General features: G+C 36.0%; 2 protein-coding genes, 1 non-coding gene and 1 pseudogene across 3 annotated transcripts; 1 reads left to right on the top strand and 3 right to left on the bottom strand.

Moving 5' to 3' along the window:
* Positions 1-657: 657 nt before the first annotated feature.
* On the bottom strand, positions 658-1,283 carry LOC113779432 (probable steroid-binding protein 3). The gene has a single exon (XM_027325003.1). The coding sequence runs from the start codon at positions 1,175-1,177 to the stop codon at positions 875-877; it is 303 nt and encodes a 100-aa protein (XP_027180804.1). The 5' UTR covers positions 1,178-1,283; the 3' UTR covers positions 658-874.
* A 30,371-nt stretch (positions 1,284-31,654) lies between these two features.
* On the bottom strand, positions 31,655-35,428 carry LOC113780508 (annotated as a pseudogene).
* A 12,268-nt stretch (positions 35,429-47,696) lies between these two features.
* Positions 47,697-53,865, bottom strand: LOC113779570 (ER membrane protein complex subunit 4). The gene is made up of 6 exons (XM_027325185.1): positions 53,550-53,865; positions 53,384-53,440; positions 51,432-51,585; positions 48,489-48,586; positions 48,336-48,401; positions 47,697-48,059 (listed from the first exon to the last, which is right to left on the bottom strand). Exons 1-6 carry the CDS (start codon positions 53,676-53,678, stop codon positions 48,021-48,023), a joined length of 543 nt encoding a protein of 180 aa, XP_027180986.1. The 5' UTR covers positions 53,679-53,865; the 3' UTR covers positions 47,697-48,020.
* Positions 52,809-53,008, top strand: LOC113781832. The gene has a single exon (XR_003469735.1). It is a non-coding gene; the product is annotated as a U2 spliceosomal RNA (small nuclear RNA).
* Positions 53,866-72,089: the final 18,224 nt, after the last annotated feature.

Genomic DNA, 72,089 nt, shown 5'->3' with positions numbered 1-72,089 from the left:
ACAACACAGAAGATTAGTGCATCAGTCATCTCACATTCACCTTAAAATAACCTTTCACTAGATAATGCCTACCTAGACTCTATGGAAACAAAAAGAGAGAACAGAGAAACACATTAAGCCAGCCATGTTCCTGCATATCAAAAGCAATATAGCTCAAACAGGGAAGAAAACGAATATGCAAACAGTTAACGACCATTGATTCCATGGATTGGCCATTTCTTATCAGTGGAAAGATATGCAACCAATTTAAACGAATAATGCTCAAATTATGTCCATAGAAGCAATTAAACGAATATTCTCAAACCAAAACATGGAAGCATAAGGACCACAAACTTGATCATAAAATGTTATGTCCATGACAGAAATACAAAGCTAATGACCAAAAGCTACTATAAACAATTAATTTCAAGAAATTATGAAATCGCCTTCTTACAGTAAAGTTCTAAAATTTCTCCCTCCCTGTATTCCCCAACAATCACACAACAGCCACAATCAAAAGACAGCTCAGAAATCTTAATCAAAATGGGCAAACCACACACAGGTCTAATTTAAAACGAAAACAAAATTTACAGAATTATTCAGCTAAAATGAATAAAATTCCATCAGAGATTTAATCACTTCAAGATTTAAAAAAAAAAAAAAAAGAGAGAGAAAAAATTCACAATTAAAACACAGCCAGCCAATTTATTGATATAACCAACATCCAAGTACCCATTACAACATACCCCATAATCCACCCAAAACCAACCCATATTTCCCCATAATTACACAAAACCCGCATCCCAAATCCTCACTAAACCACAAACCAACACATAAGCATACAGAAAACACCATTTTTTTATTTTTTTTATTTTTTGTCTTGAAACTTCACAATTTAATCAGCAAGGCTGCCAACGACAGGGTACTTAGCCTCAAACTTCTTCTCCCAATCATCAAGAGTCTGGATCTCTTTCTCAGAGAGGCCATCAAGGGATCCGATGACGTCCTCATCGTTCTTGCTCATCTTGGCCAGTGCTCGGCTGGCATCTTTGCCGGCGAACATGCAGTAAGATCCACCTGGACCGTAGAAGGACTTGCCGGCGGTTACATCGAATACTCGGCTTTTAACTGCTACGTATATCGGCTTTGATGGGTCGCTGCCGTCGTATTGCTTCAGCTGCTGGAGTGTAAACGCCATTGACTCTGAGAAGAGTGCGATAAGCCGATAATAGGAACTCAGGTGAAGGGTGCGAAGCGGCTTGTTGGGAGAGTGAGTGTGTGGACTCTGTGAATTTGTGATTTTTAATGGGTACATACGATTGGACTATATCAGTATAGGAGGCGGGGCAGTTCCTGAACAGTCCCTCACAAACACAACCGTGAGAATTAAAAATAGGGTTAATTCCACTTTGTCCCCCCAAACTTTGGACGATTACCCACTTAAGTCCCTAAACTTCAAAATGAGACACTTAAGTCCCTAAATTTATAAATACCTCTCACTTAAGAAAAATTGTTAACAAATCCTGAATGCCGTTGGTGGTCGAAGTGTCCCATTTTATAAGGGTTTAGGGATTTAAGTGTCTCATTTTATAAGTTTAGGGACTTAAGTGGGAGGTATTTATAAGTTTAGGGACTTAAGTGTCCCATTTTGAAGTTTAGGGACTTAAGTGGATACTCGTCCAAAGTTTGGGGGAACAAAGTGGAATTAACCCTTAAAAATAACCACGTCGACTAGTTTTGGGGAGGTGAAAAAATGACGTCACATAAATTAGTAATGAAAAAAAAATTTGACGCTTCTGACGGACCTCGTCATGAAGCATTAGCTCCGTTCCACAAAATCCTGCTCAAATGAATCATCAAATAAAAAGTTCATTTGCTTTCCCTCCACAATAATTGCCAATTTTCATTCATCCATAACACTAGAAAATGGAAGCAAACAGAGAATACAAGAAAGTGGCTGGAGGCAAAATAAGAAAGTAGTTGAAGACAGACTAGGTATAAGGGAAAGTAGGGAAAATACAATTGCACTAAGGTATATTACAGCAAGAAAAAGGAAGAAGTAGCGACAGAAGAGCAGAGTTTCGCATTCGGAGAAGAGATAAAGCGGAAATATCCAGGTAACAAAACAATAATGGTATCACATAACTTTCGAAATTTGACAAGGTCATGGAGCGATGTGAGTAGTTGTCATTGTTGGACAATGTTGTGAATGAATAGGTCAATTGATTTTTAATGATTTTGGTGGAACAGACTGTTCACTAGTCTCGAGTAGAAGAATGTAGGTATTTTGGTGGCCAACATAGAGGAGGATAGGTGAGGAAAATCTAGTGCGCCAAGTGTTTGTAAAATCGTGTGAATGGGATGGAAAATTGCTTGGGTAATAATATAACAAGGGTACTAGTTGTTTTTATGAATTTCTTATAGATTTTGTTGATTAGCAGTGCCAGCGTGCAGATTATACTTTATGTGTGGTTTGTACATACTATTCATGGCAACATACAAAGCGAAAGAAAAAGCATTACAAAGATAATTGTACGCGATTAAATTTCAAGTCTGCAGAAACAAGAAATATACACGACAAATATGTGATATATAAATTTAAGAAAAATATGTGAGTACAATCTCTGGGGTTTTCTCGAACTTGTGGAGAGTTTCCCTCGATTCTTCTTCTCGAACGCCAATCCAAGGGCTTCGCAGCTTATTCTTGGATCCACCACCGATTCCTTCAAATCTTGATATGGAAGATTTGAAGAACTTGAAAGATATTTTGAGGCTCAAACCTTGATATATGGAAGACTTGAAGAGCTTGAAGACCCAGACCTTCGTAGGTTGGAACTTCACCACTTGAGTGTATGAGATGCCTCCTGGTGTGTGTCTCTGTATGTCTTTAATTTGGTTGAGAGACCCTTATTTATAGTTGTAGCAAGAGGTAGAGGTTGAAGACCTGTGTACCACTTTACTTGTCTTGCAAGACGTGCAGTCATATTAGGACTGTGCCAGTCACATCACGTCTGGTATCAGAGCCAGAGGGGGAAGTGGGGAGATGGCTATCTTTCTTTACTTATTATGATGTTGGTAGTGTAGATCTACAAGATTAAATCTTCCTGATGAGATTTTATTAACTTCGTGGTTACCATCTTTCTTTATTTATGCTACTGATAGTGTAGATCTACAAGTTTAGATCTGGTTAGATGAGACTGGTTAATTTCGTGATTACTATCTAATGTATTCAAGCCTATTATAATTTTGATAGTATTAATTTCACAACTTTGGATCTGGTTGAATGACATGGATCCAGTAAGTGCCAACGTCCGGTCCAGGTAAGACCATGAGGGATTTGGCTCTGTAGGGGCGTTGAGGTTCTTGGGACGTACTCTAAGACGGGGAAGTGTCAAGAGGTCAGATCCAGGGAAAACGGGTTTTTACTATCAATCTTATGATTTGTTTGAAAATATAGTCGGCATGCATAGTTAATCTTTCTCAAAAGATTTAGATCTATTCTCGTAGGTTTATTTTTACTATCTTTAATATGATGGAAATATGGTCGTCATGTATAGTTAATTCTTCTCAAAAGGTTAGATATTTTATTGTAAATTTTCACACTATCCTTTATAATCTGATTAAGAAAAATGGTTTATCCTTCATGGATTCCGAAGGATTCTGTGCCAAAGGGAAGAGGATTATAAAGTTTATTCATTTATTTAAGCTTATTTTTAATTTTACTTGTCTTTTTACATGGCTTCCTTTTTTAGAACAAATTCTGCATCTTCTAGTTCTTCTTCAAACAACAAACTAAAAGAAGAAATTCATATACAAGATGTGAATCAAGACATAGACAATTGGGAAATTCCAAAATATACTCAAACTGATATATACGAAAGAGATAGAAAATGGATGTTTTCCACCTCGGATTATACAATTAAAACAGTTGAACAAACTATAGCCTTAGATGCTGATCATGAAGAAATCAAACTATTATCCAAAAGAACAATAGAAAAACATAAAGAAAAATACAATTATATTCATTTTGGATTAGTACAAATTGCAGCTAAACCTTTGACAAGAGAAGGACTAGATGCATCCCTACTCCTTTGTCTTAGAGATAGCAGATTCTTAGAATTCAATGATTCCCTCCTAGGCATGGCAGAAACTAGCCTTTGTGGAGGACCAGTATACTTTGATTGTTTTCCAAACTTTACAGTTTCTTTAAAAGACAAAAATATTTTAGATACTTTAACTTTAAACATAAAAACTGCCAATTATAGAGTCAAAACTGGGACTCTTCCTGTGGCTATTATTTATAGAATTCAATATAAAGTTATGAATTCAGCATTCAGGACAGTAGCCTTAAAGACATTACAAAAAGGAGAAACAGTCCAAACAGATCTGGCCAGATCTAGGAATACAGTCCCAAGATCTATCACCTGGAACCAGATCTCACTACCAGAAAGCTGGGTTCTTCCCGAAGTAGCTCCAGCAGATCCAATACAAAATACATCAGTTTCAAGCATTCAACAATTTCCTTCTGGAGCTGTTCAAATCAAATTCAACAGATCCATGAGTTTCAGGGCATCATCTTTATCAACAACTGGTATAGATATGCCTAGATACTCAACAGGAAGAAGGTCAGATTCAGACAGACCGCTGACTCATTCCATTTCAACCAAACTTCAATATCTAGATATTTCTTCTAAGATTCCACAAGCAAGGTATGCAGCCAGCAGACCTACTCCTTCAGAGGCTCAAGATGAATCCTCTGATGATGCGGAACAAGAAGGACTTCCTAGATCTCCTACATATTCTTCAATAACAGAGAGTCGTCCTCAACTTGATGAGTTAAGGGTGATTTCTTTGGATAAACAAGATATCAAAACAGAATTTTATGCTGACAACAATTATCCAAAAAGGATGTGGTTCTTTGATAAATACAAGGGACAACATTGACAAAAAATACAAGAAGATTTCTATGGGTTTCTCAGAAGAACGAAACAACATATTCAGTTCTTCGATTGGTTTGAAGTATATTCACAAAGAAAAGAAATTAATTATCCTTTTTCGCAAACAACAAATGTGGTGACAAGGTGGCAGACAACTGAAGGAGAAATTCAAGCACAGCTTCCACCACCAAAGTCAATCACCTTCACATACAAATCAACGAAGATTAATGCTAAGCCATTCAAGCTCAAGAACATCCAGGATGAAGGAGCAATTAATAGCAAGGACATCCAAGGAATCTATGAGCAAAACAACTACACCAACAAATATCTCCAAACCCTTGGAGAATATCTCTTAAACCAACCTATTCCCAAAATTCCTTCTATAACCACTTCTTCATCAAACCCAATTTTCAAACCTCATGAAATACCAACCAAATTTCAAAAAGAACTCCAAAACAAACCCTTAACCCAATTGGAAAAACGAATAGCCAAAATAGAACAATCCTTTTCTACCCCAATGTCCAAACAAGGGTCAAATAACCAAGGTTCTGCAAGTGTTAGTCAAACAGCTTGTACCGTTACCAAAGAAGAACCTCAAGAGTCTTTGACCTTAAACAAATTACACCAACCTTCTTCTTCACAAAACCAAATTTCCAATTGAAAAAATCCACAAAAACTATACTATTCCAGAGCCACTTATCCAGATATCCTTCTTGAAGAAAAACCCAACATCCTGCAAAATTCATATAATGCTAACAACATATATGAATGGAGCATAGATGGGATTTCTGGATACAACATTCTTACAATTCTTCAGCAAATGACAATGGTGGCAACAGCTTATCGAACATCACATGGCTGTACTGACCAATTAGCTGCTCATATTCTTATTACAAGTTTTACAGGACAACTTAAGGGTTGGTGGGATGAACATCTTACCACAGAAGACAAAGACAATATTCTTAATGCAATTAAAGTGGATACCAATGGTGAACCTATTCTTCGAGATGGAGACACCATCTCAGATACGGTGGCAACATTAATATTCACTATTGCAAAGACATTCGTCGGTGATCCAGGGATATTCAGGGAAAAATCATCGGAGCTACTAAACAATCTCAAATGCAAGAGTCTTTCAGACTTTCGATGGTATAAAGATACATTCTTAACCAGGATATACTCTAGGACGGATGGCAACAAGGCCTATTGGAAAGAAAAATTCTTTGATGGTCTTCCAAAATCATTACGAGACCTTGTTCGAGAAGAATTAAGGACTCAATACAATGAGACTGTACCATGGGAAGAAATAACCTATGGACAGTTAACTAGTCAAATTCAACAAGTGGCACTCAAAGTGTGCAGACAAGACAAGATGCTCAGACAACTAGCAAAGGATCGAGCCCAAAGGAGAAAAGGCCTTGGATCCTTTTGTGAACAGTTTGGGTTACCCAGTTGCTACAAAAAACCTCACAAACGACCCAAGCCCACAAAACATATTGAAAAACCACCTATATACAAAAAGAAATATCAGCCCAAACAACCTTTACCCATACAGTCTCCACCCATACAGTCTCCTCAAATAACAAACCCCTCTCCAGTTTGCTACAAATGCCATAAACCCGGGCATATAGCTCGATATTGCAAACTCAACCAAAGAATTAATACTTTAGGACTAGATGACCAAGTCAAAATTCAAATATCAAACCTTCTAATTGATTCAGAAACTGATTCTAAAAAAGAAGAAGAAGATTATCTCAATTAATTGGAAGATGATATTTCAACATCTACTTCCTCACAAACCGCCAGTGACAAAGAAGAAGAAGGCCCTACCATCAATGTCTTAACAAAAGACCAAAACCTTCTTCTTGACATCATTAAAGATACTCCTGAAATAGAGAAGAGACAACTCTATTTAGACAAATTCAAAGAATCCCTGAACCAAGCCACAAATTCTTCAAATCCATTAGCCAGAGACCCTAGAATTCTTAAAACCTATAATCTCACAGACATTCTTGAAAGGTTTCCCTCCAAACCTGTTAAACCTTTGACCCTACAACACCTTCAAACAAAAATTGATCTGCTTAAAGAGGAGATTAGATCAATTAGAGCCAAACAAGACCTTAGCAACCTTGTTCTTCAAAACCTAACACCAATTGAGGAACCTATCAACCAGGAGGATTCTGAATTCCTAGAACAACTTTCTAAAAAACCCAAGGAAGACAAGGATTATTTGGTCCAGATTCGATTACTAATTAATAATAATTATGTGATCGAAACTGAAGCCCTATTTGATATTGGGGCAGACCAAAATTGTATTCTTGAAAGCCTTATCCCACCTCAATTCTTTGAACAAAACAAAGAAATTTTCAGAGGAGCTAATGGATCCAAACTTGAAATTAACTTCAAGTTAACAAATGTTCAAATCCAATTCTCCTCCTTATCTATTCCAAATACATTTCTTCTAGCCAAAAAACTATCCAACAATGTTATTCTTGGAACACCTTTTATTAAAAAACTTGTTCCTTATCTTACTACAAACGAGGCCATAATACCCCAACTTCTTGATTCAAATGCCCTCCTGCCTTTTTCTAAAAAACTAACAAATTTTGTTTTGCAGGAAGAATGACAAATTCAGCAACAGTCGACGAATGGATACCTCAATACCTTGCCAATAATTCTATCGCAAAAGAATATTATTCTCACAAACATCAATGCAGGGAAGATAGGATCAGATTCTTCAATGTTGTATTTTACAACTTTGAAACTGGACAAAGCATTCCTCCCTATCTTCGGTATCAACATAACAACATTGTTGCAAAACCAACAAACAATACAGTTCGCAGCCTGAAGGATCAAAGCTTCATGAGGCGAAGAAAAATTCAGAGACTAATTCTTCACAAACATTGGATCAAGCACCAAGGGGGAACACAAGCACCTGAGATTGACAAAATGATTCAAGAAACAAAACAAGAGCTATCCGCAACTATCTTCTCAAAACAAGATATTCAAACTGGCTCAATCGGAACAAAATTCAGAAAAAATAATCATTTTACTGTAGCACCGGAAGCACTGTAGCAATCCGGCAAGTTACTGTGCAAAGACGGCAACAAAAGACAAATGTTGCACTGTAGCGCGCACTGTAGCAACACTGTAGCGGTACTGTAGCACTACGGAAATTTTGCTATAAATACCTCTCAAACCCAACACATTCCATACACCATTCTAACATCATTTCTTCAAGTCTCATTCTCTCTCTAACTTGAAGAAACTCTCCTCCCTCTCTCTACAAACAAGTTCTTAGTTTTTATATTTCTAGTTTTAGGATCAAACAAAGGAGCAAGCCTTTGTGCGAGCTTCATATTCTTGTAAGTTTTCTTTTATTTTCTTATATTCTAATTCAATCAAATGGTCGGCTGAGCCGCCTATATTCATATTCATTTACTTGTTTTTATTCATTTTGATTATACTAACCATACATGGCTGGTTATATTGCCTGATCTAACACTCTAACTTGTTCTTACATTCTGTTTTTATACATGGCCGGTCTAACCGCCTATACTAACTAGTGGCAGTCCGACTGCGACCCACTTCCTTACTCTTATACTTTTTATTTCTTTAATTTTATTATTTTTCCTGATTTAAGGGGCTAACCCCTCGTCCCGTCTGGTGCCAGTCATTTTATATTTATTAATAAAGAGATAAGTAATTCATCAATTGGCCAAACTCGTGGGGACACGTGATGTGGCGCCGTTTGACTGGCCAAGCTATCGCAGTATATAAGAAATATACTTGGATTAAACAACTCTAAATATTATCCCTTTAATAAGAAATAAATATTTAGATATTTATCCAATAGACATGTGACATGATATGATTTGGTTGGTGGAGATATCCCTGCAATTTGAATTGATTTGGAACACCTCAATTTGACACGTGACCAAATATAATTGGCCATTTAATAACCAACTTTTCCAGGTGTACATGACATATGATAATATCCGATTGGATGAAAATAAACCATAAAAATGATTTATAGACCAATGGTAATTTTTTAGAATTTAATTAAAATTTCATTGTCTACAAATGCCCCCTCAAAACTTGTTTGCGAAGAGTACAACTTGAACGGACAAGTTTTGACTTTCTTTAATTCGCTTAAGTTCCTTTCTGGCCAAATTGGACTTCGAAACTTTGTGAATCAAGTCTCCTAAGTAGGAAGCCAGCCGCACAAAGACTTCAATGACCAAATAGGCACATAAGTGATTAATCAAACTTCATGGAATTCATTCTCGTAAGTGATTGATCAAGCACTAGTGCACTAGTGCACCTTACATGCAAAACACCTTTTCATTGGCCTAGGAGGTTTCCAACTCCAATTATAAGATTAGTGCATTGTTCCTTGATGAATTCCACCGCTTCACAAGATTCAAGGTCCGAATCAGTCAGCTTCTTGTCGAAATCCTAGGATTTGTATCCTTGATGAACTTAAACATTTGAGTTCTTTTTTTTTTCCTTCTTTTTTGTGATAAAACCGAGGCTTGAAGAGTAACCCAACACAATTCTTCAAGGAATTAATCAGCCTATAGAAGTTGGTTGCGAAAATAATTCCTTCCAAGGCCAACCTGATTTGAAGCTTTGTCCCTTATAATCCTATGGAAAAGCAAGCCCCCAAAACCAGCTTAGAATTCACTTTCTTTTAGATGATCAGCCTGCCAACCGATTTAATTGCTAGGAACCTCTAGAGCGAAGGTACTCCCTAGACAATTTAGGTGAACTAGGAAGCCAATTACATTTGAACTCACCTTCCTCTCCGAATTTGTAGTAGAAATCCTTTCTACAAATCCCCAAGTCCAAAGCCGTTAATGTATGAAGCTCTTTGAAACTAGTCATGGCTCATAATTGATAACATAGAATGATGATTGCATGTACTAGTGCTCTCAATTTCCCGAGGCCGGATCATCTTACGTAGTAGTTTCGTGTTTGCTATTTAGACCAATTCCATTCTTTGTAGTATTCGGTCGCTTGAAGTTACGATTTGCATCATTGATGAACTAAACAATTAATTTCTTCACTTATCACATTCGGCACTCAAGGAGCACTCTAACACAAACGCTAAGAACCCAACTCGCGGAGGAAACCAATTGCAAGAACAATTCTTTTCGAAAACCACCTTGAGTCAGAGCTCTGCATCTCTTCCTTTCTCTTCATCCCATTATACAAAGCAAGAAGAACCCGATTCCTTTTGCAAGTAAACTTCCTCAGCTCGACAAATTAACCTGCTAAACCGCAAGTACTTCGAATAATGAACCCTTTAGTGTCTTAAATTGAAACACTTATGACCAGAATCCTTCTTGAATATAGGATGCATATTTTTTATAAATACCCGATGGTTGAGGCATCAGTTTACCCACAATCCAAAGGCAAACTCTCCCTCGTTTCTTTTTCGCTCGTGTTACCGGATTGCTGCTACGCCTTTATTTGCCGTTGCCGTTGCCGTCGCTACTTGTTATCTACTAATTTGCCCCAATTTGTTGTCTTCTCGCAGCAACTAGTCACCATTGTTGACTTGGAGGTACACACACTACGCTTTGTATGCTCTTTCTTTTTTGTTTTTTTTTCTTCCGTTTTCGTGCAAGACACTAAGCATCACATGTACCTCTTTTTATTGGTTTCGTATGAAGCTTCTTATTGCAGGAATTGATTACATTATGGCTGCCAGCCATGTCTTTAATGTAAATATTTGACATTTAGGTACCCAAGACCCCTTTTTTTCAGCACCTAACCATTATGAGGAACTTTCGGCAATAGACTTTGTTTATTTTGATTCATCCTTGGTACTTGAAATTTGCACCTTATGCATGTTGCATTTTGAACCCGTAGGATAACATAGCCTTCTAGTCATCTTGCGCACGGTTTCCATTTATTTCAAATCCAATACTTAGCATCATATTTGATCTGCTCCCATCAGCTGAAACATCGCATTCAAGAATCTGATCTCCACGAGGCTCTTGACAAATCCATTTCGGCTCAGTAAAGTCATCCCAACGAGGAATCGACTTCCCGAATTCCCACGGACGGAGACTTTCTTTTTGGCTCGGATTCACATCGAACTTTTCCCTGTAAATAGCCATCCCTAGGTGGCAAACTCTTGAACGAGTTTTATTTGTCTCTTCAGCTGCATCGTCAAGTTGCCGCTGCCGCTGCCGCTAGAGTCAGTCGTCATCCGTTGGTTACAAAAAAAATTCCTTCGTACCAGGTACTTGCGGCTTCATCATTTTTTTTTTTACTTGCAATATTCAATTATTACAAGAAGCTTTAGTCAATTGAGACGCTTAGAGCCCCCACGACTTTACCAAATAAATTCTCAAAATATTATCTGAGAATGAAGCTCGGGTCTCGGCTGGCAAATTAAAATTGATCGAATGGAGATTGGCTCGAAATATTATTTGAGGTGCCTTTTAAATATTATTCGAAATCATGTATGCTTTTTAAATGTTATTTGAGAATGAAGGTTGGCTCAAAATATTATCTCTGAGCTACTCCTTATGGTTGGAAATTTGATATCAATTTTCGCACCAGTCGTTTTACGTCCCAAATATTACTTCCATGCATGATTTCGATCTCAGTTTTACTAACTTGCTTCTTCATAGAAAACCAAAACGGTGCTTGGAGGAGAATTTGAAGTAATTTCAGGGACTTGGGAAAGGCTCAACCGAACAGGTAATTTAGTTACCAAAATTTTGTAAGAAATTCCCTTCACCATCTAATATTTTCTTTTTCAAAATTTCAGCAAATATGCAAATTAAGGACTACGCCACGCCATTGCCACATATTTCATTGACGGACGAATGGGGTGGACCTCAATCAAAGAGTTTGTCACTACATGTTCATAAACCAGCAATCGGCCCGCTCGTTGAGTCTTTCATACCCCTTGAAGGATGCTTTCATCTTGAAGATTGGACTAGTAAGTGGACCAAAGAAGTTGTGGCCCCGTCGACTTTCTCTACTACGTCGAGGGAAGAAGAAGTGGTCGTATTAAACTCGTCACTTCACAATGGAGATCCAGAAATAGCCAAATTCAGCTTCCATTCGTGGGATTCAATATCGATAAAACTACGTGGAAAATTCCTTCTTCCTTCTTTGGCGAGGCCTGCTTCACCTCTCATTATTGGGAGTAGGTTGAGGACATCCTTGGAAGATATAAAGAAGTGCTCACCCGTGCCGGCATATTTGAAATTGTCTACGCGTCGAGATACTCCTACGACCGCTGTGAGAATATCTTGCGAGCCTTCTTCAAATATTGGTGCCCTTCGACAAACACACTCCATACGCCCGTTGGGGAGTTGTCCATCACGCTTTAGGACCTTTATCGACTTGGTGGCCTTTCGATCGATGGCTTGTTCTTTGATGAGGTTGTTCCTTCGGCACAGGAGATTCTTACTCGTGACAAAGAAGGGAAGCCATTTCTCCCTGAGAGCTGCAGGCATCTTTTTTCGGCTTACTACCACCTCTGGACGAATGACCAAGGGGTATGGATGAAGGACCGGATTCGCTTCTGGTTCAAAGGAGAGGCTAGGTATAGGGCTCTTCCGAGTAGGGCGAATAGAAGAAAGACCATATCTAAATCGAAAATGACTTACAACCCTTCTGGAAACTTGGAGCCGCACGACCTTGCTGACATGAAGGATTTCAACGTCCCTTTCGACACACTGGGTATCCCGGGGTCTTTAAGAAAGGAAACCTATACTGCGGCATTTATAGCGTGTTGGATTTGCAAGTTTCTTTTGCCGAGCAAAAAGGTCGATCGTATTCGCCCAAGTGTTTTCAAGGTTGCATGCTTGATGGACACAGGGAAAAAATTTTGCCTTGCAATTCCCGTTCTTGCGAGCATATATCATGGGTTGAGGGAGATTGTCCACGCCCCTAACCTTGGAGAATGTGGGGTAACTTTTCCAATCCATTACGTCTATACTTGGATTGGCCAATACTTCGATGTATATTATGAAAACAATCAAGTGAGTAGCCATCACGCTCGCATGACAAGATTTAGTGGTGAGAAAATGACAATATTTTATGGCCGATCAGAAGCTGAGGAAATCTTCAAAGAAGTAAATCCTTTGATGCTTCTCAAATTGTGCTGGACCGAGAATGAAGAAAAGGTGTTGATCGATGATGGATCCTTATCATCGAGGCTTACAAGCTACTTCATTAGTCAACGCTCTTGCCATTTAACTCTACGTAAGGACAATACTTTCATTATTGAAAAATATAATCCTTGCAGGTTTAGCCGACAATTCGGCTTCTGTCAGGACATTCCCAACAACTTGAAAGAGATCACTCATACTTATACTTTGGGTAAGGCTATTTAACTATGGGACTCCTCAGTTCGCACGCAGACGCGATCTCGGATAATTATACCCACACACAGGAAGCATCCATTGATCACAAAAGACTATGACGCCTGGTAGTCGACTCGGTCAAATAGTGTTTCTTCAGCTCCCTTGAAACTCACCGTTAAGATCCCTCAGCAATCATTGAAAAAGGGTAGGGTCACCTCCGCCAACGACTTAGTGCATCATAATGGAGCTATAGAGATTGTAATGGGTCTTACCTCATCCACCTTGCGGAAGAACAAAATTATTAGTAGTCCCTCGAAAAATATTGCCGCAAAAAATAAGTTTTCCAAGGACTCTCGACAGGTCATCAAAGAGGCGCAACCAGTGATTCCAGCAAAGAAGACACCGCCCAAAGTTTCAAAATCCTTATCGATGACTCGCACAGAAGAAGATGTCGAAATTGAAACGGTAGACGATCGTGACTCTATCGAGGCCATAGAAAAGAAAGGGAATCAAGTTCAGGGCATCATATCTACCCAAGAAGGAGCACATTCATTGGCGAGCGGTAGCAGTAGTCAAGACCCTCATTGGAACCGATCAAAGAAGAGGACATCCTCTGATTTGGAGGAGGTTTCCTTTACACCACCGTCAGTTGGAGTGTCACCACTTAAGGTAATCATCTCTCCATTTTTCTTTCTTTTTTTTTTTGTAAAATTTTTTTTTTGTAATTTCTTTTTTTTTTCCAACCCCCGTTTCTTGAGTTCCGTCAAGAAGGTGTTGGTAACAATTCACCACCCGAACTCGAAACTGATGATATAATTTCAAACAATAAAAGTGACGAAATAGCTATCAGTACTCCAAAACAATTTGCCCCCAGTGGAGGTACCTCATCAATGTGTAAGAAGGAGTTAACTGGTTCGCACGAGACCCGAAAGAGACCTAAACCAGCATTGGTTTCAGAATTTCATGGGCAAAAATTGATCCAAGCGCATCAAAAGAGATATTTACAGAGTTTGTGGATGGATTTTCGCTGGCAGATTCTTGACACTCCTATTGAGCAGATCTCTTCTTTAAAAGAGTGTGCGGATCATTACAGAAATCACAAGAACGGATCCTACCAATAGTCTCCTTTTAAAAGATTATTTGATAGAATTGTTTGTCAAGGCGGAGGCATATGATGTTTTGGCATCTTCCTCATGGGAAAAGATGAGTAAAGAAGCACATGCAGAACTCCTTTCCAAAGTGACCGCCCAACTCGGGAGAGTTAAGGCGAAGGAAGAGGATCTAACTTGTCATCTGCAAAGTTTTGAAGAAAAGTTGCAGTCCATTGAAGACAGGAAGAAAGTGTTGCAACAGGAACTTATCAATTTAGAGAAACAAGGTCTGGAAATCAGCTCAACTATCGATCAAAAGCATGAAACTTTTGAGGAGATTCGGGCTGAAGTAACTCGGGCACATGATGAGCTCTCCCCTATTGAAGGTACCGGCATCTTGACTGATGAAGCAGTGAAGGAACTTGAAGACATGAAATCTGCACTTGAATCATGCAAAATAGTTGTAGTGGATTACAAATTTGACATTTAGACTTTTCATCCTGTCTTTTTTCTGAATTTGTTCCATTTTTTTTAATGAATTTTTTCCTTTTTCTTTTGAATAATAAAATGCTTTCCGTTCCTTATCTCTTTTTTTTTTTTAAGATACAAGAACTCAAATGGAGCATTTTATTAATTTTATATTTTTTTTAGAAAGAAAGATTCTTTTTTTCTTTTTTTTTTTTGCAAGGAACAAGGATTTGATTTGGAGTGGTGTAACTGAACTTAGAAGTTACCCTCCAATCTGCCTACGTATCCCAACAAGGGAATCAAGTCACACGTAGTTCCTGCCGTTCACATTTTAACCTCATGCGGGCCAAGAGTATCTATTTGTTTTCCACCTTAGATTTGGTGGAGTGTTTTAGCAGTTTAACCACATACTACACTATTGGTGATTGCCATCCACAGTTTTAGCTCATGCGGGTCAGGAGCATCACGCGGTTCCGATTACGCATAGTATATTTTTAGGTACTTGCCATTGATGGGGCCAACCCTTAATCCATCTTCAGCAACCAACTTGTATGAGCCATTTGTATATACTTCTCGAATGACATATGGACCATCTCACTTAGGAGTAAACTTTTTTTGTCCGCCATGAGTGAGAATGATTGGTCTCCGAACGGCAAGCACTAACTCTCCAATTTGGAAAGAGCGAGGTCGAACGTGCTTATTGAATGCTTTTGAAAGGCGAGCCTGATAGCACTCAATCCGTTGCTGAGCTTCCAATCTCTTTTCGTCGAGTGTTTCTAATTCCTCAAGGCGAAGACGAACATTATCTTCTTCATTGAGCCCTTCTTGAATTACAATTCTTAGCGAAGGTATTTGACACTCAAGTAGAAGAACAGCTTCAATACCGTAAACAAGTGCGTATGGGGTCGCTTGCGTGGGAGTTCAAAAAGTAGTTCGGTATGCTCAAAGTGCTTCTCCAATTCGAAGATGTCAATCCCTTTTTGATTTATCCACGATTTTCTTCAACAGATTACATAAGGTCTTGTTGAATGCTTCAGCGAGTCCATTTGCAGTAGCGTAATACATTGACGAATTGTATTGTTTGAAATGAAACTTTTCGCAAAGCTTGCTTATTGCTACATTGTAAAAAGGCTTACCATTATCGGTGATGATATCGGTGATGATATAACGCGGGACCCCATATCGATAAATGATGTGCGAGCGAATGAAATTTATTACATTCTCCTTTTTGACCTCTCTTAGAGGAACCGCTTCGGCCCACTTTGAGAAATAATCTGTTGCCGCCAAAATGAAAATGTGTCATCCAGAAGATTTTGGAAGCGGTCCAACTATATCTAAACCCCAAGCATCGAACGGCCAAGAAGCTACAGTTGGATGCAATGGTTCAGGAGGTTGACGGATGAAATTGCCATGGAATTGACAAGCTTGACATTTTCTAGCAAAATCGATACAGTTTTTTACCATCGTTGGCCAGTAGTATCCCATTCTCTTAATGTGAAAGTGTAATTTCGGGCCAGATTGGTGAGTACCACATATCCCAGAGTGAGCCTCCTCCATTACTTGCATGGCCTCATCTTCTCCAAGACATCGTAGAAATACCCCATCGTATGATCTTTGGTAAAGCGTCCCTCTGTAGTAAATGAAGCGTGGCGCTCGACGATGTATATCAACCCTTTTCTTGAGATCTTCTGGTAACTTTCCATGATTAAGGTAATCAACGATGAGGTGACGCCAATCCTCTTTTTCGATCTCATGGACAAAAATATGATAAGCATTTTCTTCCTCACCACCATCTTCTTCATCAAACATCGGAGGTATGACCCAACTTTGACATATTGAAATTTGATTTCGATAAGAAGGTAGAGTGATCATGGACGCCAACCTTGCCAAAGAGTCAGCCTGTTGGTTGAAATTCCTAAGGATATGTTCTATAGTGACATTATCTAGATATCCCATGAGTTGTCTTGCATACTTATAATATGGGATCAATTCAGATTTCTTGACATCATAAATACTAAGAAATTGATTTACCACTAATTTTGAATCATCATAGACCCTAAGATGCAACTGCTTCATGTCTACGGCCGTTTCCAGACCAAGAATCAATGCCTGATATTCGGCCACATTGTTTGAACACCGACATGTTAAAGTGAAAGAGTGTGGCAATATATCTGATTCAGGAGTATAAAAGATAACTCCTGCACCAGCCCCGTCACGGTGCGCGGCTCCATCGAAATACATCGACCATGGGGATTCGACCATAAACACTTTTTCATCGGGGAGTTCATCAGTCAACTCCCACTCGGCAGGTATGGAATGATCGGCTAAAAAGTCTACCAATATTTGTCCTTTGACAGTTTTCGCAGGTACATAAATAATTTCGAATTGTTGAAACTGGAGGTACCATCTCGCGAGCCGATCAGATAGTACAGGTTTTGCCATGACATATTTAATGGGATTAGACTTAGTTATGAGTCGAATAGTGTGTGCTTGAAAATAATGTTTCAACTTCTGAATGATAAATATAAGCGCCAAACACAACTTCTCGATGGGTGAGTAATTCAACTCATTAAATGTCATCATCTGACTCAAGTAATACAGCGCATTCTCCTTACCTTCATCGTTTTCTTGACCCAACCGACCGTTCTTGAGCGAAAATATAGAGAATCAATGGTTTTCCTGGAATGGGTGTAGCCAACACTGGGGGATTCATGAGGTACGTTTTGATGCTTGTAAAAGCATTCCTACACGATTCATCCCACTCGAAGGGTACCCCTTTCTTCATCAGTCGACTGAAGGGTTGGCATCGTCCGGCCAAATTAGAGATAAACCTCCGGATATAAGCCAATTTCCCTTGAAGGCTCTTCAATTTATGAATATTTTGCGGCTCAGGCATGTTCACAATGGCATCAATTTTAGATCGATCGACCTCTATTCCCCATTGATGAACGATGAAATCGAGAAACTTGCCAGAAGTGACTCCGAATGCGCACTTCAAAGGATTCATCTTCAGTTGGTATCTCCGAAGGCGTTGGAAAACTCTTCAAAGGTCTTGAATATGATCCTCTCGCTTCTTTGATTTCACCACAAGGTCATCAACGTAGTACTCCACATTTCTATGGAGCATATCATCAAATATTCTTTGCATTGCCCTTTGATATGTCGCTCCAGCATTTTTCAAGCCAAATGTCATTACTTTATAGCAATAAATTTCCTTGGAGGTGCGGAAGGCAGTGAGTTCCTCATCCTCTGGCGCCATGCGTATTTGATTGTAGCCAGATGATCCATCGAAAAAAATAGTATTTCATGCCCGGTTGTAGCATCTACCGTCAATTCTGTGATGGGGAGCAGAAAATCATCTTTGGGGTAAGTCTCATTTAAGTCTCGAAAATCAACACAAATTCGAATTTGCTCATTCTTCTTCCTTACATGGACGATACTTGAAATCCATGTCGGATATTTCACTTCCCGTATGAACCCAATTTCAATCAATCTATTTATCTCATTTTCTATCAGAAGAATCAATTCCGGCCAAAAGCGCCTTTGAGTTTGCTTGACAGGTTTTGTTCCTTGCTTGACAGACAAATTATGAACGGCGATCCTTGAATCCAAACCAGGCATTTCTGAGTAATTTCAGGCAAAGACGTCCCTGAACATGAGCAGCAAATCAGCATGCTCTTTCTCTTCTTCAGGAGTCATACAAGAGTTTAGGTAAATTGGGCGAGGATCGTCGCTTGTGCCAAGGTTAATCTCTTTTAGCGCATCGACTGTATTTTTTACCCCTTGTTCAAGTTCAGGGGGAGCGTCATCCGCATCTTCTTCTTTTTTTTCGAGATCACTGATCGTAATATGGTGACAGGAAGCCATACTTTCTTGACCCTGTTCTTCAAAAATGATTTCAATTATTACATTGAATAAGTCTCCATAATGTATAAAGAAATTGGAGACTCGCTTTCTTGGTCCGTTCTTCTTTATTGAAGTAAGACTTTCTTTCTTGGCAACTTGGTACTCTTGCTTTTTACTGCCTAATCTTTCATAGACAGGCGGTTTCAAATTTTTCGGCTGCGGGCCAAGTCTGTCAAACACAAAAGTACGCTTTGACTTATATCGCAACCTATCGAACACAGATCTCCTTCGCCTTGTGACCTCCATTTCCTCGTTCACGTAGTTACAACTTGCTCTTTTGATCATTATACGCACTGAAGAAGATGGTTGATAACCAAGACCCATCGATGAATTTTTAACATTATAGCCTTTTTCTTTCAACATTTTCTGCATAGATGTTAATCCATGAGTCTTTTCGCCAGTCACCTCAGGAGGGAGTTTGCCCAATGCATGCTTCTTATTTGGGTTATAACCGACCTTAGTAAGAAGTCTGTATGCGTTTGGATCAAAACCTTCTTGAATCTGATTAGTTGGTAGTGAGTAATGTTCTACTACCGGTTCTTCTTTGGAACGAACAAATCCTTGCAAGTTAGCTTTCTCACTTTTAACAGGCTCTATCTTGGTGAGCGGAACATTTAATGTATCATTTCTAATAAAAGAAGACTGACCTTCTTCTCTCCTTGATCTTGAAATATACCGCAAAATGGGTACTTTGAAATCTTGACTTTCTTCCTTTACTGATTCTTCTCTTTTTGCTTCTTTCTGAAGGTAAAATTTGGCGTCGGCAAAATGAGTCTCGGCCTCAGTGAAAGGTTTATCATCGACAACAACCTTCTTAACTGTACCGTCTCGACAATATTTGAAACATTGATGCAGAGTAGACGGTATAATTTCATTCTCGTGAATCCAGGGTCGTCCCAAGAGCATATTATAAGAGATTTTGGCTTCAATGATATGAAATAACGCACTTAAAGACAACTCACCAATGAGCAATTCAAGTCTTATGAGACCAATTGCTCTTTGCTCCCATTGGTTAAATCTTTAGATCATGAGGCGGATCTGAGAGAGTTCATCGCTTGAGATTCCTAGTTCTTTCATAGCACGTACGAACATAATATTGACAGCAGATCCCCCATCAATGAGTATCCGATTCATCTTCTGTTCTCGGACATACGCGCTAACAAACAAAGGTCGATTGTGGGTTTTGAACTCAACAGTTAAATCGTCATCATCAAAAATAATGGTCGTTGCACAATCCACTGGTGATTTATCATCGATTTTGAGTTTTTTCTCAAATTTAGTGCCAATTTGTGTGATTTGAGGATTTTCAACTTTGACGACATTACAGGAAGTGGAATTGTCAGTATCGTCACTTAAATACCCCTTGGATATAAATTCTCTCAGTGTCACGGGCTGTCGAATCTCTTGAAGGAGCTGAAAATCTGAAGGAATTAGCATTGTGATCACTCCTTTTTGTTTCTTTGTTGCATTTTGTTGTTTCATTGTCACTTTAGATTTTGTCGAACGAATGCTTTTCGAAAAAATGTACTTCTTTATTTTTTACTTGCAAGTCCTCTTTCGAGTGACTAAAGTCCATCCTTCGTTGTCATCTTCAATAACGTTTTCAATTGAGGATTTTTCAAGCTCCTTAGACAAAGCACTGCTTGATTTGGATAAAACTTCTATCGGACAACACACAGACCCAAACATTATTGTTGTTTGGTTTGCCGATAATTTATCCTCCTCAAGAAGAATTTTTTCTTGATGGGCTAATTCCATAATTTTGTCTTTAAAGACAAAGCATTTAATGAGAGGATGGCCAATCAAGCGATGATAACAGCAATAATTTGGATCATTAACTTGACCGGCTTCCTCTGGGCGTTTCATGTCGGGAAGTTCTAGGAGTTTAAGATCGTCGAACATCCCTTGTAAATCAGATTCAAGGAAGGGGTATTCCTTTTTTTGCATTTCTTTTTTAGTGGGTCTTCTTACCGACCTATTTTGAGGGGAGTCTACCTTTTCGGTGACCTTTCGACTCACCTTGGTGGCAATTTTTATGGGAGTTGTGTTTATTGCCATGGACTCCTTATTACTGAATTTTGAAGGAGGCTTGCCCCCTTTTTTATTTTCTTGCCATTCATTGCTTTGACGAAGCGGCTGCACTCGCGGAACTTGAATAGGAAGCCCATCAATTGCATTAGCCGTGATGCTTAACTCCATATCATGAGCGCGAGTAGCTAATTCTTCAAATGTGTTTGGACGTATACCCTGTAGAATGTAGCTTAGGCTCCAATGCATTTCTCGGATGCACATTTCTATGGCAGAGGGTTCAGACAGTCTGTCCTTGCAGTTGAGACTCAGACTTCTCCCCCTATCGATGTAGTTGACCAAAGGTTCATCCTTCCATTGACGAGTGTTGGTCAACTCCAACATACTAACGGTTCTTCTAGTGCTGTAGAAGCGATTCAAGAACTCTTGTTCCAACTGTTCCCAATTGTCGATGGACCCCGAAGTGAGATCAATGTACCAATCAAACGCGTTGCCCTTCAAGAATCGAATGAACTGTTTGACTAGTAGGTCACCATACGTTCCAACGTTATTGCAGGTTTCGACAAAATGGGCCAAATGTTGTTTTGGACTACCTTTCCCATCGAACTGTTGAAATTTAGGTGGTTGATATCCAGCAGACATTACTAGATTGTCAATTCTAGCAGTGTAAGGTTTGGAGTAGGTAAAGCATGACTTTGAACCACCCTCATTTTTTCTTTAATCACGTCTTTAACAAGTTCCTTCAGTTGTTCTACAGGGATAGTTCCCTCGGCAGTCACATATACTTCCTTCACCTTGTCCTTGCCTTTGGATGAGAAAATTTCACGTTCTTGGTGCTCCTTAGGGTTCGCATGGGTTCCTTCAAGAACGTGATCTTTCTGAGTGAGCAGTTGAGCGATAAGAGTATCTTGATCCTTGATGTGTTTCATCATGGTCTCCATCATCTTGGACATGTTCGAAACTTGTTTCTCGAGATTTAAAGTGTTTGTCATCATGGTAGGCATTGCAGCAGAAGAAGCAGCAGAATCTTCAATATAAAATCTTGATTGAAGAGTTTCATGTGAAGAGGTTGATCCAGTGCTTGATGAATCATCATCATGCTTAGAAATTTTGGATTCGGATCCAAATTCGAGCATGACAAGAGCCTTCTCAATCGAGGCAGGAACGTCTTGGATTCCCATCGTGAAAAAATAGCTCATTGGTGATATTGAACCAAAGACGGAAGTTGACGCCGATGGAGCTTCCATGCTACTTTGGGTGGAGGCTCTCATCATACTCCCTGTCATAGGACTAATAGAGCGGGTATTCTTGGCAACATGTGCAGCATCAGGAGTTTTGGAAAGTGCAACCATGGTTTTATTGCTCTTGGGTGCCATCAGCGATATATGTAGTTGAATATCCGAAGAGAAGAGATGGAAGGCAGAGATGGTCCCACTGGGTGTGCCAAAAATTTGTACGCGATTAAATTTCAAGTCTGCAGAAACAAGAAATATACACGACAAATATGTGATATATAAATTTAAGAAAAATATGTGAGTACAATCTCTGGGATTTTCTCGAACTTGTGGAGAGTTTCCCTCGATTCTTCTCCTCGAACGCCAATCCAAGGGCTTCGCAACTTATTCTTGGATCCACCACCGATTCCTTCAAATCTTGATATGGAAGATTTAAAGAACTTGAAAGATATTTTGAGGCTCAAGCCTTGATATATGGAAGACTTGAAGAGCTTGAAGATCCAGACCTTCGTAGCTTGGAACTTCACCACTTGAGCGTATGAGATGCCTCCTGGTGTGTGTCTCTGTATGTCTTTGATTTGGTTGAGAGGCCCCTATTTATAGTTGTAGCAAGAGGTAGGGGTTGAAAACCTGTGTACCACTTTACTTGTCTTGCAAGACGTGCAGTCATATTAGGACCGTGCCAGTCAAATATTATCTCTTCATTTTATATTTATTAATAAAGAGATAAGTAATTCATCGATTGGCCAAACTCGTGGGGACACGTGACGTGGCACCGTTTGACTGGCCAAACTATCGCAGTATATAAGAAATATACTTGGATTAAACAACTCTAAATATTATCCCTTTAATAAAAAATAAATATTTAGATATTTATCCAATAGACATGTGACATGATATGATTTGGTTGGTGGAGATATCCCTACAATTTGAATTGATTTGGAACACCTCAACTTGACACGTGGCCAAATATAATTGGCCATTTAATAACCGACTTTTTCAGGTGTACATGACATATGATAATATCCGATTTGATGAAAATAAACCATAAAAATGATTTATAGACCAATGAAAATTTTTTAGAATTTAATTAAAATTTCATTGTCTACAATAATTTCCTTAAAAATGCCTCTTACAGCATGTTATATAAGAGATATTTCACATGACTAAATAATGGCGCGGAGTAAAATTATTATGCGGAATAAAATAACATGACACTCAGATTGGTAGATTCATTGCAGAGAAAAAAGTTATAAGTTTTTTTAGCTAGTGGGGTTGGGCACCATGTTGAATAACTGTTACATGCAGTTAGTCAACAGTTACAGTAGAAGAACTGATATGTAATACTGCGTGAGCATACTGTAAAATTGCCACCTATTATTTGTTAGTTAACTCGTATTTGCATAATCACAGGATAAATAGAAGAAGAAATTAATTGTTTGAAACTTGATAGTTAGGGCAGCCGACGACAATCTGAAGAGGGTAGGCAGAATGAATAACATAGTTTTTAACTTGGCACACTCAATGTGAAAAAAGGTTACAAGTGTTACTTTGCTAGTGTGCGTGGACATGAAGTTGAATAACTGTAACATACAGTGAGTTAACAATTACAATATAAGAACTGCTTTGTAAAATTTCATGAATATAACTGTGAAATTGGTACCTCCTGATTGTTACATTAACTCATATTTATAGAGTAGGACAAGAAATAGAAGAAGAAGTTAATCCCATCAAACTTGATAAATGAGTGAGAGTAGATTGTAAGTGGAATTGGTGAGACAGAATAATTAATCTACTGTTAATTTTGACAAACAGAGTGTGAAAAATAAGTTACAAGTTTTCATAACTATTGTTACTAAGATTTGAAAGTGATATATTATTTATGTTAGTACTTTGTAATGCATTAAGAATAAATGGGGAAAGCATAATGGAACTGAAGTGCAATTGTCTGTGTAAAACTCCAGTTTAAATGGACAGATGCTCTGATCTCTGAAAGGGATGCATTGGAGATTAAGAATCTTGGGGTTTATGGAAAAGGAAAGTTGGTAACATGTTATTTATTGTTTACCTCATTTCATATAAAAAGTATTGGTGTATGTATTACGTGGCTTTGCTATTGAAATGGTTGGTTTAATTTGATGTTAAAGGTTGGACGACATGATCCGAACGAGAATAATATGGTGCGTGGCGTACTGAACTACCCCCTGATTTGGTAGGGATGATGATGAACAGCGGGCATGCCGATATCGGTGTAAATGGGCCTGTTCCATGGTTAACGAAATTTATTGTTTGGTTTGACGTAATTACTGCATATTATTGTCAACATTATGGGTCACTGATAGGTCTATCAACTTGTAACTACATACAGTTACAGTTAATATATGAAACCAATCCCAATATTACATTGAACAAATAAGTTATCTTGAATTAAATCACATGCATGTAAATACATAAATGTAGTGATCTTTTGGATAATCATATTATAAATAAATGAAAATTCAATTTTCGCTGTGACCATTTTATTTATTGCCATAGAACTTACAGTTATAGAACCTATGCCAACAGTACAAATGTTAAATTTATAACTTTCACTTAGATGTACTATTGTATATGCGTGTATTGTATTCCATTCTGGAGAGAATGTAGCTCATTTATGGATTGGTAATGTCGTCATGTAACTGCAGGCTGAGCTAAATGAGTTGTATAACATTGCTGTTAGTAGGCATACTGTCATAACACACCAATGTCAGCTGCATATGAAGCGGACCTGACAAACTGAATTGAGTATAATAATTAAGTGTGACTTTATTCAAGTTACATCCAGATAAGCCTAATGTCATGTTAAGCCAATTGGAAAGTTACAGTGTGTTTGAAAAATTGTTAGTTATATTGTGTTAAAAAACTGTTACAAAAAAGTTATTGAAAGTTACAGTGTGTTTGAAAACTGTCACCAAAAAAATTATTTGGGAAGTTATAGATTAAAAATTAATACAAAACTTCGTATTTGACTATTTGTTGACAGTGTGTTTGTAGGTTGTTACAAAATATTTATTAGAAAGATACAGTGTGTTCGAAAACTATTACAAAATAGTTATCTGGGATGTTACAGTTTGAAAATTAATACAAAACTCCATATTTGAAAACTGTTAGTTACGAAGTGTTTGTAAGTTGTTACAAAATAGTTATTGAAAAGTTGAATGTTATTGAAGACTGTTACAAAATACTTAATTGGGAAGTTAGATATTGAAAATTAATACAAAACTCCATATTTGATGATTGCATGTTACAGTGTGTTTGTAGGTTGTTACAAAATAGTTATTAAAAAGTCACAATGTGTTTGAAAACTGTTACAAAATAGTTATTTTAGCAGTTACAGTGTGATCCATATAACAGAACACATATAAAGTATGGGGTCCATATAGCAGACCACATATAAATTTGGATCAAGTATGAGGTCCATACATGTCACGTTTGGACCCAAGAATAGCTTTCGTAGTTCAAAATTTGTTACACAGAGCACATATAAAGTTAGTACACGTGCATTGTTAGACAACATCGATTCGAACATGTCGACTAACAAACATAGCTCTATAAAATTTGTTTGCATTGTTATCATAGTAGAGATCAAAACATATGCGGCCTTAGTTACACTGGCATTTCTGTATCTTTAACAACAAAATTGACTGGGATTTCATACGTACTCATTTTCACAGCCAATATTAGTTACTAGTTTACATTTTCTAACGCCGCATATTACCACTCGAGAAAATAGAGTGGCCATGAATGAATGGCCATGATTTGTTATAAAAAAGTCCATGACTACTTTGTAATGCAAACTGAGTAATTATAGTTGTTATTTGTTTCTAAATTGACCTTTTACCATGACCATTACCCCAAACGTTGAAGCCAATTAAGTTGAATGTTTGGCGAATGTTTACAATTACGTGGTAACTCCGTTCAAAATTTAAGTTTAGATTTTAGGACACCTACTCTTTTAATACAACAACTTTCTTTACATAATATTTGCTTCTAAATATTACTTTTATTACGAACGCATACCCTTTTTTTGTTGAAGCAAGCAGGACCATTTTGTGGTATATCACGAGCGCATATATCACGACATATCACGAACGCATATATCACGACAGTCATATGTTGTGGTATTCTATGAAAAATACCATAATCATAAAGAAGCACGTTCAATGGTATTGTAAAAATGTTAATTTTTAGTCAACTTTATAATTTCTTAACAACTTTATACAACCCATTACAGAACAATTGATGACTACTAATACTGGATATGATTACAATTGTAACCCACTTGTCTAACTTTGAATAGAGTGAAATATTGAAGGTGCCTATCTAGGCACATGAATAACTTGTAATAGTTTATTAACTGCTTGTAACATAGATATGCAGCATTCCCAATTAGGCTGACATGGAGGTCGAATAACAAATGTTCTTCGAAAAACACAGCAAATCTCGTTCAAGATAACTAATGTATGAAAATAAAAAAAAAATCTAGTCAGTTACAGTCAACATGCACTAATTCATTTCAACATTGTAGATTAAAAGAAACTGATAATAGGGAAGCTATTGAAACTGAACAATATCTTCAACAGAAAAGTACTAACATCAATAAATGAGGTCAACTTGGTGAATGGATAATCGGAACTAAATACACGTAATGGAACATACGGTTAATAATATACGATGTCCAAGACATCCAATTAACAATACTACATAAATATGTGATGTAACGATAAAAGTTTGTCACCCGCGGTGATGGTGAAAATACATGATATGCATCAATATCATAGCGTGTTGACATTGTCACACGCTCCTCCTACATTATATAATATAACTATTCAACTATCAATAAATCATTACCAGTGCCTATATTGCTCACTTCAAAAGCTAAATTGGACTAGGCATTATAAAAAAATTATATATCAAACCATTAAGATATCTCTAACGGAGTTATGTTTGAAAAAAATAGAAAATTTGGGTCCATCTATTCTGTAGGGACTGTCGCAGGAGGCTCCTGATTAACCAAACGGTGGACCTTCGGATAATACAAAATAATATGTCATAGAAGCGAGTCTACCTTAACTACATAATATACATGTGTTGAAGCGTTCAGGTGTCCACCATTACAATAATCAGAAAAGTAGTTTTACGATACGAACAACAACATCTTTATTTTTTCAACTAAATGTATGCATACTATTTCACTTTTTTCGATTTCGGGAGCAACGGTGTTTGGAGGGTCATTCACTGATTGGCTCCTTGAATGCGTCTACGAGTTTTGAATGGCTCCTACATTGTCTCAGACAGACCAAATAGGTATGTCAGGCGTAACAAAATTATCACATAATATAACATCCATGTAACTAATTATACCGTTAGAAACATTTAAATAAAAGCTAAAGCCATGGCCATCACCTCTTAACATATTCAGAAGGAATTGTCTTTATACCTACGGTATCAAACACCTTCAACGCGTGCCTATACAAAATTCCTTCATTCTCATATTTTTTTAAACTACAGCGTACATTTAGATCATTCCGATTGAATACTACTATTCTTTCAGGTCCTCCATCATACCTCATGACCGCAAACTCCACAAACATCCATGCATCTTGTTGTCTTAATATAATCATAGTTGTTGACTCGCCATATTCATTTTGGAATGCATCAAATACTGTTAGTGAATACGTCTCTGCTGCATGCACAAGTATAGGTGTTTGCCTCAACCCAATCATGGGCAGTTTTTGCCTTATTTCATATTCTGCGATGAGTTCATTATATCTCTTATCATTAACCACTCGATTGAAATGTTTAAACAACTACACAAGGTCGTGATCCAGTTTCAATGTGCAACTCATGGTTATGCTCTAAGACAAGGTCATGCACACGGTACTTCATTGTCCCTCTAAATAATACGATAACCATTTTAGCTCCACACCCTGTTTTCGTCGGCGCTTGTGCCCTCTTTGGCATCACATCACCTTTGTACTTGCGCTTCACACCTTTCTTGCAACAACTATATCTCCTAGACGTGGTCACTCTGTCTTTGTCTTTATTTAAATAGTTTTTGCGTACACTAAAATCCATTTTAGAGGCATATTTGTTGTAAAACTGGTATGCATCCTTTTCACCGTTGAACTCTATTCCTAATTCAAGGGTCCTATCTTCTGCCAATTTACTGCAATCCATTACTTCTGCTCCTACCAATTATGTATCAAATACCCTAATTTGCAATACTTCATTAATAGTATGTACATAAACAACAACATAAATGTATATTACCATTCATAATGTGTTATAAATCACACATTACTCGTATACCAAATCCTATTATTATGCTTATGAATATGATTAATGATTCACATCACTTTACTTTGACTCTAAGACAACGGCATTATTTATGTACAAATACAACTCTATGTACACTAAGTTATACGGACTGTAATATGTTGGTCACACGATGTAAGTCTTTTTTAACTGTATGTACATCCACTCTGGTGATTATATTTAGATTCTAGATTCCTTAATTCACTGGACCTTATGTCATTCATTAATTATATAAGTCTAAGCCAACTCCGTATTTTATACTATTTCTACATTTTGAGGGCCAAACAAGTATTTTCTACTCATTGTAATATATTTCTTACATCATGTAATTTATTTACAACACTAGGTACACCCATTTGTTATTCACATCTATTTGCCTCTTTTTCTCTGTTTCACCTCATTCAACTCTATACCTCTATTTTATACACACTGCATGATCCGGAGAAGGGCAAACTAAGATTGTATAATGAGCATGGACCAACTACTAGATGCACAATGATTCATACCAATTATAATATGATGGCTATAACCTGTAACTTATTTACAACAAGATGTACATTTATTCACTTGTTACATGTGACTTTGTTTCTCTCATCTTTCCCCAATTCCGCTTGATATTTTACTTCAATACATACCCCTGGGTTTTCGGATAACTACTATCTCATTATAGTCAATCACTGAAAAGCTGAATACTCACACACACACACATATGGTACAAATTCACTATTCTTCACAACTAATATTATGTTTTTAGTGACTCTAATTTCATCCCTAAACCCTAAACCGATGTGCATTGGGTGACAAATGATTGGCCACAATTGAAGACGATGGTTCAGTCACGTTACCTTGGTATGCTAATACGCTTTATGTTTCACCGAACTCGGAGAGCGCAATTACTTCTGCTATTAAGTTGCATGACTGAACCAAGTTCGTCAGATGATGAATTTCCTCTGTTTGCTTCTACCTTCACTTTGCTTCCTGTTTGCTTCTAATAGTTTGCTTCAGTTTGCTTCATAATACTTTGTTTCACGACCTTCAGATTGCTTCATAATAGTTTGCTTCACGACCTTCACTTTCAACCAAGTTTGCTTCAGTTTCCTCTCTCTTTGCTTCCTCTGTTAGCAAACAGTTCAGTCGGGCAACCACTCTCCAGTCGTTTGCTTCCTTGGTTCAGTCGTTTGCTTCTGCTATTAGGGACTCGGAGAGCACCCTTTTCAGTCGAGTTTGTTTTGTGCGGCTATTTCAAATTTTCAACTTTCAAATTTCAACTCTTCCGTTTGCTCCGTCTGTTACCGTTTGGGCTAGTGCAATTTTTTTTTGAAGCACCTATCATTTTTTAGCCTTCCTGACGTGGTTATTTCTAGTCCTCATGGTTGTGTCTGTGAGGGGACCGTTCAGGGAGAATAACCGTCCCTGCCCCGTATCCATCAGTATACCTTGGACCAGGGGCCTGGACGGTTGTCAGACAACCGTCCAAAAACTTTTCATGGCCAGGATGTGATGGCCCATCATCAACGGTCAAAACGAAGCCACGTCGCAAATTTATATCAACTGAAGAAGACGGCGTCGTTTTATTGAGTGGTAATTTAAAAAATAAAAATTTTGGAAACAGATGGAGCATCATCGTCAAACGGCGTTTGCAAAATTTATCCCGTCCAAATTATTAATGAAAAGTTCATTTTTATCAGAAATCCCCATTTCACTTTCCCTATTTCCCAAACCCTTTTTCCCGTTGTCTGCTAATGCAAAAAATCACTCCACAAAAGAACTGCCATTTCACTCCACAAAATCACTCTCATTTCACTCCCCGTTGTCTGCTAATTTCCAAAACAACTGCCTGAATTCCTTCTAAAGAAGACCCACGGTATTTTTTGGAAGAGGAGAAACTGCATAATCCAAGGCCCTGGGGTGTTGCAATAGTTGGAGATTGCAGATTTAATCGAGGCCAACTGGTGGCACAAGATCAACGAATCCGTTGAATGGCAAGATGGGATCTTTTACACTCTCTGCGCTGCCTATGCCCTTGTCTCCTCTGTTGCCCTTGTAATGTTTATTCGTAACATTGATACTCTTCATTTCTTTACATATTTTTAATTCATTGGGGTCAAAATTTTCTGGGATTTTCGAGTTAATTTCTTATTTTAGTGAGTCTTGAAGTTTCACATTAGTTTTCGTGGGATGGATTGAAGAAATTTTGGAGCTTTGTTTATTTCGAGCTGGGTAGCTCAGCTGAGCAGTTAAAAGTGTTGAAATTATGCTTGTAAAAAAGTTATCTTTTTTATTTTTCTTCTTTAGGTTGCAAGCTTAGTTAGTTTGCGTACAACATATATATCACTTTGTACACATAAAAAAACAACATGTAAATGTTATTAAATCAAGAGTTCGCCATAATATGTACCAACTAAAATACACTGTGTACCAGAATAATAACATGATATCAAAACTAAACAACGGGTGCTAAATAATTGTAACTTGTACGATTTAAAAAATAAATGTGAGCAAATAACCCTTTTGAGGAGGTTCGTTGTTTCAAGAGAAAAGAACTAGTAATTTCTCTGTAATGTCTCCTGTAATGTCTCCTAGTGGAACAGCACAGGCTTCTGGAAAAGAATTTATTGATTCCATTGTGGAAACTGTTATTAGGATTTTTGGTTAGATATGAGTACCTCTCTTTTCTTTAATTTAATGCTTGTAATTACTTCACTACTTTCTGAACAATCATTATGATTGCAGAAAACCATGTTATTGTTGTAGAGCTTCTTGAGACAAAAGCTGCCCAGCAGGTTGACTAGAATACATCCAAATCCATAGTTGGAGATTCCAATTGGAACCCTGATCCTGAGGCATCACATGATACTGGTGGTTATAGCATTGGCATCACATGATACTGGTGGTTATAGCATTGGCATCACAAGATACCTTTACAGGTAGGTCTCTTATGCTTGTGATTTTTTTGTTAAGGTTGAATTTCTTACTCTGGTGAAGTGCTTCTGCAATCTTTTGCAAGAGCAAAGTTTGTATCTCATCTTCATTTGTCTTGATTGAATAGTATTTGCCATCAAATTGGAGTTAGTTGCAGTTCATCTACTTCTCATCTCTCCTCGCCTATGTAGAGTTTGTTTTTATTCGCAATTTGCATCATGAAAAAATCAATTGGACCATACGGTCTTGCATAACTTAAGGCCAATACATGAGTCATGAAAAGTGTGTGATTGTTAAAAGTTCTTAACTCATAATCTAGTGGAGGAATAAAATTCAGACAGTTTTATTTTAAATCTGTACAAAACTTATGTTGCAACCACAATTTCTCAGTCTTATTTAGATAATTTTACCATTGAATGCCTGTAAGGCATTATATTTGTCACTGGTATCAAACTCCACAGTCCTCTTTCTCAGTGTCTTCCACATACTTCCCTTCAATCTTGACACTCTTGTACCACTTAGCACAGGTCATGTAGACTACCAAATCTATTATGGTTAGACCAGCCAAGAGGAAGTAAAACCTGTCTAAATGATCGTTGTTAAGGTTTATTGGGATCCAACCAGGCATGTCATCTCTGGCAGATATTCTCATGACCATGCTCGATAGAAAAAACTGCTAACATAGTTTTTCAGGGAAATCGAGGTCATACAAAGTGCACTACCAAAGCTTTTAAGTCCATCAGGAGTTTGATCGTTAAAGAACTCCAGTTGGCCTATATACATGAAAACTTCTGAAGCACCTATTAAAGCATATTGAGGGACCTGCCAGACGATGCTCAATGAGCTTGAGCCTTCACAGTTTGGAAAAACCATTCTAGCATATTTTCGCCTATAATTCTCCACAGTTCCTGCCGAAAGCATTGCTATTACTGCTATTGCGAATCCAATCCCCATCCTTCGAAGCTCTGTGAGCCCTTTGGAATCTTTAGTCTCAGTGAGGTCTTTCGCACCACTCGTCTTAATTATGATTACTATTGGATTGAAGACTCTCCTGTAGAAATATATGACAACTGCCACGCTCAATATGTCAAAGCTAGACATGCTCGCAGGAGGGATCTTGAAGTTCCACATCTTTGTCTTCATGGCTGCACCTTGCTCAACAAATATGGATGCCATCTGAGTTAATACCACTGAATAAATTATAGTGCATAGCCAAATTAGCAGTAGTCTCAGTATGCACTTAACTTCTTCAAGTTGAGAAATAGGGCATAGACGCCACCAGTTATGATATCCCTGTTTCTCATTGAAATCTCTTGAAGCAATGAATGCAGCTGTACCCAAGAACCTGTCGTACACAAGCCAATCCTGACTTATGATTTTGATCAAACAAATTCTATAAAGCTAGGAGCAGACTTGTAGTTAGATTGGCTTCTATTGGGCATCAAAAACTTTTAGAACTTACTTGAAACCATGGGTATGGAGCATCTTTCTCAAACCAGTTACAGAACTTTCCTTTCCTTCAACTTCAAATAATTCATCATCACTTTGTGGCCCCTCCACTCTCCAGTTCCTTATTGCTGCTACTATTACTTGGGTAAACCTAGAAATAGGATTTCCATAGGGGCTGAAATGCCTGTATCTTGTGGTGCCTGCGAGGAAGAGTACCAATTGTGATAGCCCCACCTCCCTCTAAGGCGAACCAAAGGGTTCGACGGACCGCCTGCCCAGCTCTCGCCGGGACTCACTCACTCACTCACTACAGTCCTCAAATAAATTACAATGCACATCTCAAATAATACATCTTCAAAAGCTCCACGAACAATCATACCACAAGGTACCGTTCAAATAAGACATCAAATTCTCCATGAATATACATATCAAAACGAAGCAAATACTAGTTCCAAGCGTGGAACATATACATACACTCGTTCAATTCCAAACATTCATACAATCCTAACTATTACTCAAGATGAATCTAAAACTCCAACTGTACAGGAGATAACCCATCCAGTCACACGAAGAACTTAGTACAAGCGCTTCCTTTGCCTCGAGCCCTGTGGGGAGAAAATATATTTTTGGGGTGAACTAAAAGCTCAGCGAGTGTCCAATAAAATCAGTAATCAAATAAACTTCACAATAGTGCCTTTAAATGAGATGATGAATCAATGATCAAATGTATGTTTATTGCTCTTGTGAGCCAGTGAAATCATCGTACTTAGAACTCCAACGCTCAAATGGATCCAGTCAGTCAAACAGTACAAGGGAGCCATTTGCTTCAAGTAATCAGGGGTGGAGACGTTGGCTCTAAGCACACGAATTCCAAGTACTCATTGGAGCCCAAAATATGTCATGGTCCACATGCAAGCACTCATGATATGCAATCGAGTAACCAATGCAAGAACTAGTTCGAAAAGTAACTTTGCAAATAGTTGAGGAATCACTCACCAACCACAGTTCAGGAACCATCCATCACAGACATTGCCTTGTTCAAGTCCAAGCTTTTCATTTCAACCAAGAGTCATCTCAAACTCATAGCAAACAAACGTCCTCAAAGATTGGACAACACTTCCCCTTACATTTTCTTATTTCCATCCTACAACAACCACCAATATCCATTCAAAACAGCACACATAAATCTTAGACTATAAAAGACACCATTCGGTACAATAACAACAACTGAAACTACATTTATCCGATTGAAACGAATCTTATGGCGTTACGAAGCTCAGACATATACCAACATTTTTTATGAAGACCTCCAAAGCCAAATCATACATTTTCACAGTCAAAAACTGAAATCTTAGAGAAAATGGAAACTGGCCGTGAAACAGGGTTTAAGGGCAGTCAAGGGTATTTCGATCATTTCACATGCTACAGTACTCCAATCGATCTGAAATTTTGCAGGTAGATAGCTAACTCATATATCTACAATTTTCATGTTTTGAGCAAGGGCCGATTCAGTCTCTCTCAAGGTCAAACATACAGTGCAAAAACAGGACAGATTACTACCACAAGTGGAAACCCTAATCTGGAATTTATGCACACAAACCAGAAATTTTCTCTAGGCAAGTTAAACTAGTCTATAAAACTTCAATATATCTCATACCAAAGCTATCAAACCATGGCCAATCATTACTCATCATATAAAGGTAGAAAAATCCCCAATAAAACCGAATATTCCATGATACTACCTCAAACCATAAACTTATCCACAAAACAACCTATTTAACCTCTCCAATCCACTAATACACAATTTATTGAAGGAAAGAGGAAGTTCTTGACAAGATACCTTCAAACCCCAAGAAAATTGGTAGCTTAGAGCTTGCCCCATCCAAATAACTCCACCAACCTCCTTAATTCTTCCTAGCTAGCACTTTGTACAGAGTAGTTTCCAAAATCACCAGTGAAATCTCAAGATTTGAGCAAAGATTGAAGCTAGCAAAAATGAAGAAATCTCTCTTGTTTTTCCTCTCTAGAGAGCCGGGCAAGAGGGAGCAAAAATGAAGACCAACTTCAGCCAAAACAAGATAAGAATGAAGGAAAAACAGCCGGTCAAACCTGGCTGCTGAGACGACACGTCACAATCCGGCCAGAATCTAGCCAGATTTTCGCCCGGATTCCAGGCCGGATTCAAGGCAGTAGCTGAACAAATTTTTTTTCAAACGGCCAACCCAATCCGGCCGGATTCACCAAAATCACTATTCACCAGAGTTTTTCTTTTTTTCTTTCTTTCGGGCGTCACACCAATGCTGCCAAGGCAGATGCAGTAGATGCCCAAAACCCTATTGCCCACATTCCTGAATTCTCATAGTAGCCCAAAATGATGTTGAAACCCGCATGCCTATTTGTTTAATGTCCTTTCTGACCCAATCAATGGTAAGCTATGATTTGTTGATGTCTAATTGTTTAAACTGTTTAAGCTTTTCTTTGATTGAAATGACTAAAATATACTTTCCTTTACTAATTGCAACAATCTTAATTTATGGTTTTACTCTAATTGGAAATAATTTCACGTGATAATTAGCTGCATAAGTAACTCATATGGGGTGATTTATATGCTGCAGTGATTCAATTTTGGAACGGCCAACCACTGAAGATGCTGAATATTCCATAAAATTGTCCATGTGTTTGAGCACTGAACATAGTTACCTGATGATTTTTAAAAGCATGATCGATTGTGAGAAATTCTTATTTGCCTGAAAATTTCATCCTACACAATTTTCTCATTATCATATTTTGTTTAAAATTTTGTGATGGAATACTCAGTTAATTGGGGATGAATGGAATATAGGTGACCATAAATGTCTCTTATTTGAAATCACAAAATTGATTGATAGTTAAGGTTAAGTTACAACTGGTGCAATTGGGTTGGCACACCATGATTAATATATACTCATTTGACTCACAATTGGGTTTGTATACTCATTTGATATTGCACAAGGCATTGTTCATTTTCTTGACTCACGAGTTGATTCATCACGGGTTCGAGAGACTAACATCTTACGACGACTGGTGAAATCTAAATACTCTTTATAACTTGCATTTTTAATGCATCTGTTCCATGGCTTTAAATTATATAACTAGTGTGAAATTGTAATCAGTAAAATTATATTTGTATGTTGGAGAAGTGAATCTTGGGATTAATAATGGCAAAACAATTTGATAAGTCGGTGGATTTCAAGGAATTTATATTGCAAGTCGCAGATGTGCCTCAACAGTCTCCACACAATAGGTATATGTACTGTAAATAAGAGTTTATGTATATTCTATCTTGGAATATAACTAAATACTAAGTTATATTATTAGGATGGTAAGGTAAAACTTGTATGTCCAATTTTCTGGTTCTCACGACAATGTATACCTCGTGTTTCAGCTATGATTGTGGTGTGTTCATAATAAAATTTCTGGAGCACTGGAATGGAAGATTAGGCATACGCATTACGGAGGTATATATATTATTTTGATTTATGGAAATTTTTTGGAAGCAAGTATTTTTATGATGACTTATGTATAACATGTGGTGCTGATTATTTCAATGTTTGGATAGGACAACATGTGGAAGTATCGAGTGCAATATGTGTCTATGATGGTTGCAACTGAGCATAACGAATGGGCCGAATCCATCCTTGAGTTGTTAAATATCCCTCTCCGACAAAAAAATCAGTTGTAATAAATGATTGGCAAATATCTAGTAATTTATAGTTGTGTTGCGTAGAATTTTGTACTTGTGTTGTGTAGAATTATCTCCTTTTGGGATTACTGTTGGGAGCAAAGTTCATTAGTTATGAAGTTTTTACTACTAATGGGACATGTAGAATTTTTTGTTTGCAGTGGACAGGGTTGGCACACCACGATTAATATATAACTTCTTGTACTCAATTAAAGAGATGCAAATGGTCTAAAACTATTCTACATTGATTGCAATTGTCAAACTACTATCTAATATAAAAAGAAAACAATCATTTTAGTATTACATTGATCCAATCCAGTTCCAAAAGAGTCACAAGATTTGACATCTTAGCATACATATTCATGGAATGCAATTAGCTTCTACCCATTTATATCGTAGGTAGTTGCACTTCTTCGTCGCTTATATGTATGGGAGTATTGCTCTTTGACCTTTCCACAGAAGCCACAATGAGGGTCTGACAATCATTGAAACAAGCAATAAATTATTTAAATCAAATATACAGTGTTCATAAAAGCATGCCCTACAATAGTCTTGTAACAAGGTATGAATAATTCTAAATAATAACTTTAAATAAATTTTTTTAAAGAATTACTGACCATTAAGAATTCGGTAAATGAGCTGTACTTTGTCTTGCTCATAGGATCGTTAAGAATCAAAAGTGGGAGATTGTTACGATCTTGAATACGGATATTATGAGCAGCCAGTATTTGAGGAGTGATTCCAGGTTTACCGGGCTAGATTTCAGTATTGTACTGAATAAGATACAGTAAATTTGTCCAAAATCTTGATTATCCACACAAGTGCAATATCTCACTTACCATCCTACAAAGACTGCATATCTGAGTGAATAACTGGGGATGATCCAAAATTTGATTTACTGAATGACTGTTATCAAGAGTAGCACATTACATTAGTTGCAAAGTCATGCTAACACTGTGTATAACAGCAAAATAACTAATTTGTAAATTTAAATACACATTGTGTCCAATATTTAAGATGCTATGATGTACGAAAATTATGATGCAAATGTGTACATAATGTATAACAACGTGTTCAACTGAATTAACAATATGTAAACAAAAATCAACCGAAAGTAATCTAAACAAAAATCAAAATTCAGTACATACGTGACCATAAATGAATATATTATAAAGTTATACTACAAACTTATGGGTTACTATGAATATAACACATAACTAATGCATTAAATTGAAGTAACTATGCAACAAATTTGAAAAGGTCTTTTTGTAGTGTGTACCAACTAAAATACACTGTGTACCAGAACAATAACATGATGTCAAAACTAAACAACGGGTGATAAATAATTATAATTTGTACAATTTAAAAAATAAATGTGAGCAAATAAATTAATAATCTGTAAAAAATTTTGTCCAAATGTGTAATCATGTGTCCAAATGATATAGTTATTTCAAAACAAAATAACCAATGGTACATGGTATCAATCAATGCGTACAACATATATATCAGTTTGTACACATAAAACAACAACATGTAAATGCTATTAAATCAAGAGATCGTCGTAATGTGTACCAACTAAAATACATCATGTACCAGAATAATAATATGATGTCAAAACTAAACAACGGGTGATAAATAATTGTAACTTGTACTATTTAAAAATAAATGCGAGCAAATAAATTAATAATCTATAAAAAAATTTATCCAAAGGTGTAATCATGTGTCCAAATGATATAGTTATTTCAAAACAAAGTAACCAATGGTATATGGTATCAATCAATGCGTACAACATATATATCAGTTTGTACACATAAAACAACAACGTGTAAATGCTATTAAATCAAGAGATCACCGTAATATGTACCAACTACGATTTAAAAATAAATGCGAGCAAATAAATTGGTAATCTGTAAAAAATTTTATCCAAAGGTGTAATCATGTGTCCAAATGCAATAACAATATTTCAAAATAAAATAACCAGTGGTACATGGTATCAATCAATGCGTACAATATATATATCAGTTTGTACACATAAAACAACAACATGTAAATGCTATTAAATCAAGAGATCGTCGTAATGTGTACTAACTAAAATACACCGTGTACTAGAATAATAACATGATGTCAAAACTAAACAACGGGTGATAAATAATTATAACTTGTACGATTTAAAAATAAATGCGAGCAAATAAATTAATAATCTGTAAAAAATTTTCTTCAAAGGTGTAATCATGTGCCCAAATGCAATAACGATATTTTAAAACAAAGTAACCAGCGGTACATAGTATCAATTAATGCGTACAACATATATATCTGTTTGTACACATAAAACAACAACATGTAAATGCTATTAAATCAAGAGATTACCGTAATGTGTACCAACTAATATGTACAAAATGTGATATTACTATGTCAAAAATATATAACATGTGATGAATATCCTATCACTAATATGTACACTTTAATAACCAATGTGTTCAAGTAAAACATTAATTTGTAACAACTAAATAACTAACAGTGAACTATAATGCACATTATGTAAAGTATAAAAATAGCTACTTACTGCCACAGAATTATTCAATGACAAACATTTGCTTGATGTTTGGCTTTGGATAGGTTGATAGGATTCTGATGACTGAAAAGAGAAGAATATACAACAACTGAGTCGGCTTATGATAGTAGAGTCAATTGAAATGATATAGTTATGTAAGTCCAAAAATAAGATTTAGTACTAACCATCTCAGGAGTGCTTGCCTTAGACAATCTAGAGTTCTTCTTTTGCCTATGAAACCTGTCCACCCAACTACACAATACTTTCTTAGTTTTTTTGCCACTTCGTTTCTTCAAACCCGTTGGAGTCACAAAGTGACCAGCTGCATTCTGCACCTGTATTTCGTTACATAGATCCATTGATGCACTATTCTGTGTTATTTCATCTATTTCTCCACAAAATAGTATTTCGACTCTCTTTGACAATTCAGACATTACGCTACTGACTAACTTTGTAGCGGCTTCTGACATGGCAGCCCTGGTAGCAAGTCTTACTATTTCGGGTGCTAATAGCCTATATCGATGGGAAATAGAGAGAGACAGATCTGATGATATTTCTCTACCCTTGCAATCGACGCTGCCTCCGGATCTTGCCTTCTTTGTCCACCTGTTTGTCACATATTGATCAGGAATAAACTTTGTTCCAACCATATCATACACCTTCAAAGCATGTGAGCATAGGATTCCTTTCTGCTCAAAAAGATTACAACTACAAGTAATGTCTTTAGTTATTGGATTCAATGTCACTCTTCTCTCCCTTCCTCCATCATACTGACTGACACTGTATTTCACATGCATTGTAGTATGCTTTTGGTCCAAGATCACCATTGTATTGGATTCATCGTATTTATTTTGGAATGCAACAAATATGCATGGAGAGTATATAAAAGCTGCCTGAATCAGTACAGGAGTCTATTGCAATCTCAACATTGGCAGCTTCTGTCGACTGTGATACTCAGCTTTTAGTTCATTATATCTTTTTTCATCCACAACTCGGTTAAAATGTTTGAAGAATAGAACCAGATCATGATCAAGTTTCAGATATTTTTTTATGGAAGCATTTAGACTCTCACTTAGTTGGGTGCTACGCATACTTGCAGTCCAGGCACCTTTCATGAAGCATTTTGTCCATTTCTTTCAATATGCATAAATGCCACGCAACCATTCATTTGTTTCGAACTTGTGTTCTTTTAGCATCGCATCCCAGGCCATGATAAACTCATTTTTATCTTCTATCTCATACATACATTCAACAAATTTATATGGGAGATTACTACCATCCTTGTAATAGTTCCCAAGATGTTTCATGAAATTGACTCTAATATGAAAATTGCACAAACCATGGTATGTTAAAGGCATAACAGCTGAAATTGCAGCAGCCATGGCTACATCCTGATCTGTGAAGATGGTTTTTGGGTGCTTTCCACAAACTGCCTCTACAAATGTACCGAACACCCATTTGAATGATTCAATGGTCTCATCATACAATAGAGTTGTTCTAAAAATAACCAATTGTCTAAATTGATTGAATCCCACAAATATGCCCAATGGTCTGTACTCCTTGTTAGTTTTGTATGTGGTATCAAATGTAACCACATCCCCAAAATAGGTATAATCCATCAGCATTCATGCATCAGCCCAAAATATATTTGTAATTTGTTCTTCACAATCAAGGTTGCTCTGCGTGGAAGAATGACGGATTTTCTAATTTTTGTTCTTCAAAGTATCGTAGCATTGCACCAGTTTCATCATACTTTAATCCCCTCTCTCTTTTTGTTCGTAGATAGCATTTTAAGTCATCATGAGTGTAGTCAATATTGCCTAATCCACCTGCCTCTTTTCCCATGAGTTCATGGGATTGTTTCAAGGATATTCCTGCATCATTTGCAATCTCAGCTTGGGCTCCTTGAAAAATACTTACTTTTCTTTGCGAACGCATCATATGAGCACATTCTGAAATGTGTAGTGTGTGATTATGCTCGATTACCAGATCTCGAACCTGATACTTCATTGTTTCTCTGTTCAAAATTATCCTCATTTTAGCTTCACATCCGGTTTTTGTTTCACCCCGAGTTCTCTTTGGTTTTACATCTCCTTCGTATCGTCGTTTGAAACCTTCTTTGCAACATGTGTACCTTCTCGATGTAACTACACTGTCTTTATCCCTGTTCAAATAGTCTTTCCGAACACTGAACCCAACAACTAATCCGTACCTATTGTAGAAGTTGTATGCCTTATCTTCTGACTGAAACTCGATGCCGATTTTAGGACATAATGCTTCTTCCATTATGCTGTATTCGACAAAAGCATTTTTTGCTATTGTTTTTCAGGACAAACTATTATATTTATTTTTATTTCCTTATTCACATCATAAGCACTTAATTATTTGTATTCACATATGTACATACTTTATAACGACGTGTACACACTTTACAACATTTTGTAAAATAATTTTTATGGATATGTATCTTCTCTGTAATAGGTAATCATAATTCTAATAATTTGCATAGCATATTTCACTATATAATATATACATTTCAAACAAATATTATAACCAATTTGTGTATAATATCAGTATTTATATACTTTACAATCATATGTACACACTTTATAATAATGTGTACACCCTTTATATCAACTTGTAATATAACAAATGCATGAATGTAAAATACACTTTTACATAGCGTAAGGTTTGATAGAGTTCTCAAAATCTGTACATTGTCATTTATACCGTTTGTGTAGTTATTTAAGTTGGTCACATTGTTAAGTTGTTTTTACGCTTATGTTATTTTATTTGTACACATTCTCATTTATATTTTGAAGTTTGTACGGGATCTTTATTGTACAAGTTAACCATTCTCTGTAAAAGGATAATGACATACTTCTTATAATTTTCAAATCATGATTCACTAGATAACACATTTATTACAATCAAATTACATATAATATTAGCATTTACCTTGGACAGAGTTCACCATGCAGTGGATTTCAGATGGACTGCTCACAAGTCTCGGCTATGCATTTGTTACTCGATGAATATCTATCTCAGTCATCCACAAGTTAAATCGGCGTGTATTGTTGCTGTAACGGATCTTCATAATTATCTTGTGCACACCTTAGACAAGATGCCCGTTTTGATAGGATTTATTTAAGAGTTGAAAGAGAAGAAAACAAAGATTTATGTCTATGTTGTGCGAAATAATTTGTTAAGAGGAGAAGAACAGAAGGAGCTGCAGTGACAATGTATTGTGTTCAAAGAAAACCCACAACCGCCATTTTCTTCCCACCACTTTTAAGTTGAAAGAGTTTTAAAGCCCGCCAATCGTACCAAAAGTTTATTTTCAAATTTTGATTTTGAATTTTTCATACCCTTAACGGCCAGACCAAACGGAGTTAAAAGTCAAGTTTCTATTAAAGCTACAATCCTCTACACTCATCTCCATTTTGTTCCCCAAATTTTTGGCCGTTGATGATGGGCCCATCACATCTTGGCCATGAAAAGTTTCTGGACGGTTGATTGACAACCGTCCTAGCCCCTGGTCCGTATATCTTCTACTAGAATTCTGACCCCACCGGTCCCTATTTCAAATCAAAATAGCAGAATTATTTTTTCAGTGTCAATCACTATCAAAATGGTGTTATTTTGAATAAAAGCAAAGGAAAAAAAAACCAAGGTTATTTTGATATTACCGTTTGACAAAAAAAAAAAGCAAAGGAAAAAAAATCCATACCCATGCACTTGAAAGAAACTATGAAATTGCCTGGAAATTGTGTTTAATTGTCATCCTTTTTTTTTTTACAATTGCTTATAAAAATTTGTGCTATTTTAGAAAAATTCCTTTCTTTCATTATATATTGTAGCATGAGAATTTTGTATATTTTTAAATTACCTATGATTGCATGAGTAATAGAAAAAAATCTAATTCCAAATGCGTTATTACACAATAATTGATTTCAAATAATTAATCTTCAATAAAAGATAAAGCAATTAGCAAAATTAAATAGAAAAATGCCCAAATAAGGTCGAAAAAATATACCAAACACACTCATCACTTTCGCTCTCTTCTTTCCTCTCTACCACCTCTTCTACCTTGTAATTGCACCATTTCTGGTACTCTTCCCCTTCTTTTTGCCATACTCCCCATCTTGTAACTTTATCTCTTTCATTTTCCCTTCCCTTCCTTCATTCTCCTTCCCCAATACTATATGTCTTAATTTTCTACTCTCTTCTTACCTAACAGACCTATTTTTTCCTATCCTCCCAATCTTTTCCTTACCCCTATCCTACAAGTCGCGTATCATTGCTCTCCCACTCAATAATCTCATCTCCTACTTGCCCTTGTAATTTTATCTATTACTCGCTTGAGACCCTTCTCCCATATTACAAATTGCCATCCTTCCACCTCTCAACTCCACTTTTTTTTTTTTGTTCATTACCCATTTATATATACATGTGTGATTTATCTAGTTATACAAATTATTAGAGTTTTATGTATGCTTACTCAAGCTCAATTGGGCTTGAACTCACGTTCATATTCAAATTAGTCTTATTAACAAGATATGTATATATATATATATATGAAAAATTCTTTAATGCTGTTATTATTTTCAAGAGAACCATATCATTATTTTTAAACCAATAATAAATTGCCATGTGAGAGGTTTTAATTTGATGGTTGTGTTTTTAGCAATTTATCCACAAACTTATGAGTCAATGTTTCTAGAGGGGTTTTTGAACAAACTTTACTATAACTATGTGGGTAAAATTTCTAAGTGAACCAAGTTATTTAGTAGATTACCTTGGGCAAAATCTACAACAACACAATTATTTTATTAATGACTTAAATACCATTTTTTTTGTCTATCTAGAAGGGGCATATATATCTAAACTATTTTATTAAACATCCTAAACTTTTAATTAAATTGTTGTACACGAGTTCGACCTAAGAGCTTAATCACATTGCTTGGTTAATACCTAGTCAAATCGTTTCACGAACTGAGCTAACTCAATAACGCTAACAAGCCCACTTAGTTTTGTTTTTAGTGCCAAAAATGACTCTAGGGTGTTTGTTTGAGTCAAAATATTGCAAAAGGTTCTTTCAATAAACAGGATATGGAGATTCACCACTGAGTGTGTTCCCAAGTAGCTTAGGTCAAGTACAAGCTGATAGACCAAGAACTCCTATCCAAACACCTTCAAGTACGGAACAGCAATATATAATTAGGATCTCATCTTCCGTGATGACTCCCATGCTCAAGTCAGTACAAATTATTCACAATCTAAAGAGAGAATATGTGGACTTGTTCATTATTACCTTGAATAAATAGAGTATGGGGAGTATTTATAGATTGTGAAAAGAAAAGATGACCGATGTCCTAGATGTAAGATTCTAACAGCCCATGTGAAGGGATAGATCATGCATCCCAACTACGAAGAGATGTCGGGAGGCACTTGGAGCTCTGGAAAGAGCTCTACAGCAATGTTTTCAGAACCGGACCGGACCGGCCGGTTCGACCGGTTGGACCGCGAACCGGCCATGTCACCGGTCCGGTCTAATGCTAAAGCCGGAAGTTCATGGAGAACCGTTGAAACCCGGGCGAACCGGACGAACCGTGCGAACCGTTAAGAACCGTGAACCGGCGGTTTTTTAAATTCTTCAACAAAATATCAAGAATGGTGTAGCTAAGATTCGAACCTGGGTCTCCAAGTTTAAATATGACAATCTTACCGCTAGACTGTACTTAAGTTTGTTGAGAATTCTACTTGACTAAAAAATATATTAAAACATCAAGTTCTTCTCTTATTTTTTTTTTCAATTTTTTCTTCTTAACCATTTTTAACCCAAATATCCACAACAAGATTTTCTCAAGTCTTCACCATTATTATCAGGTTATTATCTTTAGCAGATTGTAAACAAGTTGAAAATTTCAACTTTTCTTGTTTTCCAACATTTTAGTAAGTTTAATTTTTTTCTTTTCAAGGTTTTTTTCTATATTATTATCTTTAGTTGATTTTTTGCATTTTCTTCTTTTTCCCCTCAATTTTCATATGTTTCCCTCATTTTTGTTTTATTTTTATTCGATTAATTAAGGATGAAATTTTTGCAAAAGTAGTGCACATCCGTGTAGGAATTGGGTAGGAATTACAAATAATAACATTGGGTTGGTCAAAAATATGGTAGTTGGCACATAATCGAAGCTATTGATAATTGAATTTAAAATAATTAATGGTATAGGATCATTGAATTTAATATAACATGTTAATTAGTAATGTTTAGTAGCAATTAATTTTTTATGTGTTTAACTGTATATTTGTTTTTCAAAAATTTTTAGTTTTTTTTAGTTTGAGCAATTAGATTTATATTTTTATAATAAAATTTTAACTTTTTCAGCTTAAGTTGATGAAATTGTGAAGGTGGTGTGGTTGCTTATCATGCCACTGATAAAAGTTTGCTATTCAAATAGTTTGTCTTAACTTGAACTCTTTTATGGATTTTTTTAAGGGTTGTAAAAGAATTTCAATATTTAATTTATTTATTTTTTGTGTTTTTATTTGTGATAATTGGTGCACATTTGGATTGTATCTATTTATGTTTATAATGAATTTATGAAAACTTGTGGTGAATTATGATATTTTAATTATATTTATCATTCCATGTTTTATGTATAACTTTTAGAAAATTTATTATTATCATAACTTAAATTAAGTTATGTTGGTAAAGTTCAAGTGTAGAATGAAACATGCTTAGTACTTAACACTAAAAAAAAAAAAAAAAAAAAAAAAACAGTGAACCTTTGAACCGGCCGGTTGGACCGGCCGGTTGGACCGGTCGGACCGGTCGAACCGCGAACCGCCCACCTCTCCGGTTCACTGACCGGTCCGAGTTTAAAAACATTGCTCTACAGTGCCGAAGTATTGGGTCGCCACAGAGAACTTTGCAAGAGACTGACTTGAGCACAATACTTGACCTCCCTTGATAACTCTTTACGTTTTTTTTTTTTTTTGGAAACGATAATCTGATAACTCTTACTTAATTGGATAAGAAGTGCTTCATACAAATGTAGGGTTACAATCTGAGACCTTGTTTGGCAAGCAAATTTTTGGCCAAGATTGTCTGCTACAAATTTTTTTTTTAACAACTTTAACTACAGTAATCTCAAAAAAATTTTCACAAATTTTAAACTATACACTTTAAAAAATCCAAAAATTTACACACTTCAAAAAAAAAATTTACAACTTCTACAGTAAAATTTTAGACAAACACTCAAAAAACTCACTTGCCAAACGGGGTCTAAGAATGGCTTATCTGCGGAGGCTAAGCTGGATTTTGTGATAAATTGGCTCCAAACCTTAGTTTTGTAGCAAATATATCCAAAGCCCATTACGTATCGTTGAGATATAAGACACCTTCATGACTAGGGATATAATCGAGCCAAGTCAAGCTCGAGTATTGCTATACTCGAGATCGACTCGACTCATATATACCTAGGCTCGATCTCAACCGAGTACAAAAAATCGATACTCGAAACTTGACTCGAGAAACTCGCTTTAAACTCGAGACTCGACTCGACCTTTAGTCAAGCCTTATCAAGTCGAGCTTAATCAAGTTTTTTGACTCGACTCGACCAATTATGTTATTACTTTTTTGTCATTATGAAATTTTATTATAAAGAAGAGTTTATTGTAAATTCCGTAAAACTTATATTCATAATGGTCATTTTATAATTATAATACATATATATTATTTAAATTATAAATATATTATTTAAATACCCTCGACTCGACGAGTAACTCGACAAGCCTCGAGTCTCAAAATATTGACTCGAAACTCGACTCGAATGACAATCGAGTAGCTCGAGACTCGACTCGAACTCGGTCAACTCAAGTTCAAACCAAGCCGTTGACCGAGCTACTCATGAGCTACTCGATTATGACTCGGCTCGCGTACATCCTATTCATGACCATCTTAACACCTTTTATCTGCAAAGGAGGCAAAGAGGTCGACTATCGTAAACACCTTTCTCGCAACACCTTATTACATTATCTGCAAAGTTAAAGAGGTAAACTATCTTAACAGCTTTATGACTTGAAAAGATATAAACGATGTGAACAAGGGCAGAAGGGAAGATAAAAGAGGCTCCTATGTCCGGGTTTCAAAGGTCATTGAACAAAACAAAAACTGCAGGATTTGCAAGGCTATTTCAGCACCAAGAAGCCAGCTGAACAAGTCTTTCTTTCAGATTGCATCCTTGAAGAATTACTGATCTACTCAAGCCTCATCTTCCTGCCCTAAATCTCCATTCTTAATATTACTCGAGGAGGGACTGGCGAAGAGTTCAGCTTTGAAGCTTTGAACATGAACCGTCTAGAGGGTAAAGAAAGATGAAGAACTCCTCATTTGCTTCTCGGCTTCCTTTCTCCAACAGATGTGGATAAATTAGCGCCCCTTATTCTTTCAACTTTTAGAACACCAACCCCAAAAGTGACTGTAATTGCCTTAAAGCTACCTGCAGCTTCTTCCATATCGAGCATTGACAAGGAATTAGAGCTTATTCGACCAAAAAATTTTAGCCAATAATTAACTCACTGCCACTTTATAATACCAACCAAAAGAGGTCTTCAGTTTTCGGTTCATGTCAACTGCAGAAAGTGCATCAAATTGCAAATCCTGCACTTTTAGATGCTACAGGAATAAACAAAACTGAGTCAATGCATATGCTAGAAAGGATAACTACTACGTGCATTCAAATTCTTGAGCTTAGGGATCCAAAAGATTATCTTAAATTGCCTTAACAATGTTATTTTAAGATCTAATTAGGAAATAAATAATGGTGTCATCAGAGAACAAATCTGAAGCCCTTACAAACAAAATTCATAAATTGCTCCTGCCAGATGGACTTTTAAATCACAGAAGGATGACAATAAAGGAAACATATCCGGCAACTTGAACACCGATGGTGGTGAGCAAAATTCACCATACTTCAAGAACCCATTCATTCAGAAGCGCTGCAAGGAAATTTGGAAGTGTGCACGGTTCAGTTTAGAACAGAGGAAAACCGCCACCAGAATACTCGACCTCCTGAAAAGAGAGACTCCTTGATGTCACAACAGATATTAAAATTTATGTTAAAAGGAGCTAGCTATTAATCATTTTCAGTAGTATACTGAAGACGGTCACAAATAAAACATTCATCAAATTAATGGAGCATAGCTAAATGTAGAAACAGTTCTTGTTGGTTCTAAGCATGAGCAACATTTCATGGCCATAAAAAGTGTCACAAATCTCTTAAAGTTGAATGCAGACAAAAGAAGACAGAAAAAAAAAACCAGGATTCAGATTTTCTAAAAACTCCACCTGAGCAGGCGGCAAGGATGAAACCCAATCTGATGCGTGAGTTGGAAGAAGGCCCAATGAATTGAGCTGCCAGAAAACAAACAAGTGATGAAAACTTTAAAACCTTGTATGGTTAATTAACAGAACTAGACAAAGCATCAGAAAACAACCTACCTTCCATACACCTAGCCCTAAACCAACCAGATTAAGGGCAATGTATGCCAATTTTGGTCCAAGAAGGTCCACTTTATTGTCCTTGTAAGGCTCAAAAACTGCAAAACAAAGTTCCAACAATTAGCTCTCCTTTTTAAGAGAAAATTGACATTGGAAACTTGAAAGGTGAAATAAAGCTAAAGTTCCATGAAAATTCATTATTTTCAAACTCGAGACAGAGACTGCCATACACATAACTTTATTTAAAGTTTCAAACTTTCAAAGACATGAAAATTTATTCTGAAAAAACATTACTCTAAAGCTCATGGGAAATGACTCTCTGGCTCTTACCATTTAGGCATGGCAAAAACCATCTTTTATCAGTTAAAAAAATGCTACCAACATAAATATACACACAGGCCGATGCCGACCCAATTATGAAGACATGCCCAAGTTCACACACATACAGGTGTGTCTCTGTGTTATCTGTAAGAGTAAGCATATATGTCGAATAGACCCTAATACTTCACAAGGAGAGAAAAAGGATTATTTGTCCTGCATAAATTTGGACACTGCATTGTCATTTTCTCTCCTAAGACCTACTAATCTGAATACTGTATAAAAAGTAATAACTTCCTAGCCTTACTAGATATGAAGACTGAAAAGCTCTGTTTAAATGGAATTTCCAATAAGGCCTCAGCAGTTGGCATCAAAAAGTGCTGTAAACACTACTACAAGACTATCCATAAGAAAAATAATAACAAAAATTTTACCAAAATCCCCATACTTGAACAAACAACCTTAAAATATAAAAAGCTCCAAATCATATGAATTAACAGGAAATGCACCTATGAGGTTATACTGTTCTAACCGAAAGTATAAAAGCCAAAATCACCATGCTTGCCACAATGAATCTCAACACAGAATCCACGCCACCAATGTCTTTCCATGCCATAGCATGTTCAGATAATGGGATGCACATTGCTTTTTACTATTTATGTTTGAGATTTTGCAAATGATATTCCTTGATATCTTTTCACTAAATCTTCCAAGTTGCCCTTTCAGCCAAAAGTAATGATTAGTAACCAAGATTCAATGCTAGTGATGTGACTACCAAGGGTTTGAAGTAGCTGGTGAAGGTATAAAACTGAAGGTTAAAATTCTTCCTGAGAAACTATAACATGTTATCCACTTGCCAGAAAAACTTCAACACATTATCAAGCCTACATAAGATGTGAAGAGGTAAAAAAGAGAAAAAGGAAGTTATATCACAAGTTTGAAATGAAATCGATGATTAAATCCGCAAAAAGAAGAAAATAGGCTCTACATGATGAAGAAAAACTTTTACACTCCAAAATCTAGAGAGAATATCTCGATGCCTCTCATACAAGTCAAGTTCTTTGTAAACACAGGGAAATTGATGCTAATGCAAAATGTTTGTAATTCAACTCCAAAATTATGAGATGATTGCAGCATATCTTTACCTTAAATCATTTGGGTATTTCATTCAAATGAACATTTAAATTTATTGGGGCAGCAATACGTTATCCCAGATATTCTTCTTAAAAATTTTGGGCAGCCATCTTGAAAAATTATAACCATAGAAGTGATCTTTCATTACAATGCATAGCCTCCTAATGCTATTTTCACATGTTAATTGTTATTTCTACATTCAATTGCGCAAAGCCCAGACTTGCTTGAGCTTAACACTCAAGCCCAATGACATGCCCATCTTGCAGCAGTTTATACCACACACTTAGAAATGGTTGGGAATTTTGACTAGACCTTGGACCACAGATATGAGAGACCAAATCTTATTAAAACAAAGAATTCAAGCTTTGCCATGAGCCCTCAATCAAAATAGCTCATTCGAGCTCTATTCCAAAACAAATTCATGTTGAGTTTCACCAATATCAAGTCCAGACTCTTTGCTTGCAGAATGCAACCTGAATCCTATTGAAGGGGAAATGCCATAAAATTCCATCAGGACTATGAGTTAAGTAACGTTACATTATACGTTCCATAAGGTGTATGCAATCAAATTCTTCTCTAGGTTATCACCTGCCTCTCTATCAGGAAAAAGCCCACATAAAAGCAAAATTTTGTGCCTCCAAAAATGTCTTATGTTTGAGAATATAAGAGTTACTAAAACCTGAAAACAGGAAAAATCCCTCATCTGCAATCCAATGTGCCATGAAACAGGCAACTTAACTTACTGCAAAGTGATCCTAGGATGGACACCCAAGTCTCAAAGCATGTTTTATATAGTCAGTTTAAGTAGAATTCCACCAAGCAAGATAATTCACCCACTTTCGTTTATACATCAGTCTCATCAGTCCTGTATTGCATCCTTGTTTTCACGTGACTTACGGTAGTTTTCTTCCAGAACGCACACAAGGTAGATGTTAAGACTTCACTAAATTTACTATTACATCTTGAGACAGGATATTCAAGTTATATGACGCTCCATCCAAAACCAATTGGGATGCATTTCCTTAAACTAGAATGACAACAACTAGTTAGGTGGCAATTTCACTTGGGAAAATAACAGGAGATATTGAAGAAAGATCATGTTAAAGAGCCCATGTTCACGACTACAGAACACTTTCAGACTGCCAGACTTGTAACAGTATGTGCAAATTTATGCAAATCAGAGAAGCACGAGTGCTTAGCCACAAGAGCTACAAGTCTAAAGTAAAACACTCTGACCCTAACGCTCTCAGTGATGCTTCTCTCTAAACCAAATAATCGATCAAGGAAAATTACAAATTCTAACTAGCCAGTTAGTTGAGTGATAGACTCGGTGGATAGAAAAGTGAGAACATAATATTTCTTGTTTATGGTCACTGCAATAGCCTAAGAATTCAGATGTAACTCACGATTTTGTACCAGAGTAACTGGAGGAAAAAGAACATGGAAAAGTAAATAGAAATAATGCTATTGGAGTTCTGATCAATGCCTTACCTTTTCCGACTCCTTGAAGAGCACTTATCGGCTGCCACAGGGCTGAAAATGTTATACCAATGCTAAACAAATGGACTGTGCTCCCAGCCATCCACATCATGAAGCCCATCATCATCAAATTCTTAAAAGGTGCTTGTGCCACCTCCCATGCTTTCTGTTCATAAAAATATTATGACATGAAGAGATTCAAGTGTGAGTATTAAAACATATAAAAATAAATCAAACCCTTCATGAACAAACTGGCAGTCTAACATAATAGATTCTTTCTTTTATATCTATTGTCACACTTCATCTAGTTAACACAAGCTGTTAGACCCATGTAAACTAACATTGGAACAGAGTTACAAGATCCCAAAAATACAAGGGAATATAAAAAAGTTGCAACTTGGTCATTGAAAAACTAGAAATTTGATAATAGCCCAACCATATCGAATAATACTAAGGCACACTTCAAGGGATAGACATTGACTGCAGTGAGTACTACTATGGGAAAATAAAGAGAAAAATGTCAATGGATAGACATTGACTGCATTAGATGGCGCCACTAGTTCGGGCATTGCTTACTGACTGCCACAACAAAATTAGCCACTAAGATAATTTCTGCTATCATAGGGAATCTCTAATATCCCAAGTGCATCTCCCTTCCAAAATCCCAGAAGAAATGTATATTTACTTCAAAAGAAAAAGAAGTACAGAGATAAACCAGCTAATCCATAATCAGAATAAGAAGACAAATTACATTTCCAATTTTACATTTCACCATCTTTCATAACCAGACATTTTCTAGGCTTTAGGGTGTCTGACCAACATCTCAGAAATTTTCAAACTATAATCATGGGGGGAAGAAAAAGAAAACCAGAGAAGACATTCTGAAGCAAAGTATTTCTCATTTTTCAAAAACAGCTATCCTATAAAGGTGTATTATTGCATCTAATGAAGAAAACAGTCCAAAATACCTAAGACTTTGAAGTTTCTGTAACAAGGCAAAAGTAGAAAATAAAAAAGGAAACATTCAAGTGACACTCATTATCCTACTTTTCTTCCTCACATGTTGAAGCAAGTGCACTAGAGGTGGAACATTAATTCAGTGTTCAATTGAACAAGATGATGAATCCATCAGTTTTCTGAAGCTGTTTATAATACAGCTCTGAATCCCCATACTTTATCAAGGCCATTTAACGTACTGGAACCACATCATAGAAACTCACCAACCTTTTACAATCATTCACACAAACAAAAGATCGAGGGATCATTCAAACTCTATCATCTTCTCCCCCTTCTTTTCAATGTCTTGCTATTCATCCTATCCACTATAGACATATTCAAGATATGACAAAATCATACTCGACAAGACTGGTATCTGACTATGCCAAGTCTCCACCTTTCCCGGCCTTTTAGGCTAAAATCCAGTGGGGTATCTCTTCTTAGCAGTTTAATATCTGATAAATGAGCACACAACCCACACGATATTAGCTCAATTTTTTTTTCCCTAAAGTGAGCCCACCACGGTAGCTTGCTGTCAGGGCTCAATCGTCTTACTTGGCATTGCACTACTTCCTAGGCCTGGATGGAACACCCTACTGACAAGAACAAAACTCACAGAATATTGCATGTGTACTTTTCTTAATGAATGGGCCACCTCACATATGCCAAGTGGTGAATTCCCTATTTGGCTACTTCAGATTTAAAGGATTGGCAGAAGGACGAAAGCCAGTTAAACAACCGAAATTCAATCATACATTATCAAAAAAATAAATATATAAAAAAAAAAATCTAAACCAAGGAAAATCTCCTACATAATAGCAAAATTTTAAAATTAAAAAAATTTAAAAAACCCCAAAAGAAGAAAACAGTCTGCATAACCCTTGAAAGGTGAAAATATAAATATAATACCAGAAATCATGCAAAATATATTATTCATATTAAAAGACCAAAATATCTAGTAAAATTACCTGGGATTTCCAATTGGCTTCAGAATCCTTCTTTTGTTTACTCACCGATGAATCATCCTATTAAAGAAAGTAACACAATCCCATCTATAAAATCAATAAACAAATAAAACCCAGATAGTAAAATATATACAACATATACAGAAATAAAAAGATATAAAAATCGAACCTGATCATGAGATGAGCGAGTGAAGCCAGGAGGGTCAGGGATATCTCGCGATGAAGGGGAAGCAGAATTATCAGTGAATTCGACGGCCCATCTACGACCCGAACCCATTATTGCTTTTCCCTTATCCATTTAATCGCACAAGATTGATTCTACTCTTCACTATTGCCGGCAGAAGGCTGAGAACAAGATCTATCAGTTCTTACCAGTTATCTGTACTCAGCGATAAAACTGTAGGAAAAAAAAAAAAGGGAATCGTTTAGCCGTTTAGGTTCAATGTTGTTTGGTACTTTGGTTTTGTGTCAATTTATTGAGAGGGCTAATTACACTAAAGCCCACCTGAAAGGCGGCACTACGACTTTGCCCTTGTGATTAATACCCCACAGCAAATTCGGTTTGGATATTCAACGGATAGATAATCAATTCTCGGTTAGAGAAAGTCGCATGGACAATTTTACCCCTAAAAATCCAAATAATATGTATTGTATTACTATTTTTTTAAAATTTAACTGTTGATTTGAGTATGAGTTTTTTTTTTTTTTTCAGTTAGGAGTATCCGGACCTACACCCGACTAGTCCCCTAACCCTGAGGAGAGCGGGCCCCACCGATCCTCAGGAAGATACCCCAGGCTGCCCAACTTCGGAATCGAAACCAGGACCGGCTCCTTAACTAAGAACGCGAAGCCCAGCTGAGCAACCCGTGGGGGGCTGTTGATTTGAGTATGAGTTACGAGTTACTCCTTAGCATTTTACTATTGATTTGAGCTCCATTAATCTTAAAATGTAAAAGTTAATTATTGGCTTTGTTTAGATTTTTTTTTGTAACGAAGTTAATTTTTTTATGATAAAACTACAATAAAGGCGGGCAAAGCCACTGCCCAACATTTTCAATAATATTTCTGAACAAATTTGGGAGAAAAAATTAGTCTCAGTAAGTGTAGAAAATCGACTTCCCATGAGGCAAAGCAAATAAAAATGGAAGTCACTGAAATTATAATTAAACATAGATCCAATAGTCACTTGTTCTTTACACATATTAGCATGCATTGCTCTATCAAAAGCTATTTGAGCAATGCATGCTAACATGGCAGTGTAAATACCAAAAGATCAGACAAAGTCTTTACCAGATTCTAGTTCTCTTCTTTAGTTTTGTCTTTAAGGTTGCTCAAAAGCAGTTTTTTGGTGGGTGAAGCTATAGCACTAAACGTCACTATCACATCTTCATGTTCACTCTTAGGAAACTGAAGGCTTCTCTTTGAGCTAGCCATTGTAGGGATCAATCTCGTTCTTTGGGCAGTAGAGTCAACAATTTCTTACAGGATGAGTTTTGTAGTTGGTGTGAAGAGTAGTGGGTCAGCTGCTTCCTTTTCCTTGCTGCTTGATCTAGTAGTCAATTAAGGGTTGGTAGTAGTATCTACTGAGCTATGCGAGGCTAGGGAATATCTACTGAGCTATGCGTGGCTAGAGAAAGGCCCAACACTTCGTCAGTAGCATAGCTTTTAATGAAATTATTTCTCCTTTGAGACTATTCCTAAAAAGTGGTCTCGTGGGTTTTGAAAAAGTAGCCTATTCTGTATCTTCTGCGATAGTCCCTACTTTCATCGTTGACTGCAATACCCTGCATTAAAATAATTGTAATTAGTTTGGAATATATTTGTCCAAATAAATAAATAGAGTTGTCTAAATATTAGTAACAGATTTGTAGAGCATTATAAGCTTATAAACTAACATTTTCTTCTGATTGTTTCAATTGCAGAGCATTATACTCAATCATCATCTTCTATGCATCCGTGTCATATATGCTACACTCAATGCTTCTTGAGGGATTCGTAATTGTGATTCCAATGTGACACCTTAAATAACATAAGATAAGCAAGTTTTGGTTTGAGAAAGAAATGAACTAGGATACAAATGTGTTTTTAATAGTTTAGAGTGTCAAGGATCACTTGACTTCAACCTCAATGCCTTGCTTGCATGATGGACGTTTGATGATCCATTCAATATCAGCACTAACTGACTTTGAGTTGTTGCTACAAGTAGCGTAGCAAAATTGGTTTCGGTCAGGTATTAGTGCTATATCTCCAGATATCCATGCTGCTCTTTGTTGAGTAAAAAAAGGGAGGGTACTCATATGGTCAGCATGGTCATAGTCTTTTTTAGATTTAAGATGGAGAAGTTATTTCTCAGTTTAGATGACAACCATAACTCGATACTTACAGTTGCAAATGAAGCCTAAGCATCATGAATGCTCTTAGTATCCTATTGTGTTGGAGGAGGCAAGAGTAGAGTAGCATTTTTATATGCTTTTGCATTTAAGAGCTGTCTGATCTCCTTTTTGTTGATATTGTACCTATACCATATATTTAGTAGACAAACATCTAAGCATTGATAGTGAAAGATTACTAACATGGAGGGAGTGTAAGCGTGAGTTCTTGGGTTTGAATTCTCTTGTTCATACTAAAAAAAAAATACTAACCTTAGTAGCTAGAGAGTTGACAAAAGATAGGTTGTAGGTCAATTTACCATTGCCTCAGTAGGAGTTCTTCTTGGACTGGTCAATTAATATAGATTCTAGATAGTCCAATTGTGCTAAAAGATAAATCTGACATGAAAACAAATGTAATGTTAACATAGAGTACTCATAAATTAATCTGATAGGTAGTATATAAATGACTATTAAAGTTTACTAATACTCATTGCTAAAGGAAGTCACTTTCACTTTCATAGCAAATATCATAGGCACACTGCTAACAGTGTTAACAAGTATGGTGCCTTCATCTTCTTGAAAGTCATTTTACAAGATTAAGAGCATGAGTTTTTTTCCTGAGAATAATACAATAGTAATGAGTAAGATGACAGGAACTCTCAACCTAAATGTTAAATGGTATTCCTTGGATTCAACTAGATAATCTTCATTTACAGTAACAAAATCTCTGGTAATAACATCTGGAAATGTTTCTTTGCATGGAAAGGCATGTATCACAAGAGTCTTGACACTTAGATTTTAAAGGAATATGTTAGTGAACATCATAAATAAGAATACTATAATGTTAAAAATGGGAATAACAAATCATTTCTATCAAGATATTACTGGTAAGTGCAGTACCTTATTCAACAAACTTGTGTATATCATAAAACTTGCCAAATTTGAATGAGCATGAAAGTGTAGGAGGAATTGGCTCAATAAATCGTTCTACCAAAGTTGAAGTTGAGAATCCAAGAGAATCCATAATCACTGACTTTGTAGATAGGAGAAACCGTGATAACAGTCACACTAGATATGTAATATCGATGGTATGGTATGAGTATGTTTTTGAACATTCAGAGATAGTTATCATATGCAGCAAGCAAAAACTTGGTTCCCTATTTAGGACAACAATTAGTTGATAATCAAATTAATACTAATATCTACTATTCATGTTTCTATAATTTGAATACATGTATTAATTGATCTAAATTATGAGTTGTCATATATGTGTGTGTGTGTGTGTGAGTTCTAAATTATCAGCTGACTACATACATTTATTTAGATTATATATAATGTGAATAGCATTCATTGTTTACATGGAAACAAAGAGCTCATCCATGAAATGAAGCTTTGGATTAATGTTTGTTTCTTTGTTCATATTGATGGAAACGATAAGATAAATCTGTATCTAGTAGATAACACGTTTGAATGAGATATAGATTATGAGCTATTGGTAGTGGAGTGCTATCTTTAATGGTAGCCAAGAGCAGCAAGTTTGAGAAGCAAAGTTAGCAAGAAAATAAGAAAATGACTGAAATTGTGAGAAGTCATCAAATTAGAGGAAATCAAAGTCTAACGTATCATTATACTATATAAGATTGAGTTTTGGTCAAAGAATAGATTAAATTTCAACCGCATAAGTGGGGGCTTTCTGGAAATGTGAAATGTTGTGTATTAGTTTAAAAGCTTTAAGTACAAGTTAAGGAAGCATGTATTTGGATATGTTTACTGAAATGACCCCATTGTAATACATTTAAAGTTGTCATTGATGAACCATCTGGGTATTGATGGAATGTGTAATTAGTGTGCAACCGTTTTTGCATTTTCTACAACTCGTATATGCTTGTGTGTTAGTGTAATTACCGGAATGTCCCTTAACTACCAATAATTCCCATTTTCAACTGCATATAACCGTTTGAGATGTTGCTTTGTCTAAAACGTTTGAATGGCAATCAGATTTAGGAAATGAGCCAACGATTTCTCTATCAATGGTAGGAACCCATTTTTCTATCATTTATAATCTACATTTATGAGCCACAAACGTTGGTCAGTTTATCCTCTTTCAGTTTCAGGAGTTAAGTTTTCCCTTTTTGCTTTTGTCTACAACGATTTGCCTCATCGTTTTCTCTTCCATCCGAGTTCAACTTTGAAATTACCTATTATTTCGTCATTAATTACACCCAATTCAATTGCCGAACCATTGGTATGTTAATGCCTAAACGGTTGATTATCAGTTTCTCCCTATTCGCATTCTAGAATTGAGATAATTCTACCTGACTTCATACTAATCAGCTCAGAATGCTCTTCAGTCTTAGCTACTCCTGATGGTTCAGCATGAGGTTAGATTTCACCCCCCTTCCTCAATTTTTCAGTTCCTCCCTTAATTTTGTCGGTGTGTTCTTAGTACTTACAATTAGCGACTCTTATCGTATTGCCTAGCTGCAAGATAGCATTTTTTGCTTTACCTAACCCCAATTGGTCTGGGTTGGTTATAATCTTATAGGTTTGGAGCAACTGCAAGAAAGAACTCTCGGTGGGGATTCTAGAATAAGGTTAGCTTTCTGTGTTGTTCTGCCTTTATGCATTATTAACGACCTTCAATTTGATACAGTTTTATTGTAACGCTGTGTGAATTGATTGATTATATCGTTTATCTTTTCATACTAATTTTTATTTATTCTCACAATGTACTATTGTTTGTTCAATAAAAAAACTTCCTTGTCCACAGGCACCAAACACCCGCGCGATGCGCGGGCACTCCTCCCTAGTCAGTAAAATATATATATGAACATTAAAATATATCAAAGTCCAAATTAAAGGAAGTAAAGTAAAATGAAGTGTTTAGTTACATGTAGAATATATTTTTGTTGGAGAATATTCTTAGTAAAATAGCATTTGTAAGCACAAAAATGGTTAGCTTAATAGTTTAAAAGCTTGTTGAGAGTTAAGTAAAATATTCAAGTTGTGTAACCTATTCATGATTTGATTAATGGATGTGTATTGAATGATCTTGGTGTTAATTATTTAGAAAAGTGAAGTTAATTAAGGAAAATCTTTAAATGTGTGCATTTATATCATAACTCATGTCTAATTTAAGTGTAAATCATTTGGAAAACTGCCATTAATTTGGAAAAGAGTAAAAAGAAAAAGAAAAGGTGCAGGTAATGTGTGCAATCACAAAATAAATTATGTATGACTTAAGTCTATTAAGAATTGATCAGTGCAACTGATAATACATCATACACATATGATCCTTTTTGTGAGTATATTAATGGATAGGATTTGTATTAAATCCACTATATCTACATGTATATACAGTTTATCCATTTGAATGCAAATCCAGATCAAACCTTAATGAGTTTATAAAAGAAGACCCATATGTACTAAATTATGGATACTCGTGGCCTTTTCTCATGATAGAATATGAATTCTAACTAATATCCCTAGATCAGTTGGTAAGGAAGGAGAATAGTGCCGAATTAAATTGAGTACTACTATTGGAATTGAGTACTAACAAAATTGAGTATTACATTTAATAATGAGCCCCATATATTGTCTTTTTAATTCTCACTTTTTAATCACTTTAATAATAAAGTATATACCTAAGAGTCAGTTACAACAAAGCATTGGATGCTTTAAGATGGAATTCATCGAGCGTATTGTATATGATTCTTTTCAATGATCTGGACCAAAACATTCCATTTCTTTGATTCTTTCTTTATGTCTAACACTTGAGAGATATGCCTAGACATTTTGACTTGCAAGTTCATAGTTGTGTTAATAAAAATCCTCACTAGTCTGAAACATATTTGACTATGATGAGATTAAGAAGGAGAGATTCAGTGAGTTGAATACAAAGTAAGAAGAAAATTTTAATCGTACTTGATTTGTTATCTAGAGTTCAAACTTTTCTAAAACACAACTGATCATGATAAAACTCAAAAGAAGGAATTTAGTCTGTTAAATATGAAGTAAGAATGAATTTTTAGACAACTTTTTTACCAGTTATTGAGAGTTGATATTTCTGTCAAATGTATTTGACCATGGTAATAGTAAGGAGCAATTCGATGAGGTAAATATAGAGTAACAAGTTATTTTTAATTATACTTAAGCAGCTATTGAGATCTAAAATTTCTTTAAAACTTCTTTATACGTAATATTTTTTGTTTGGTCAATTTGAAGAGGAGCAAAATATATTGGTTTTATTAGCAATCTCACAGCGGAAGCTATCTTTGCTTGAGATAGAGTAACATATAATTGACCATAGGAAAATACTAATTCTTTTAGGTATATCCCTACAAAATTGAATGTCTATCCTTGCGCTTTATTTATGGTTATTGCAGAGCACAGGCGAATAGGAAATTGGGTTCTCTTATATGGCGTTGGATAATACTCATCATTTGGTGCTTGCATAGAAATTCTATAAATAAAAACATCTTTGCTAGAAAAATCACCAAATGAAATCCTAGCATGAATGACATTTTTACTCAGGGATATAACTATGAGTCTCATACCATTGCATAATCCTTTAGGAGGATCAATATTTCTCAGAAGGATTATTAGCACATTTGATTTTAACAATAATCTATATGGTGGCAAACCACTAGGAGTTAGGGTATTTAATAGATCAATATACTCAACTTGTTGGTTTTCATTGAGCGTCTCATCATAACTCAAGTACTCAGTTAATTCACCTAGATACTTATCTATGAGAACATTATTTATCTGATTTACAAAGTTATTCTTTGCAGTGAAGATTACCCTCTTCTATGAAAAGGGCACTGTTTTGGAGTGACTACTGAACTCAGGATACACGATATCAATCAACTTTTGAAGAGCATCAATTTCATATGTATAATTGATTAAGATTGAAAATGGGATTTTTACCATGTCATTAGGTTCTGTTTGTAATGTCCCATCTCTAATTCTTAATAGAAATTCACTAAATGAGGGATATGACCAATGTTTTTAAACTCGGACCGGTCAGTGAACCGGAGAGGTGGCCGGTTCGCGGTTCGACCGGTCCAACCGGCCGGTTCAAAGGTTCACTTTTTTTTTTTTTTTTTTTAGTGTTAAGTACTAAGCAGGTTTCATTCTACACTTGAACTTTACCAACATAACTTAATTTAAGTTATGATAATAATAAATTTTCTAAAAGTTATACATAAAACATGGAATGATAAATATCATTAAAATATCATAATTCACCATAAGTTTTCATAAATTCATTATAAACATAAATAGATACAATCCAAATGTTCACCAATTATCACAAATAAAAACACAAAAAATAAATAAATTAAATATTGAAATTCTTTTACAACCCTTAAAAAAATCCATAAAAGAGTTCAAGTTAAGACAAACTATTTGAATAGCAAACTTTTATCAGTGGCATGATAAGCAACCACACCACCTTCACAATTTCATCAACTTAAGCTGAAAAAGTTAAAATTTTATTATAAAAATATAAATCTAATTGCTCAAACTAAAAAAAACTAAAAATTTTTGAAAAACAAATATACAGTTAAACACATAAAAAATTAATTGCTACTAAACATTACTAATTAACATGTTATATTAAATTCAATGATCCTATACCATTAATTATTTTAAATTCAATTATCAATAGCTTCGATTATGTGCCAACTACCATATTTTTGACCAGCCCAATGTTATTATTTGTAATTCCTACCCAATTCCTACACGGATGTGCACTACTTTTGCAAAAATTTCATCCTTAATTAATCGAATAAAAATAAAAAAAAAATGAGGGAAACATATGAAAATTGAGGGGAAAAAGAAGAAAATGCAAAAAATCAACTAAAGATAATAATATAGAAAAAAAAACCTTGAAAAGAAAAAAATTAAACTTACTAAGATGTTGGAAAACAAGAAAAGTTGAAATTTTCAATTTGTTTACAATTTGCTAAAGATAATAACCTGATAATAATGGTGAAGACTTGAGAAAATCTTGTTGTGGATATTTGGGTTAAAAATGGTTAAGAACAAAAAATTGAAAAAAAAATAAAGAGAAGAACTTGATGTTTTAATATATTTTTTAGTTAAGTAGAATTCTCAACTAACTTAACTACAGTCTAGCGGTGAGATTGTCATATCCAAACTTGGAGACCCAGGTTCGAATCTTAGCTACACCATTCTTGATATTTTATTGAAGAATTTAAAAAACCGCCGGTTCACGGTTCTTAACGGTTCGCACGGTTCGTCCGGTTCGTCCGGGTTTCAACGGTTCTCCATGAACTTCCGGCTTTAGCATTAGACCGGACCGGTGACATGGCCGGTTCGCGGTCCAACCGGTCGAACCGGCCGGTCCGGTCCGGTTCTGAAAACATTGGATATGACTTGACTCTCATATTTTCACTCAAATTGAGTTTCTCAAGTTTCTGCCATAATGGAGAATTTATTGAACACGAATCTATCATTTTATTTTTTGTTCCTTTTTGAACAAATGGAAGTGTTTGTCTAAAGTCACCTCCTAGAACAACTACTTTTCCCCCAAAAATATCTTTTGAATCCATTAGGTCATCTAAGAGATGATCCAAAACTTCAATAGTAGCTCTCTTACACATAGGCACTTGATCCCAAATGATTGGTTTTATTTTCTTTAATAATCAATCTTAAAAAGTTTTGTTTACTAATTTTACAAGGTATATTATCGTAAACATCTATGGAAATTTTAAAATGGGATTGTACAGTCCTTCCACTAAGTGAAATAGAAGTTGTGATTCCCAACATAGCATTTGTGAGTGCTAGAAATTCTCTTATTCTTACATCTGCTAGAAGGGTTTTATAGAGAAATGGTTTTCCCATACCGCCTGGATCATCTATAAAAAAGGCGCGGTGTTTGTAATTTATGGTCATGCATCTGAGCAACAAAATGTATCTAAATACTAAACTGTTTAAAGATGAAATTCCTTACCAAGCTTTTAGTTTAATTGTGAAATTTACAAGTTATCTCTGTATCATTTACGCAGGTTTTAAGGATGAAAAGTTTGGTTATTTTCAGTTTATTTTCTAATATTAATCCCATCTTCTTTTTGAAACATTTCATTTGATAGGGTTAGTCTCATAAGAGAGGCAGCTTGAGAAGATATGCTTCAAATTGGATACGCATTATCAAACCTGCAGATCGGGGTTTAGCTTGGTTTGTGCTAAAGCCATCCAATCAGTTTGAGTAAAAAATATTGATTCTAAAATTAAACTACTCCAGAATTGGTTCATTTCTTCAGTAGTCAATTACTAATTTTAGACACAACTTTTTCACTAAGTTAGCTTAGGCAATTAGCATACATCTACATACTACCTGAACTTTTGTGGAATGCCCGGGCCTTACAAAAGATTGCATGATTTCTTTGTAAGGACGCAAAACAAAGTTTAGAGCCAACTTGTAAGGCACTGTTGCTAAATTCAATAGAAACATATGAAGGGATGAAAACATCTTGTTTACTTTTTTTTTTTCTATGCTTAGATTCTAGCTTTCGATATGGACCTTTTCAATCAATGATAAGATGCGTTCAATCTCTTTTTCTTTTGTCATATATTTGCAACCTTCTGAAATATATGGTTAAGAAACAACCTAGAATAAGCATAGATTTCTGTAACAATGGTAAAAACCTAAATTTCTCCATCCTTAGTTTGGAAGAACAACAAATGTAAATGGTGTCGTGCCCTATTTTTCACGATGAAAAAGGATTTTACAAAAATGTGCTTTTATTTTTTACAAAATAAAATAAGTGAAAAAGGACCTAAAATGGGACTTTAAAAAAGGTGATAGTTTAGGCCCAAAATTTAGTCTAAAAAGGGTTGTTAAGAAAATAGGAATCGTCATTTGGTATTGAGTTTAGATGTATCAAGTCACCCAAAAATATTTTTAACAAAATAAAAATGAAATAAAACCCATTTCGACAACTCTCGATCTTTGAAAATAAGCGAAAATGAATTCGGGAGTCACGGTTGAAGAAAGAGAAGGCAAAGGTTTAATCGGTTCAAACCTACAGTACCCTTTCAACCTAATCTAAACTAGTTGCGAGATTTAGTCAAAATTTTATTAATCTAACCTATAAATTTATCACATTTAGATGCTTCCTATATGGATGCAAACTTAAATTTAAAAAAGATATCGAAAGGCACAAGATGTCCATTCAAGGTTTAATTGGTACCAATCGCATTAATTGCGAAGTCCAAAATAATCTCTTGAAAGGGTCACGAGCATGCAAAGATGAAATTCGAAGAAAAGGAAATTAAATTATATATATATATATATAGGTATAAGTGATCAAAGAAAAAGGAATGCAATATAATAGGTACGAGGGACAAAAACTCGTGACACAATTGTCTTTCTTATAGGATGATTAATGGAGTATTTAAGTTAAAAAGCTATAATTGTCCATTTCCTATATTAGAAAAGCGACTCTTCTAGCCTAGATAAGCGAATGAACTAACTTATTTTCTAATCTTCTAAATGAGATGCAATTCTAAATGTTATGATTCATACATATAGAGGGCAAGGGAATAATATATGAGGAAATATCATGCATATGAGAAAAATGGCCTAAAATAGGAAAAATGCCAGAAAATGTATTGAATGACACACAAAAGATGAATCTAACGCGTGGAGGACATAAGGATCTAGCGTTGGACTAGACCATTTCTAGAAATTCTCACTAGTATTGGGCTAACCAAGAAGTGGAGGGAGAAATCACAGCTAGTGTTAGACTAATGTGGTGACGTTATGCATTCATAATACATAATAAAACAAATAAAACATGAATTAAAATAAGTAAATATTTAAGGGCATATAGCACATAACATATAAGCATAATATTTAGATACAAAAATCCTAAGAAAAGTGAGTAAAACGCATAAGCACATAAACACATAAACACGCAAAACCTATCTATTACAATGGGAGACCTAACTACAATCTAAAATGGGGGGAAATATAATAAAATAAATTTATTTATCCTGTCTATTACATTGGCCTATCTAGTTACAATTTTTACAAAATATTATCTATCTATTACATCTTGAGGTATTTAAGTACCTCCCAAATAATTCTAAAATTAACTAAACAAATATTAACAATTTTGAATAAATATTTAAATTAAATAAATAACAAAACATGTAGAAACATATAAACATATAGGAGTACGTAGGAGTACATAAGAATATATAATTGAAATTTAAAGGATAATAGGGGTACTTTTCTTTTGAAGTGGTGGCTAAATGAGGTAAAGTTACCTATTTATACTCAAAATCAACAAAAAGATCATGACACCAATTTAATTGGAAATAATAATAATAATAATAATAATAAATGTACTAGATTCACATTAATATGTCAAACATAAAGAAACTTAAGAACATCTAAAAATTACAAGTTGAATATACTCAAGAGTAATATAATTAGCTATTAAAGAAAAAAAATCACAATAAAGAAAATAAAAAAGACACTATGGACTTAATTGCAAAAAAAAGAAAATTTTTAGGATCAAAATATAATTTTTTAAAAGTTTAGGAGTCAAAATTAAATTAAGATAAAGTTTAGGGGCCAAAATATAATTAAATTAAGGACCAAAGTGAAAGAAACTTAAAATGTTTGGGTCACAATAAAATTATTTAAAAGATTAGGGTCTAGATTGCAACATTCAATTTCTGATTTGGCAAAATATCAAGAAACAAAAATTGGGCCTTCTTTTTTTTAATATGGTCAGCTGGACTACTCTGTAGCCCAAAAGATAACGCAGACCAATTTATAAAAAAATACAAAAAAGTTCAAAGAAAATTTAAACAAAATTACATATAATAAAATGTTGGGCTTATCTCCAAAAATCCAACCACAAACCCAACGAAAATAAGCCATGAGCCCACTAGAAATAAAAACAAAAAGTCCAACATTTTTCTTTCTTTATTTTCTTTCCTTTTTCTTTCTTTTTCTTCTTCTTCTTCTTCATTTCTCTCTTCTTCTTCTTTCCCAAGAAGGCAGAAGCTTCAGCCAACGATCATGGCTGACACCAGTGACAGCGCCATCGCTGGACGACCTCCAGCCGCTGATTGCCGACGACCTCTCCGATAACAGAAATTCACCAAAATACACCCTCCAACTAAATTTTTTGCGTAGAATCTGTTTTTGGACTTAGTTTTTGCAAAAAACAAATGGAAAGTGGCAAAATTGACAAAAAATAGTCTAATTTTTATTTTTTAAAACCACTCTAATCACCATTAAAATTCATAAAATATATACCAATACAACCCTTATGGATTTTAGGGCGCAACTATGACCTTAGTTTGGCAAAAAAAAAAAAAAAAAAAAAACAACAAAATGATACATTAAAGCAAAACAGCCCAAAAATGAAAAAAAATATTTCAATGCTTTTAACGCTCAAAAACTCCAAAAATTTGAATCACCAAATATTTTTCAGGCCACATACTAGCTATAACCATCCATTTTAATGAAAATGTCCACAAAAACTCTCTCCTTTAACTTAATCTTCATTTAGGCATTTTACCAAACACTCAGCATACATACACAAAAATCATTTTCCTTTCCTAAATCTTGTTTATAACTTAGTCCCAAATTTCAACAACATAATAACAACAACAAAACCAGCAAAAACAAGAGAAATTAAACAATTAAAACATGGGTTTAACATGATTAACAAAGCTGGAAAATACCTCAATGTGAGCAAGAGTTTCTCAGTCAAAGTTTTTGAAGGAATTCCTAGGTTTCAACCCTTTGTTGCTTGCTTTATTGTGTTTAATTTGTGTATGGGTGTGTTGTGTGAATTGAAAGAAAAGAGAGGGATAGAGCCGAGAGAGCGAGGGAGAGTTTTGAGTGGGAGCGTTTGTGATAGTGTTTGAGAGTTGAGAGAGCCGAGGGGAATTTTTTTTTTTGTGTCGTTAGAGTTGTTAGGTTGTGTCTTGTCCTCTTGAACCAAAAAAAAAGGAAAAAAAAATTGAGAGAGAGAGAGAGAGAGAGCCGAGAGTTGAGAGATTCAGGGAGAGGGTTGGAGTTGTTATTGTGTCAGTGTGTTGAGAGAGAGAGGAAAAAAAAGACCAAGAGAGTGGGGAGTTAGTGAAGGGATTAGGTTGGAAAATGATGGCTTTGTTTGGACTGATAATATTTTGTTTTTTATATTCCGGAACAGTAAATTCACAATATTTTACAACTTTTCTTGACCGAATAATGCATCCAACTTTTTCAGACCCAAAACAGTAAAGCGCTTGAAAATTTTTCAGACCGTTGTCTTGTGTCAGGGAGAAGCCGACAAATTGGCCTAGTCCTTTACTCTTCTTCTTTACTCCCCCTCTTCATCACCCCCAACCTCTACTGACATATCATTTATCTCAGCCGGTGGGTTTAGTAAGTGTTCCGCCAAGCAAATGACCAGCAATTTGTGAAGTTTGCATTAACAAGAAGAACGGATCTGCATTAAAGCTGTCAAATTGGCTTCGATTAAGCTTCAGCAGCGACACCAGCGGCTGTTGCCGGCGCTGATGCTTTCTATCTAGCCCCTACTATATTGTGTGCGTGGCTTCCAAATTTTGAGCCTCAAGGTACGTTTTCCCCCATTCTTGCAGATGAATATGGGATTTTTTCTTTCAAATTTCTTCTGATCCATTCCAGTTTGCCATTATGTTAAGAAGCAAATGGGTATGTAGTGCCCGAGTCCTCTCTGTATTCTGTAATTAGCGTTCGGTAGCTCCACTGGCAAAATTAGCTTCCCTGCACAATCTGAAAATTGTGTAAACACAAATATGCAGCAGTATTTGATTCGTCAATTTCTTTCACAGCGGCGGCCAATTCTTAACTCATTTTATTTATGAATTGGTATTTAATTCTTTATGCAAAAATTTTACTCCTCCTAACATGCACAATTTCAATCTCGGATATAAAAGATGAATTCACGTGCCTCCATTTTAAATTTACACTTTCGACTCTCAATTTCATTTTCTAGTTAATACTAATGGTATGAGTCATTGCTGCGTTAACGGTATGAATTTAGACAGTAGGAACGTGAATTTAGGACTTTGTCTCAATATTTTATTATAGAACTAGTACACTGATCCCTTTTTTATGGATAAAAAAAATTGGTTTCTTTTACCTAGTTGATACCATCTCAAACTAGGTGGAAACATCAAAAACTCGTAAGACTTGTTGAAATCCAAATTCTAAGTCTACCATCCAGCAGAGAAGATGCAGTGGTTCTTTTGTCCAGGCTCCAAGAAGAAATCCTGTGGAACTGCAGCCTGTCTTCTTTGTTGCACAAAATGTAACCTCAGATGATAATTTCATTCCTTAATTTCTACACAAAAAAAATTACCATGCTCCATTTCCTTGAAGCCTTGATGTAGTACTATTTAAATTCTTGGCATGGAAAACTGTGGATAGATACTGAAGTGTAAGTTATATCTGTTTCACATTCATGATTCAAATTTATTCTCTTCACATTGCTGACCTGACAATGTCTAATAGAGTAAAATAATACCCAAAAAAAGTGGCCATTTTTCGCCAGTTACCAGGTATGTGGGACAAAAGAAGGCCAGTTTAAAGGGGCCAATTGCTTTAAAAATGTTCCCTAGCTTTTTGCTGCATAACGAAAAGTATTATAGAATGCCAGGATGGAGGAGCACTCTTGGTTTAAATTTCTTTCTAAGGTATATATGCCATAACAAATTTGTCCTAATTCCAAGTTGCATGACATATTTGAAATAAATCTAAATTTACATAAGAAAGTAAGTTCTCAATGCTTCTACTGCAATACAATCTGATAATATATGAAACTTGTGATCTCAATACAATCTATAACAAGTGTGGCCTTCCTTTTATTTTTATTTTTTTTTTTGGATATGTAACATATATGTCTTGTTATCCAAGATTATTTGCACACTTGTAAAAAAACATATTAATATGTTAAAGGTAGACAGAAATGATAGAAGTATAGAACCATCCCCAAGTCCTTTGTTGTGAATCATCTGATTCAGCTCCTAAACATAAGTGAAGTGTCATTACTAGAGCATCCCAAGCGCAGTTGACGCAAAGGGTTATTGCCCAGGTTAATCCATGTAGCTGCATTTTGGATCCTAAGTTTCTTGATTTTTACCTTTCTATGTAGTCCACGATGTAGAGTCTGCTGTCTCTGTCCAATTAAAGGCATCATAATAGGCTTGCTGGTATGTTAAAGGTTTTACTACGAACTATTTGTCACCAAATTCTCATTTTTGCTGCCTTTTTTTTTTAAAGCAGCCAGTTGGTGTGTGGCTCTTAGGTTCTGCCATTTTTCGTTGTATCCTGGTTTATATGCCACATAAGCGTCGTCGAGTACGTAAGAGTAGCGGTAAGAGCTTCCTCGACATATAATTTTGGTTTCAGTTGCTATTATTTTCAGTTTCTATCCATTCGTTAATGATCTCATAATATGTTCACCCAAAAATTGTGCACTTGGGCTTGCTGACAGCTTTGAATGCCTATTTGTCTTCATTAATGGAACCAAATTTACTACCATTGCGTATATTTCACTTTCATGCAGTCCAGCAAGCACATTCCGAGAGCGGTTCAAACGATTTGGCTGCTTGTGCGAGAAACTATTTCGTAAAGGTATGCAAGCGGTTCCTACTATGAAGTACCAGCACCCACTTGTCTCTATTATGTGTTTCCTTGTACAATCTAAATGTTATTTACTATGGATTATTCTGGTTTATTGCATTAGATGAATGATGAATCTGAAGTGGCCGATTGGAAAAATCACCCTACGCTTGAGTCAACTTTCGTTGCAACACTTGTAGAGTGGCACAGGAATGGTGCTTGGGACAAGCACCAAAAGGGGAGGTCAAACTGGCACCATCTTAGCCTACACATGAACGACAAGTGCCACGTCAATTTGAGGTGGGAACAGTACCGTTCAAAATTCTATAGGTTGGAATCCGAGTGGAAGTGTTTCGTCCGCTTATCGGGGATGTCCCAAACCACGGCTGAGACGGGAGTTGGGTTTAATTCAGAGCTTCTATGCTTTCAGGCTACGAAGGAAAAATGGAGCGCTCTAAAGCGGGTAAACTTCTTCTATGTCTCTATTAATTGTATCTCAAAATGCCCTTAGGCTTCGATAGATATGTTTCCCTGTGTGTTTATGTGATATATTATGGAATATTGAGTCGTCACTGCTTCAGGGTCGCTGAAACTTTGACTTATGTAATATTTGGTCTAGTGTTTTATGACTTTCATTGCTGCCGCACTAGGTTGATAGTATTGATGTGCACTTTAAGGCTTCCCTCCTATGTTTGGAGTCTGCTTTATTAATCTTGTAGAGTACTATTGCCCCCTAAATGTAATTGAGAGGGGAGGACAAATTCCTATGCATTGATTAGGTTGGTACAGTAATAATTTAAGGTGATTATTGGCCTGGTCTGTGTAATTTAATTGTGGCCGACTTATGCTTCATTGTTGGCCTACGTATCTGATACTACTGGCTTGGATTGACTGCTGTGTAATGCTATAGGTATATGTCTTTCATTTCTGGCCTTATCACGATTGATTGCTGGCCTGGTGATGTGTAATCTCTTTATTTGAAATAACAGCTTAGTAGTACACAGCAAGAATGCTTTTTATATAAACCGTATCAGCTTGTCCAGTTGAACTAGTTGGCATTTCACATGGATTGCAGGAAAACAAATTCTATGGGAGGTTCAAAGAAGGCCACAGCTGCGGTTGCTTCTATGAATTGGGAGAAATTCTAGAGAGCTGAACAGCCACCGGAAAGCATGCCCATTCGTCTGCTCAGAGTGATGTCCACCACTCTCTTTATTCTGCTGAAAATACCACCGCGGCCGCATCAAGGCATAAGAGGAAGGCAAAGGTTGATGGACCAACCTCAGACTTTTGGGGGGAGGATGTTTACATTCCAGTGCGGGATGAAGAAGTCGAATTCGTTGCTAGTACGCCGGGTAAACGCCCAGTATCGAGTCGGGGGACATCATCCTACGATGGTTCAAGGAGCACTAAGTCTCAGAAGACCAGGGAAGCTCTACGATACGCAGCAACGAACATCGGCAAGCTGTCTCAGATCAAAATTGAGGAAAACACTAGACGAAATGACTGGTGCGTAGCGGCGCTAAAAGTTTGGGACAAATGCTACCCAAGACATGAGCCCGTTGAACTGTGGTCCCGGAAACGTCTTGCTTGCATGAAAGAGTTTGAAAATTCCGAGAGGTGGTGCCACATGTTTCTCCAGTCGGATGAAGGCTTCCAGTATTGGTATGCTGATACCATTCTTGATCCGAAATAGTTGCTGCATAGGCAACTATAACTGGAGTTTCGTTTATGGTGCCTTACTGGACATCAAATGGAAATTTGGCTGGGTTCTATAACTGTGTCTTGGAGGACCAATTTTGGATTGCTTGTCTATGACTAAAAATTCCCAGTCTTGCGGATATTATATGTACTTTGCTTGACAATTGACTTAGACTTGGATTAGGTCTGTATTTGAGACACTAACTTTCCTGCGGCTTATGAACATTCTGTATTGCTTCGTTTTGAATGCCTATTTGTCTTCACTTTCTTCATTTATGTGGAATTTTCTTCATTTTCTTCAATTATATTAGCTATTAAAAATGTTAGATAGTTTCTTTATGCGCAGGAAGTCTGGATGGCCCCTTAGTTGATTGGCATTGGTTTATTGGCCAATTGATTAATGCTGGCTTTAGTGGTTATTTAAATGCTAGCTATTTAAATGCTGGTTATTTAAATGCTGGCTACTCTTGTGGTTATTTAAATGCTGGCTTTAGTACAGCTCTCACGTTCTGGTTCGTTTCTTATTGTTGTGAATCAAAAGCAAGCATTTGTATATATGTATATATATAGGACCAATATTTATAAATATAAAGTTCCTATGCCTTAACATCTCTACGCAGCTGTATGTATAAAGTTTGTACATTTACAAAAGGTAGATTCCAGCCGGGATTTCAATTCAATGTGACTACAATGGTGCCTTACTGACACCCACTAACTGACTACTCTTTTTTTCAAATAGCATATGACACTACTCCTCTCATTCAAATACTACAGGCCCACGCCTGAACATGCGGGCAGCATTTCACATGGACTACTACTATGCTAGATTCTTTTCCTTCTTTTGATTGCTGGGGGATATTGCGGTGCTTGGCCGATAGCTTATTTGCAGGAAACGGCACATGGGTAACACAGTAGTTCACGGGATATTCGGACACGCCTTTAACATATTCAATGGCCCCTTTAAGTAAAAATCACTGCTGTCTTCGCGTGC

The sequence above is a fragment of the Coffea eugenioides genome, chromosome 8, assembly GCF_003713205.1.
Source record: "Coffea eugenioides isolate CCC68of chromosome 8, Ceug_1.0, whole genome shotgun sequence".
NCBI classification, from domain to species: Eukaryota; Viridiplantae; Streptophyta; class Magnoliopsida; order Gentianales; family Rubiaceae; genus Coffea; species Coffea eugenioides.
This window is presented reverse-complemented; position numbering and strand designations above follow the sequence as displayed.

Coding starts and splice junctions, on each gene's coding strand:
- LOC113779432 (XM_027325003.1), bottom strand. CDS start 1,177: ATGGCGTTTACACTCCAGCAGCTGAAGCAATACGACGGCAGCGACCCA.
- LOC113779570 (XM_027325185.1), bottom strand. CDS start 53,678: ATGGATAAGGGAAAAGCAATAATGGGTTCGGGTCGTAGATGGGCCGTC. Junction 48,587..51,431: donor TCTTCAAGGAGTCGGAAAAG/GTAAGGCATTGA, acceptor TTTGTTTTGCAG/TTTTTGAGCCTTACAAGGAC. Junction 48,060..48,335: donor CATCCTTGCCGCCTGCTCAG/GTGGAGTTTTTA, acceptor CTCTCTTTTCAG/GAGGTCGAGTATTCTGGTGG.